This window comes from Argiope bruennichi, chromosome 3 (genome assembly GCF_947563725.1).
Source record: "Argiope bruennichi chromosome 3, qqArgBrue1.1, whole genome shotgun sequence".
Lineage (NCBI taxonomy): Eukaryota > Metazoa > Arthropoda > Arachnida > Araneae > Araneidae > Argiope > Argiope bruennichi.
In genome coordinates, this window is record NC_079153.1 from 40,987,267 (window position 1) to 41,059,355 (window position 72,089).

The 72,089-nt window shown below is 24.9% G+C and overlaps 4 protein-coding genes across 6 annotated transcripts in view; 2 read left to right on the forward strand and 2 right to left on the reverse strand.

The window, feature by feature from the left end:
* Positions 1-388: 388 nt before the first annotated feature.
* Positions 389-29,572, reverse strand: LOC129962710 (ribosomal protein S6 kinase 2 alpha-like). 2 transcript variants are annotated; one of them, XM_056076642.1, is made up of 19 exons: positions 29,420-29,572; positions 26,568-26,615; positions 24,504-24,638; positions 22,236-22,317; positions 20,165-20,245; positions 19,088-19,167; positions 17,067-17,173; positions 15,497-15,674; positions 13,987-14,057; positions 13,684-13,772; positions 13,435-13,575; positions 12,649-12,767; positions 12,068-12,196; positions 10,397-10,486; positions 7,528-7,686; positions 5,352-5,590; positions 4,640-4,757; positions 4,412-4,549; positions 389-1,337 (listed from the first exon to the last, which is right to left on the reverse strand). In XM_056076642.1, the coding sequence occupies exons 1-19, from the start codon at positions 29,474-29,476 to the stop codon at positions 1,212-1,214; spliced, it is 2,187 nt and encodes a 728-aa protein (XP_055932617.1). In that variant the 5' UTR covers positions 29,477-29,572; the 3' UTR covers positions 389-1,211. The 2 variants fall into 2 exon arrangements, with proteins under 2 accessions (XP_055932617.1, XP_055932618.1); XM_056076643.1 differs by lacking the exon at positions 29,420-29,572 and adding an exon at positions 28,973-29,120.
* Positions 29,573-29,763: 191 nt separating this feature from the next.
* LOC129962711 (ADP-ribosylation factor-like protein 3) lies at positions 29,764-40,448 on the forward strand. The gene is made up of 6 exons (XM_056076645.1): positions 29,764-29,905; positions 30,868-31,011; positions 33,863-33,979; positions 34,908-34,958; positions 35,835-36,020; positions 39,710-40,448. The coding sequence occupies exons 1-6, from the start codon at positions 29,903-29,905 to the stop codon at positions 39,749-39,751; spliced, it is 543 nt and encodes a 180-aa protein (XP_055932620.1). The 5' UTR covers positions 29,764-29,902; the 3' UTR covers positions 39,752-40,448.
* A 5,851-nt stretch (positions 40,449-46,299) lies between these two features.
* Positions 46,300-61,646, forward strand: LOC129962691 (protein FAM76A-like). The gene is made up of 9 exons (XM_056076613.1): positions 46,300-46,572; positions 49,790-49,851; positions 50,425-50,488; positions 52,535-52,690; positions 52,819-52,982; positions 54,180-54,254; positions 54,419-54,548; positions 56,636-56,737; positions 56,865-61,646. Exons 1-9 carry the CDS (start codon positions 46,492-46,494, stop codon positions 56,952-56,954), a joined length of 924 nt encoding a protein of 307 aa, XP_055932588.1. The 5' UTR covers positions 46,300-46,491; the 3' UTR covers positions 56,955-61,646.
* LOC129962690 (reticulon-4-interacting protein 1, mitochondrial-like) overlaps positions 61,598-72,089 on the reverse strand; it is a 16,261-nt gene continuing 5,769 nt past the window's right edge. For both annotated transcript variants that reach the window (XM_056076612.1, XM_056076611.1), the window contains exons 5-10: positions 71,333-71,457; positions 69,726-69,774; positions 64,770-64,906; positions 63,149-63,332; positions 62,875-62,967; positions 61,598-61,799 (exon numbers count right to left, since the gene is read on the reverse strand). In XM_056076612.1, the coding sequence (XP_055932587.1) occupies positions 61,635-61,799; positions 62,875-62,967; positions 63,149-63,332; positions 64,770-64,906; positions 69,726-69,774; positions 71,333-71,457 (753 nt within the window). In that variant the 3' untranslated portion in view covers positions 61,598-61,634. The remainder of the gene's footprint in view (positions 61,800-62,874; positions 62,968-63,148; positions 63,333-64,769; positions 64,907-69,725; positions 69,775-71,332; positions 71,458-72,089) is intronic.

Genomic DNA, 72,089 nt, shown 5'->3' on the forward strand with positions numbered 1-72,089 from the left:
CTTAAAACAACACAAAGTATATTTCCACTTATATAAAATAAAATTTCGGATATTTCATGTTTTTGTAAGAAATTTATTATTTTTTTACATAGAGTATTCAGTATATTTCTATGTTTTAGTAAAATATTCTTCACACAAATAAGTTAACAACATACTTTGCATTGTACTTCATTTACAACAGATATAAAATACTCTACATAATTTTTTTTCAAAATTGAAATAGCATTAAAAATACATTTCGTTTTTATCAAGATATATAAGAAAATATATCTTTTCTTTTGTGCAAGACTTCTGTAATATTTTAGAAAGCATTAACTCAAAACCAAACAATTCAAATTAAGTTAGTTATTAAAAAGTTTGTTAGTCATGCACTTTAAATAATACTAATATAGGATGGATATTTAATAATACTATATTAGTATAGGATGAAAATATGATAAAATGTAAAAGTAACAAGGATTATTTATTTTCTTCAAATCAAATTATTATATTTCATTTAAACAACAAATATTTTTTGATTAACTTCATACTAAAAATTCTTAGAAATATAATGGGAGGAAAATCCTCAAATACTTTGAAAAATATTGCATTGAAAGGCATATATATTACTGCATATATAGAATAACAGTAATTCAAAAAGTTTTCCCACAAAGTGAGAAAAATAAGAGGGGAAAAAAAAAAAATGAAACCACCAGAATATAGGACTGTTTACAATGTAATTTCCCTGAAGTGAGACAGCACACAAATAAGTATCTTTCATGATTCAATAACAAATGCATTGATTAAAATTACTAAAAGTTGAGCATCTCATTATAACCATAATAATAATAAAACCTAAAATATAAAAATAAAAAAAAATATTAAAACGTTAAATAAAATTAAGACAAACTACAGATTATAATTAAGTCAAACTGATTCTCATTTTCAATGAGAGAAAAATATTTACATATAAGTAGATAGATAAGTAAGTAAATTTAAAATCCCTACAAAGACTGTAAGATAAACTATTCCTACAGAATTTTGAACACACATTAAAGGTTGGAATGTATCATTACATACTGTATGAAATAGATTAAGGTATTTTCAAAATACAATTAAAATTTATCCTATTAAAATATCAATTTCATACTCAATTTTTATGACAAAGATAAATTATTGCTCTTCCATTCAAGATCAATTAAAAAAACTTGATGTAGTGGAAGACAATTATATTAATTATTTGGCTGGAGTGTTTTTCTTTGTTTTCGTCTACGAGCAAGGTCAGAGGCATCCACCGATAACAACTTTGGAGAACGGGGTGATATGTTCATTGCTTGGAAAGTAATGTTTACAGCAGCCTAAAATTAAAAATTACTTTTGTAATTATTTCCATTGTAAAGATACAGAATGTCCAAATTTAAAGAAATAGTAATTCATACTGAGAGAAATGAATCATGTGATTTATTACCAAAGTTCTGTGTAGTATGAATATTAAGGTGTGTTTTTTATACTGGTGAGGACTTACTCTACTGATAGCTGCTCTGAACCATTTCATGTAGTAAACACACCATGACTATAAATTAGCATGCATACAAAACACATATAGACATCCTGTCACTTATTTTTTGATTGGTATTTTATTAAGATGACTAATAAACCAATTTAAAAAAATTGCAATTTAAGCAATCTGAAACAGTTTATATTTGCAATAATTTATTTACATATTTACTGAATATTTAGCAAGTTAATAACCATTTGGGCATTTGCAAAGCCATTAAAAGCAATCCAAATCAATTTCATTAATAAAAAAGATTTATTCTATTTAATACAATTGAAACTAATCATGTGTGATTCTATTAATAATCAACCATTACTTTTGAATATTATCAACCAAGCTATACTGTATTGCATAACTGTTTTTCAAGAAAATTGACCACAAAACAGATCCTAAAATCTTATTCATGAAAAGAAGCAGCACTTTTTATTTTAATATCAAAACTAGCATAAAAAATTTTTTAAAAACCCATTTAAGTAATAATATGCAACATGCTGTCATATAGAATTAAAATAGTAAAAATTCCACATTGTCACATATAAATAAATAACAAACAGGCAAAATAAGATAATCTGATTTTAAAATAAATTTTAAAACAAGACAGTGCAATAAGTAAAATGTAATTTAAAAATACATTTAGATAATTTCTTACAGTATGACAAGATAAAAGCATATCTGTATTGTATATGTTGCACAAAATATGTTTGGAAATATTGAAATTTAACCGAGATTGGCAAACTTTATCTATCAGTCAACAACTGCCCAAAACTTTTAAAATTTTAAATGTTATTCCTGAATTAAAATTTAAGTTGTACATAAAAAAGCTACAAACAGTTTTTTTTAATTTTTTTATTAGCAATACTTTATTATACACAATTCAGTGATAAGCAAATAAAATGACTTTCAAATGCCAAGTTAGCAAACAGTTTTTCCATGCTCAACCAAAATAGTACAGTTTATAACCACCTGTATATTTTTTTAAAAAATTCACTGGTGCAATATTTTTTTTAAGATTTCAAATATTTGACTACACATTAAAAAGCATAGTTTATAAATTATAAATTATTTATAAATTATTAAAGCAAAACAATTGATAACTGGAATGATTAAATAGTTCAATATAAATGACAAGAAAGTTCTTTTTAGTAATTCTATATTTTGAAGGAGAAGTTAACATGCTACAAAGAGATTCAGAAATATTTGTGAAGTGTACGAGAAGATAAAGTATTAGTTACATAACAGCATTCAACAAAATAGTCAATATTTTAGTATAGATGGTGCATTTCTATTCAAGTAATACATTTTAAAAACTGAATCTATAATGTTTTTTATTGAATATGGAGTTAGATTGTAGAGGTATTTTTCTTTAAAGTGAAAAGAATGTAAAAAATTACTAAGCACAAGTTTCTATTGTTCTTGACATGCAATAACATGAAAAAAATTCAAAACCTCAGTAAAAAAACACAAATATAAAAAATTAGTGCATATATGTACTGTGGCAGCTTAAAAATAGCACAAAAATAAATAAAGAAATTTTCATGCATATAAGGGCTTACTTATATGCTTGAGATGACCATAAAGTTAATACTTTCTACAAATTTTTTACTCTTGCAGAAAACTACATTCACATAATAATAAATATTAAAAACATGAAAAGTTCAGATTAAAAACACATAAAAACATTCAACACAACAAGCAAGAAATAAAGAGAAAAGGTGTTATATGCTGCCACAGCCAAGTGATATTAAAAGTAATAGCTTTAGTTACCTGCTACGTCAAAAAATAGCTGCTTGCTGCAAAAAATAGCTAAACTGAAAAATTATGGTTAAAATATATGGGCAAAATAAACAGAGTTAATTCAGAAAATAACTTAATTTTTGTCTTACTTTAAGATTCACATTCTAAGCATTTAAACACACCTTTATAGTCTCACTAATTGATACAATAATCTATAAAATATTAAATCAGTACAGTTTCAATAACATAATTTAAAGAAGCAGTTTGCATACAAGGTGAGGTAAATATTATATGGAAAAAAAAATTAGCAATTAATTATAATATTGTTTTGTAAATGTTTTTAAATATTTATTTTTGAAAAATGAAATACTTTCGACTCTCGTCCAAAATCTTTGCAACTAAGAGGTTAGTTTTTAAAAAGTATTAATAAATAAATAAATTGTAAGTTCTTATTTAGCACATATTTTTATAAAGTCTATATCACCACCCTACAGGGGAGTTTGCTTAACCTAATTACTAAATTTGATGTAAATATATCATGGAAGGTAAGAATATGCATTTCAAAGCAATTTTTTTTAATTTTAATTAAAAATTAAACGAAATTTAATATTATTTTTATAAGATTTTATTAACACTAATTTATTTATTACGTAAATCTTTCCTTGAATTTTGACACATTTCATTGCTGCACTGAAATTCAATTTAAAAATACAGTTTCATCAAATACTCAATTTTCTTCTATTTTTAAAAGATAAAGAAAATCTGTTTATTATCTGTGCAATTTATATCTAGAATAAGAAAGTAAAGTTACAGTACCACATAAAAAATGAAGTGCAATTACCAGAGAAGTAAAATTATCCAGAGATTTTACTTAATGGAGAACAATGGTAAAGTTATTTTAATAACACTATTTTAATGACTACTATAACTTGAAGTATAAAAATACTTTTTTTGAGGGAATCATTGAAATACACATAAGAGATTTCCTTGAAATTAAACATAACCAGTATTACTAGTGAACCAGAGATAGTCACCAAAGTCCTTTGGTGACCAACTGTTTTAAAACAATGGTATACTAAAATTGGATTTAAATAATTCCCATTCCAAAATTTAAGTACTTATTGAAAAATTTATAAATACCTTAGCTGCCTGTAAGTCAGCAATCTTCAGAGTTGAATCAGGTAAGAAAAACCTAGCACGAATGAAATCATGGTTGAGAACATCTGAAGCTCTGTATCGATTTTTGGGATTTTGATCCAACATTTTTCTAACCAGATCCTATAAAAACAATTACAAAATTGATAATTAACTAGAAAGTGATTGCATTTACTTCGTATAGTATAGTTAACATGACAATGTATAGGTTACCTTTGCTGTGTCTGATACATATCTCCAATTATCAGTTGACATATCTATTTCCCCTGCTTCTAATTTTGATAAAATATTTTCAATATCATCATGTGGTCCAGTTACAAAGGGTGAACACCTAAAATGTTGGAGAAAAAAATCTAATGCAACAGAGTTCTCTAAATGCTCTTTAAAACTTAATATAAAAAAAATCAATTAATCAAATGTACCAATAAGAAATTTATAGAATTGAATTTTACTTAAAAATAAAAACTTAGTATTTTATGAATATTTAACAAATAAATCTTGTTAAAAATATGCAAATTTATTTAAGATTAAAAAAATGTTGAATTACAATTCAATGTTATATGAAATATCTTAAATTAGTTTTTGAAGTAAAAAATTAATTGCATGGTTTATAGTACATATTCAACATATTTATGATTAGACATATATATTTAAAAAAATTAAATTAAACAGCTTAAAAACCAAAGCAAAATTATAGAACAACCACTTCATTAATCTTTAAAATATAAACAAGTTAAATATAATCCTTTAATTAGTAGGATAAAATGGATCTGCGATTAAAATTAAGAATGAACAAAGCCTAAAATAACACATCAATACAGTTTTACTACTATATAATTAAGTTCTACTATATAATTACAATTTATGCACTTTTTCCCTTCTAAAAATTACAACATAAAGTATTAATTTTAGAATAAATGCATACCCTGTTAGCATGGTGCATAGTATTACCCCCATACTCCATATATCACAAGCCTCATCATATCCTTGTTTTTTCAACACTTCAGGAGCAGCAAAATTTGCAGTATAACATGGTGTCATTAATAATCCATTTTCTGCTTTCATTTGTTTGGCAAATCCAAAATCGCAAATCCGCAGAGTTGTAGGATTATTAGATGAACTAGAGTACATTATATTTGATGGCTTTAAATCACGATGAACAACCTGAAAGCAAAGAAAAAAGAATACATGTATTGAATTGTAAATAAAAACAGTTTTAGGTTTTTTAAAAAGTATCTAATAAAAAAGAAATATTTAAAATTGAATTTAAAAAGTCATCAACTATTATTTTCAACTTACAAGGAAAAGCACATGATTTTCAAATATTAAACCTAGCAAATGTCAAACAAAAATTGTAGGAATTTATTCTAATGCAACATTTTTTTTATTAACAAATTAAACAGAGATTTGAATCTGTAATTTGAAACATTGTAGCAAGATAATGTTTTAACCTTGATTCATTGATATTTAATTTAGTCGAAACAAACACAAGTCTAAATATAGCAATTAAAGAATGAACTGTTATAAAATATAATTAGCAATATTTTTTTTTAAATCACAGAAGAAAAATTATATAGAATTGAAATTCTTACTGTAAATATTTTTTTAATAAAAATTTAAAAATGGGATAAATAATATATAATTAGCAATATTTTTTTTTAAATCACAGAAGAAAAATTATATAGAATTGAAATTCTTACTGTAAATACTTTTTTAATAAAAATTTAAAAATGGGATGAATAATTTTTGTACAATATTATTAAACCCTACAGTTATTAAACGAAAACACAAAATTTTTAATTAAAAAAATTCAATAAAAGTTTAATCTAATTTTTAGTAGAAAATCTATTTAAGATTTTGAATATTCCTTTCTTATTGAGTCTCTCTTCTAAAAACACACCTACCTATCAAATTTGATAGTTCTAGACCCAACTTTCTATCATGGAGAACAGTTCGAAACGATTTTTTTCCCTATAATTTACGTTATAATGGAAGAATAGTATGCCAGTTTATTAAAACTGTTTACATTATGAAATTATTTATCTAATGTAGTAAAAAATTTTTGAAAACCTTTCGGGTTCCTTTATATTTTTCATAATTTTTAAAACTAAAAAAGTTTTGATTTTCAAAACTTTTCATTTATATATAATATTAAATAAATGAAAAAAAAATTGATGTGTGTTTAATCAAGTTTCACTTACTACTTTGCATCTTTTAATTTATAGACTGAAATCTTCCGTTGAAATTTTTTTCTTTTAAAGATTGTCACTTTGTATGCATGTTAAGTAAAAAAAAGGATTTAAAATGTATTTATGCTTTGAAATGTATCTGACTTTTTGGTTTCATCCAACTTCAGAAAGTAGATGAAACAATACTTCAGTTTTAGCTAACACTGATAAATCTATTCTTTTTGTAGTATTAAAGCAACTTAACCTCATACTGAATTTCTAATCGTTGCAGAATTAAGAAATTCACAATAATTAAAATTATATAATTAAACATTAAAGTTAAAAACATTAATTATTTTAACATAAAAATTAAATATCATATGATGTGCAAGATAGTATACTAATTAAATTATACCAGTAAATATAACCAATTATTTCATTTTAATGCAAAAATGTTGTCCTATATATTTCTCATTAAAAAATATTGTAAACCTATCACCGGAAAAGTAAATTGATTTAAATATCAAAAGAGAAATATATTGTCCGAGCTTATTAATTGTACCCATAACTTTAGAAATCAAATATCATATTAAATATGTGGCATATTAGACTGATATCAGGCAATGTATAATTTTTAAGATCTGAAATACTGAAAGTTATCAAATCAATATCTTTAAAACAGTAAATTTCAAGAAAATTTTCCGCCATACAATAAAACAGGCAAAATAACAAGGACAATTAATTAAATATGATATGTTTGATCGGATTTCCATAAAAATATTACAAAAAAAAAATGGTTATACATTGAAAATTAAAATTCTAAACTCAATTTAATTCATTTTGTTTGAAGATACAATGCACAATATTCAAAGAATGATAAATGCAATCATATGTATTATTTTATAAAGTATAATTTTTTAAAAAAAATCTTACTCCATTTTCATGTAAATAATTTACAGTGCTGGCTATAACCTCTAAAATAGCACTTGCTTCTCGTTCAGAAAAAGATACATATTTCTGTATTCTGTCTAACAATTCACCACCTTGCATTAATTCCATCAATAAAAATACACAGCTCTCATCTTCATAAACCTGAATATAAAAACATAAAGGTGTAAAAAAGAATTTTTGACTATGGTATAGAAAGTTTAGCATATCTGCTTTTATAATAGAAATTCTCTTTTGCATTCCTTTAGATACTAAATATAAAAATATGGCAAATAAACAGCAATTTTACTACATTATGCAAAAAAAAAAAAAAAAAAAAAAAAAAAAAAAAGGAAGAGTTGTACAAGTTTTTTTTTCAAACCTCCCCCTCCCCCAAATAAATAAATGCAAAACAATTTTTATTGCTATACAGTTTATCTATATAAAAGTAATAAGTCTCACACAACAAACGTGCAAGACAGGCATGTTTCAAAAGATTTTTCTCTCTCAAGGGGGAAAATTCACAAGAACTACATTCAGAGTTGAAATTCATTTTGCGTCTTGAATTCAAGGCACAGAATGGAAAATTTATTCAAGATAAGATTGCATAAATTAGTAGAATGCATATGGGGTATTCATTTCTTAAAATATTAAAGTACAAAAGCTAAGTGATTCTGAGAAAATGAAATTTAAGCTTCTAGCATAACTTGCATACTAATAAGTTGTCACAGTTGTTCAGTACTGATATAGCATGGTTGATAAAGTATTCACTTATAGACTGCAGCCAAGGTAGAAATTTTAAATTATTTTTCAAAACTTCAAATTGAATAAATAATGTGCACATATTTTTAGTTAATATAATAAATTTTTGTGTAATAATAAATGATAAAAAGTATTGATTAAGCATCATTTGAATACTATGATTTAAGTATTCAAATAATACTTAAATCATAGTAAAAAATTAATTTTTTAACAATAGATAAGTTTATAGTGATAAATATTATTTACAAAGCAAAATGATAATTATCATAAAAACATTGAGAACATAATTTGGATTTTATACAATTAATAAATAATGACTGCTCACAACAGTAATGTTTCTTTACTGATCTTGAAAAACATTTCAATCACATTAAAAAACATTCCTCCAATTATTCAATAAGTTCAGACCTTATATTTTTTTCTTCTAATTGTTGAAGTTTAATGATCTGCTATTATGCATTTAATTAATTATTAGCTGTTTTCTACAATTTCAAAGATACGGTTTTGTAGAGTTTGGGGGAAAAAAATCCAAAAGTTTACAACTTTTAATGATTTTAAGATAATAGCAATTTAAATTACATAAATTTCAATTTATAATTCAATATAATATGAATTAATATTTATTTTTACATGAAAAGGAAGTTCATTTAATTTGAAAGACAAAAAAATAGAAATGTTGCATTCAGAATCGAACTTACAGATTGGTTTGTAGGTAAGTACTTTGCCATTTCAGTGCTGAACACGTGTGGTAAGTTCTAGTATATAAACAATGCTAAATTCTGAAACTTATATTTTTAGAAGTGGTTTTATGTTTTAAAGAGTAAATATCTTAAAGGTATATTACCAATTCACCAAATCTTATACAGCTAAATTTCCCAATCTGTGCCCTCCTCAAGACTGTAACATTTTTTTTTTTTATCATTTATAACAAAACTAAAAATCTTATCATTAATAACAGTCAAATTTTCAAAAGTCACAATCAATTTAGTTACATATTTTCAAATATGTATGAGAATTGAATTACAATTTTTACAATAATGTATATTGATAAAGTATAAACTATCTGCTTACAATCTGTATAATACATCAATACTCATTTTCAACAGACACATTTTCAGACACATTGAAATGGTTTTAATTATCAGAGAAGAAAGTATAAGTGCCTAAGTAAGAAAGCCTAAGCTAAAAGCTTTTAACAATCCCTTACTATTTTTCCAACTTTTTAACACAATAAATTTCATTACAGTTTTAAACATTCTTTTATTATCAGAAATTAGATGGAAAAATAAAAATGTTACAAAACATAGAAAAGGAATGAAATAGAATAGCATAAAAAAATTGCGCCCTTTCCCCTTCACACATTCTCTAAACAATTTGCAACTTGTCTATGGCATAGTGATTTTATTTAAAATTTTTTCAGTTTTCTTAGTAACCTCTGAGTTGTAAGTACTCTTGAAAATGACAAAAATGATGAGTCCACTCGAGTTACATCATTGCTTATTTATTTATTGTTAGATTTAGGGTCTAATTAAAATGGGAAAATGATTCTAAAGTATTTTTATATGGTAAATAAAAAATAACTCAGAAAACTTAAAACATTATTTAATTACTTAACTTCCCAATTAAGTTACTAAAAACTACAAATGAGCGACATAAGCTACCTATTTAAATTATAATTTTACTAATAAAACAAAAGCTGAATTCTTTGCTGTCCTTTTGACTTTGATATCCTATAACAAAAATGTATATTTTTTAAAAATTGAATTCCAATATAAACGCAAGATTTCTGCAGCAACTTTTTGCGAATTTCACCAAAATAATAGCAGCATATAAGGATGAAAATAATTTATCAAATTTATAATTTAGATGTTTATTCTTAAACAAAATTTGATCACTATTATATTTGCATACTTTTGATTCATGCTCATGATAAATAATTTCGAACATTTTATGATAGCTGTTTACTAAATCATTATCAAGTAAGAATACTTTCAAAAAGCATTTGAATAACAAATTTGTCTTTTAGGCTTTATATTATATATATATATAAGCAATAAGTAGCAAATTATTGATAAAACATGATTTAAAAAATAATCTGGCCAAGAGTACTTACATCATTCAATGTTATAATATTAGGATGTTTCCCATGCCTAAATAATATTTCTATTTCTTCTGTATAATCCCGCAAACCTTTTTTTAATATCTGGAAAAATAAAAATTTTGAAATATAAAAATATGGACAAATAAAATGTTTCAAATAGAAAGAAAAAGTAATAAAAATCGATTGAATTATGAACGCACACACACAAAAAAAAAACGTAGAAAAATGTTTACCCAGGATGCATAATGAGAAATGGATGTAAAAGTTAAGCATCTTTTAAGCACCTTGGCGAAAAAAATTAAGCACATTCATACATGAATGAAGCATGTATTTTCTAAGCAAAGGAATATTTCCTCCTAATTTTAAAATCCTCAACTCAGATTTAAAAAATAAAATGATAAAAATTTGACAGTATTATCTGTTATAAATTTAATTGAATGAAACTTTTACATAAACTCTTATTTTGTCTATATATATATATATATATATATATATATATATATATATATATATATATATATATATATATATATATATATATATATATATATATATAAAATAGATTTTATAAATATTTTTGAGACAGAATTAATAAGCCGAAAAACAAGAAAGGGGCCCAGAAATACTATTATTCCAAATAACTTTAAATGTTTTTTTAAAATTTGATTGGCAGTTTACATCCAAAAGTTTGTTTCAAAAATACATTGATTCATTAACTTTTTGCCACAATTCTTTAATTTTTCACTTCATATCAGAAATTTATTTTTATAAGTACCCTTTTTTTCTTTTATTCTAAAGAGAAAGTACATAGTACAGTACATTTTATTCAAAGAAAGTAAAATAAAAATATTTCGTATTAAAAAAAGTAATTCTAAAAAATATCACGTCTGAATTTATCTTGAATAGAATTGTTAAAATAAATATAGATTTGAAAATCTATAGTTCATGCAAAACCAAGTAGTTAATTATTTATTTTTTTCCTTTTCCTTTTGAACAATATATTTTCTTGGAATATCAGCATATCTCTCCAGTTAATCATTTTATGCTCTTTTTGAAAACTTAACTCCTATTTATTACATTTTTAACACTGCTTGAAGGTGTAACATGACTTCATAGTAATGACAATAAAAAATTCTAAATATCATAAACATGCTTCATTCGTGTTTTTAGAGTTGCTTTCTCCTACGTCCAATGCACCCATTTCTTTTGAGCACCAAATACATCTTACTTCATTCATTTTTTTTTTTTTTTTTGTCAATTGGAACTACCCTATGTATTTTTTAAGTACTGATAAAGAATTAAACGAAATGTGCCAGACATAACTAGATTAAATTATTCACTATCTAGTTGAAGTTCACTAAAGTTGAAAGAAGTTTGAATGTTTTTGGAGTTGCAACAAGTTTGGCATATTGTGTTCGTATTTCATAAATAAAAACAATCCAGTACTATATTTTCAGTAACAAAGGCTCAACTTTAATAACAATTTTAATGCCAAATTTGGAACCTCTATGCTTCATAGTCAGCCTTTCAAATCTTTTTTTTTTTTTTTTTTTTTTTTTTGAAATTAAGAAATAAACTGTAATTACAGAAAACATTATTTTGATTTAAATAGTGTACAAAACATCAGTATTAAAACTAAATGTACAGAATAATAATTATAAACATAGAAATGTTTCTAAATACCTTAACAGCATATGCCTTTCCAGTGGAAATACTGAAGCACCTTCTAACAACTGAGTAAGACCCAAAACCAAGAATATCGAGTGTTTTATATTCTTTATAAAAGGTAGTTTTAAACATCCCCATTTCACTCTGAAAGATAATAAATGAATTAACACAAATAACATCTTACGCAAACAATAATTTATCATATTAACTATGTACTATATTAAGGTTAAAGTGAAACATTCATTTCTTTAAAAGAATATACAGTTACACATTTAAAAACGTTACATTTTAAAACATTAATGACCTCAAAAAATAATTTCTCGATGAGAAACTTTCACGCTAATTACTATTTCTTTAACTTATGAAAACCTTGCATACCAAAAACCTCTTAAATCAAAATTTGTGGTATATATCACAAAATTCCTTTTGGATGTTATAAAAAAATGATTATTTCCTTTAAAAAAATTGCTAATTACTGAATGTTTATTCAAATGGTAGAATAAATATTTAATTTAAAATATGCATCTATATATCTTAATTAAAAAATTATTTATAATTTTTATATTATTAATTGAAATATAATCAAAGATACTAACTCGAGGGCAAATGCTTTTTTTATTTGGTACATTGTCATCATCAGAGAAATTTGTAGCAACATAGCTGAAACCCCTGAAAAGTTCATGAGCAGTGGCACTAGCTGGTATACCAGGAGAATCTAATAAGCAAAAGATAATGTAACATTGACATTACTATACAATATTTTAATCAAACTATATATATATAATTTTATTATTATTATTTTAACATTAACTACAAAATTAATCAGTATAATTATCAGTATCATTTGATTCAAAATTTATAGCATAATGAAGACAATAAAGCATTCATTTGAACCTCTTTCCTGAAACCAACTAGTTTAAGAAAGTTGATACAAATTTACAATTTTGATTTTAAGACTACAGATCAAATTTGCAGTTTCTTTGAGTATGTACACATAGTCAAGAAAAGAGAGTCAACTCTTTGATGAATGGGAAATTTGATAAATATCATAAAATTATAATTCATTATGATCGTTTATTATTGCTTCACCTCCATGAAGATAGAATTCCTGTGAACATATTTCATATAAAATCTGATTGAAATTTAGAACCACAGCATCAAGATCATGCAAATTTAACTTTTATAATTTGCTTTTTTGAATTATTATATTAACAGATAGCCTGGCACAGATACAATCCTCCTCCCACATTCAGCAAAGTTAAAATTATGAAAATTCATGAAATTAATCAAATTTTTGACATTTATAATATATTTTTTTTTTTCTTCTTATACAAGAAGGTACAAAAAATCAAATACTCAAATACACAAAATTCTAACGTTACCTTCAACTTCTCTAGGTATTAAACTTTCAAGTGAAAAAAGTGCTGCAGTTGGTATAAATGGTGGTTTAACCTCTTTCCTAAGGAGTTTTTCAAAATTGATAGAAGCAAAAAAAGAATGGCATCTAATTTCGTGACCAGAGGCTGTAACAAGAAAAATAATTATAATTACTATTGCTTGAAACGATCAGCATGAGCAAATAAATAAATAAATAATAATAATAATAAAAAATAGAAAAGAAAAAACCCTACCTAATCTATTATCAGGATTACGTTTAAACAAACAGCGTAATAGACTTTGGGCAGGTTCACTAAGGTACTGGGGCATTTGTAATCTTGCTCTATAAAAAAATTTTTGGTGGATGGAATTTTTGGTGGATGGAATTTTATATTATATATATATATATATATATATATATATATATATATATATATATATAAAAGGCAACACATTTATGATCTTACTTAAAACATTTGACAATATTGTTTTAAGAAATAATTTATTTTAAGTAATTTTATATTAAACAATATGTAACAATTGCACAGATAATTTACCTTAAGATTTGATTCATAGTTTCTTTCTTATTAGAGGAACGGAATGGAAGTGATCCAGTCAGCATTTCAAACTAAAAAGAATACAAATTTTAAAAACAATAGAAATAGAAAAAATATTCTGTCGATTCTCTTTCATATGAAAATGATTTAATGTTGAATGCAATCTGATTGAAATAAATATACTCAGCAAATATTAACATATTTTTAGTGTTTGAATTAATATTTTACAAAAAATGAGTGTTCAAAAGATTAAAAACATGTTTAATATTTAAATTTCACAAAATAAGGATAAAAATAATTATATTGTTTTAGATGGTTCTATTAAGCCAACAAAATGGTGATTATTATATTAAACTAGCCGCCTTTGGCGACCATCCGGTTCGCCAATCTTAATGCACATTAAAATTTTAATAATTAAATATTTTATGGAACTCCCATTTTAATTGCTTCTTCATTAAAATATTTTAAAACTTCAAATTTTAATAGTCATATAATTCACTCATAATATTATAAAGGCCTTCAGCCATAACATAATATGTATCTCTCTAATTTTCTGTTAGCTCCCGTAGAATTTATGCTTTAAATTAAAGTGGAGATGATTAAACTGCAATAAATATATATACTTTTTTCCCCCTGAAACGAAGCATTTAAATAAATATATATGAGTACTGAAAAAAGAGTCGCTGAGTATTTATAATTAACAATGTTTAACTTTAAATGCATTAAACCTTAAGAAAATAAACAGAATCCTTTGAAATAATCTGCCGAAAATTTCTTAACCCTATCCTCTTTAGCGTGGGAAAAAAAAACTGAAGCCTTACTCATTTGGCGGCGGAGAAATGAAAAGATTTTTTTGTCGGGAAAGTAAGTTTTTAATTAATAATTAAAAAAGCCCAACTGCGATTTTTAAAAAAAAATCAAAACCCTTCAAAGGGATATACCTAATAATTTCCCAAATTTTCACGGCGATTGGATGTATGGTTTTTGAATCTATCGAGTACAGACAGACACACACACATTCATTTATATATATATATATATAAATAATCACTTGTTTAAATACAATTCGTTAAATATAACTGGTTTAATACTACTTGTTAAATTCGTTTTTATGGATGCAATTTCAGTTATCTAATAACTTTAGGATAAACTTATCTTCCTCTAAAAAAACAAGACATTTTAATCCCAATTTGATACTGAAACTATTAAATGCATTTATTAAGTTACAAATAATGTTTAAAAACAATTACAATGTCTTGATTTAATTGTTTGCATAAAAATTACAGTATAACATTTAAACCAGCATTAAAAATTTCTTCAAAAAATCTACAAATAACACCTTAGATACATTCAATGTATTTTAGAACATTTAACTCAAATAGTATGTAGTAATATTAAAAAAATTAAAATACTTGAAAATAACAAAAATTTAAGAAAAATTTACTTCAATTATTAAGAATAATTTCACTGAAGACATATGAAAGAATTTTTTTAATTTAGATTAATATACCATTAAAACTCCAAATGACCACCAGTCAGCAGCTGTGGTATGGCCTCTGCGATTTATCACTTCAGGTGCCATATATTCTACTGTGCCACAAAATGAAAATGCCTTTTCGTTATTCAAGGATTCCTTACACAATCCAAAGTCTGTAAGGCATATATGACCATCTTCACCCAAAAGAATGCTATGTTAGAAATTAGAAATATTTTTATTTAGAAAAGTAAACATTTTAATATGAAGAAAGTAATATAAAAAATATATCTACACAAATTAATACACATTTTTTTATAATCATTAACATTTATGAACATGGTTTATAAAATGTGTTCATTTCATACAAATTTGCTTACAAAGCATTATATTTAACTTTTTAACTGCAAATTTCAAATAAGTGTTAGACAATATTTTTTAAAAGAAACTCTACTCTAATTTCAAGCACAAATCAGTTATTTCAATGGCTTATGAAGCCATATTTATTTCAAGACTGTGAAAGGTGGAACTTCCACATTTCCTAGCAATTGACATCAGGATAAGGATATTTTAAGTTCTACTCACTAAAAAGTCTTGTACATATGAGATATTTGTTAAAATTTTAATTACAACAGCTTGACAATACGGTTTAAAAGCAAGGAATAATCCACATTCCCAAATATCTTATCCACAACTCAATATTAAGGGATTAATATATACTTTCAAAAAGGGGGAAAAAGAGAGGTATGCATAAAACCTAGAAATTCTATGCAAGATTTTCATCTATTTTTAAACGTCTTTGATAATTTTGAAATTGTATTATAAACTTTCAAATAATATTGCAAATTAAACTGCTGAGCAATATTTAAATCCAATAATATAACAATTTCTTAATTCTACAATCCCAATTTTTAAAATGCAGGAAATAATTAAAACTACTTTATTTTGACACATCTGTCATATCGCTACATCTCGAATATTTACTACTTCCAAGCTTTTTTCCCCAAAATATAATTATTAAGTTTTAATACACCAGTTTGTACATTCAAAAACTGTTCAATAACAAATATAACATAATTTTTAAAGCAGAATCGAGGTCGAAGACAAAGAAGACACTTTCGAATTTTAAACTTTGCCCTACTCCACCCCGTGGGGCATGATTTATGTACAAGCAAAAGCGATGAGCAGATCAACATAGAACGACACAAGGGCGAAATGAGGGAAAACTAAAAAAGGGCAAGAGAGAGAAATTTTTTTCCAGCAGTTATATACTATGAGACTTTGATAGGGATTTCTTTACACATGCCGAATTAGGCAAGGGAATCATAAAGATATTTTTAAAAGAATTCGCTTGGCTGACAATTTTTTATCTCTTCACTCAGAGCATGGGAACAGCTGATTAAGCATTTTTACAGAGCTTCCTCGTGCATTAATTAAAATAAGAAGGTAAAATTAGATCAGGAAGTAAGAGAACAGTATTGAAGGAATTTAATATAGGTTGAACTAAACAAAATCTTTGGAAATTAATTAGGATTAAATTAAATTTTAAAATTTATATTATATACATAATATAAGAAATTCAGTTACAATTGCTTTTAAAACTTACTTTTCAGGCTTTAAATCCCTATATATAATTCCAAGACTATGTAAATGCTCTAATGCTAAAGCTAATTCAGCAAGATATATTTTCACATCATCTTCAGTAAACATGACCTAATTTAAAAAGACAGAATGAGCCACAAAATATTGCATTCAAGAAATTAAAGGTGGAAAATAAGAAACATATAAATACAAAACAAGAACAAATCCACTTACATTATTTGATAATTGACAAGTAATATCAGCAGAATTTTAAATAATGAATTCAAATTTTTAATGTACTACTTCAGCAAAATTAAATTTGCAGTTTTGAATAATATTGGAATATTAGGTATAAGTAAAATTTCAGTAAATGCTTAAGTAAACAGATTTAGTATTTAAAAGATATAATTTAGAAATATTCGATTATTAATTAATGCCATCCAATAGGAAAGCAATTATATCTTTCCTTTATTATTCTCTTAATACATAAATGTGTGCAAGTTTTTTTTTTTATTTTTTTTATAACAAATATAGTATATTGTACATTTTTTTAAATGTTCACATTATATTATTTATATATATATATATATTTTGATTAATATATAAAGGATGGAATATAAAAAATAAACAAGGTTAAATGATTTCCAAAAATGCACATAAATTTATTGTTTTATTATGTAATAATTGAAAAATAACAAAATATGATGATTTCAAATGTTATACTGGAAGCTTATAGCTCAATTAGTCTGTTAATGTTTTGAAATGTTGGTAATCTGCATTAATTAAGATGACTTACATGAACAGAACATACAATACAAAAAAAAAAAAAAAAAAAAAAAAAAAAAATGTAGATTTCATTTATTACTCAGTCTTTGATATTGCAATTAAATTTTAGATTAAATTTCAACAAAATAGAAATTAATGTTTCAAAAATTGTAATACCAACTGTTCACATTTAAAATAAAATTTTAAACATAATTACTGGAGAATTATAATTCCTATATTTAAAACTTCATGTCATACATATTCTATTATAGTAATATATCATAAAATAAAAGAGAAAGAAGCCATTTTTTGATTTCCAAAATGTACATACGTACTACATTAAATTTATTGTTTTATGTATTAATTAATACAAAAATAACTAGAAAATATTACCTTTTCAGGTCTTAAACAGCAAATTTGTTTATTCAACATTTAACAGAATTTGAAAAATGCATTGATACTGGTTTTAAATTGAACAGCTAGTTTTAAGTATGAGCTTTCAAAATGACATTTTTTTAAAATGAACTTTTTAATGTCAATATATTCTTGATTGTAGTTTTAATTTTGCAAAAAGGATAAACATTTAAGAATATTGAAGACAGGCTATAAATTTAAATTACAAGGAAATCCATTTGAATTTATGTAAAAGAAAAATATTTCTCAAGTTTCTGCATTTATATAAACATGGCAATACCATAAAAAACTTAAAAGATTTTTTTGTTTAAAAAAAAGATACCTAATAAGCTACTAGTTCAAAACTGTTTAACGATGTAATATTTTTCTGTTTTTTTATATCCCCCCCCTTCCACTCTGTAAGAGCAAACCAATTTTTATCAAAACAATTATATTTTTCTTCTCCAATTTATAAAGAATGGAAAAGAGCCTGATACACACTTTTAAACAACTAAAATGTTCCTATCAATATATGTTACTAAAGTTAATCTAAAAGTTGGTATTATTTTTAGGCTATGCAGTCATCTGCTAAATGTTTTTTTTAACAGTACAGTCAATTTCATTCAATTAAAAATTTAAAAGTAATACTACATTTTAATTCTGAAGATATTCTGAAATAGCTTCTAAAAATATATATAGTTTAACATATTAAAACTTTAAGAATAGATTTTTACAGTTATGAGACAAACATGTACTTAAAACAAGTACTTACAGCCTTGGAATAAAAATTTAAATGAAAATTACCAATTATTTATAACTACTGTAATGATTTATTAGAATATAAACATTCAATCAAAAAATATTTAAATTAATCTTGAAATACATTACATCTTTGCTCAATCTTGTAAATAAATCTCCACATTTCAAGAAATCCAATATTAAATACAGCTTTCCTGCAGTCTGAAATGCTGACAAAAAATTTATCACTTACATGGTAAAAACAAATGAAATTATTAAAAATAAATACAAATGAAATTTAAAAAATAAATATTCATGAATTTATTAAAATTAATTTCAAGCATGAACCACATTTTAATCAGCACCCACTTTTATATCAAATTGTCACACTTTTATTAAATAGCAATAATTTCATTAAATTAAAATAGATTAAATACATGTACACAATAACTTGTAATTTTTAAAGTTAACACAATCAAATGTAAAATAGCAAAATGGTAGCACATTTTTATGCATATCTCAAAGTGCAATGATTATTTTAGAAATAAAAATATCTTTGTCATGAATTTGTTAATCAGTTATAATAGTTAGAAATGAATAAAACTGAATCAAGAAAATTAATGTTTTAAAAAACCATTATAACAGTAACAAATAATTCTCATGAAAATACTTCAATAGCAATTAATATTGAATACTACTATTTATGACAAATACATTTTTTTTATAAACAGTTTTCATATTAAAATTTTTAAAGCTTTTAATCATTTATGAAGTCAATAGAGAGACAGTAAACAGAGTTAAATATCTTCTGGTGTATTTTTTTTTTAAATTAATAATAAAAAATATCATTATTTTTGGTAATTGGCAAATTTTACTACACAATAATTTTATAAAATAAATTTATTGCAATGTAAAAAGTTTTTATTTTCAGTTATTTATTCTCTAACAATCCTTCATAAAAATTTAATCCAAAATTTAAAATATCTCTCCAAGCTACAATGCCAGGCATGAGAATGAAAAAGTTTGAAGTTAACATTTAGAAGAAAAATTGTTTCCTAGAGTCACCAGTCAGTAATCAGCAGGAAAGTTAACAGGAAAATTGTTCAAAGTCCTAATAAAACCCCTTATCACAATAATTTAAGGACTTACTCATGTATAAATTACAATTTTATAGGGTATTATAAAGCATATAATATTTCTAAAAAGAAGTGAAAATAACAAACTTACCATAATGTAATTTAACAATGAAAGGATGATGGACTTCAACAAGAATATCTCTTTCATATTTTGTTCGAGCTCTATCTCTAACTGTAAAGAAGAAAAGGCTTTTAAATAACAAAAACTAAAAGAAATGGGGAAAAGAAAGGGAAAAAAAGTATTTGCAAACTTTTAAGATTTAATTTTTCTCAAATATATTATGTTTTCCCTTTTCAGAAACTTTTAATAAATTTGTGAACAAATGTATACAAAATCCTTCATTTAAAATAGGACTATTGAAGATATCAACTGCAAACTTTAATCAAATGTTTCTACAACTTCTTTAAACATCTGGCAACATCCAAAAATATATATTTCCTTTAATCATGAATTTGTTTTCAATGAGATAAAAATTTTTACTTTGTAAACTTTTATTTGTTTTTAGTTTTAAAAATGGGGAATGCTTATTGAGCAAAGAACATGCATTAAATTTGGTTTTCACAATAAAATATCTGCTACAAAAACAATTGAAATGCTGCATAAATTTTTTAAAGATGCCCGTTTCTGAAAATAACAATATAAGTTTGGTATAAAATGTTTGAAGTTGGCTATTTACGTAATTAATCAGTTGGTAAAATAATGATTAATACATTGATTAGGTCAGAGAATCGAAGTCTAGTAAACATTGTTTGATTATAAGAAACATTATCGAACAACTTGTAGCATGCTCCTATCAAGCACTTGTAAAAGATCATTTCAGGTTACAATGCACCACATACTGAGCAGTTCAAAGAACTTTGATCCAAAAGTTCTGCTCAAGTTATACAAGAGATGTTACTCAACAAAATTCTTTTCAAAAGTGAAATATCACAGGCATTGACTTAGTTATATACTTTTGAAACAGCAACAATTTAACAATAACATGAATTGCAATTTAACAGGTAAGCAAGACTGAAAACCACACCTTAAAGTCACATAAAATTAAAATTTCTTTGATTGTCATGGTATTATGTAGCATGAATTCTTATGAACTGGCCACACAGTCAATAAAGATTATTTGAGTGTTTTGCTCTATTTGCATGAAACAATTCAATAAAAATATCTTGAAATACAACAACAACACTCAACTTGATAAAACTTTGAGCTAGAAGGATTAAATCTGATATATGAGCATTAAATTAGTACATTTCTATCAATTCTGCTGATTCAAGTATAAATAAACATAATATCTACAAAGTGTTAGATAGGTAAAATTTGATACATAAGTTTACATTTAAAACATAGATCTATATGAAATGAAACCAAAATTGGGATCGACTGTCTGTACTTTGGCATACACATAAATGCGATAATTTTGACATGCACATAAATGTGATAATTCAAAAACATAGGAAAATGAAATTTGGTTCACAATTTATTATCCTAAGTGTAGACTCTTATTAAATTCGAACAAAATATGTCAAAAGATTAATCATTTTTCAAATCTGCACTTTCATATCATGTAAATGCAATAATTTAAATAAATGAAATTCGGTATGTGATCTTTTGATTTCAAGTGCAGTTTAAAGTTATATTTAGGCTTAAAACTTCAGCTGGTAAGAAAAAAGGAAATTTGAAAATAAAATGAAAATATATAATCAATTTTCTACATGGCAGAGATTAATTACAAAAAAAAAAAAAAATCTGCAATGGTTTTGCCTCCTTTCTTGTGTCTGACATATTGGGAGGCTAGGAATCTAATGGCATCATAGCCAATCTTCTGGGTATTTGTAATAAATAAGATTCATAAAAAAAGATAACTGTTTGCCAATTCTATGGAATTAATACATAAGTAAAAATTTTCTTTACTATACTATGAAGCACAAAACTTTCATGTGTGGGACACTGAAAAGAAAAATCTGAGCACTAGTAATGTTCATACCTTAACCAAAGTCCATAATTTTACATACAAGGTGAGAGGAAGGGGGATACTTTAAAGAGAATGCAGGAAAATTTTAAGGAGATTACTCTTATTGGTTAGAAGAATGACCAGAACCTTATTTGATAATTTTATCAGAATACGGAGTTCCAAAAATAAATTGTGATTTAAAGATTGGTGTACCTTTTAATGAAGCTTTCTTTAAAACTTTCATTGCATACAGTGTATTTACGTCAGGTCCCGTAAGTTTTCTTACTAAGAAAACCTGAAAAATACATATATATTTCATTGAAAAAAAAAATTGCAGAGAAAAAGTTATAGATTACAAAATAAAACATGAAAATTTTACATCACATATTAAAATATATAATTCAGAAACCAATTTATTAGAAGTTTTAATTATCAGAAGATTTTATAACAGACAATATAATATAAACTTTTTTTTGTTTAGCTTCTTCGTTTTTACAAATTTTAAACCTGAATTTGTTCCCTATTTAAAATTTCAATTAAGAGAGAAGAGAAAGACTTTGAGAGTGGAAATGGAAGGGAGGAAATCGGTTACAAGTTTATGTAATGTTTATAAGAAATAATGTGACATTAATAATAAAGTTAAAAAATATTTTCATTAAAAATATGATGATTAAAACAAAGTATGGAAAGCACTGGGTTCTGAAAACTTTTCAGGAAATTACATTACAGTGAAAACTACGAAAATCTTCTAATAATTATGAAAAATGTAAAATACATCATAAGTATGAATAATAATAATTTATATTATAATTATATTTAATATTTTAATTCAAGTATCAAATGTATTTAATATTTTGTTTTTACTTTTGTTTTGATAAAAATTCTTTACAGTACACATATATATTTTTTAAGCCTTATTTTTATGAGTGACCAGATATATCAGGTAATGTTTGGGTGTAAAATACTTGCACATCTAAAAGTTTTAGTGTAAAAACAATTTTTATACAATTTTATAATATACAAAATGCTTTTATTACTGAAATGTTTAAAATAATTAAAATGAGAATATCAATTGAATTAAGATATTTTTAAAAACTGCAATTGGCTAATTTTTCTCTATAAATAATTAAAATTTGTTATAGAAGTAAAACTTGTTCACAATGATGCATAAGAAAGGTTTAAAGCAATTAATTTTCATAAATAAAAGGAAAATAGATAAAATCAATATTTGCTCTTGAGAAAAAGTGATAATTCTGCTTTTAAATTTTTCATATAACTTTCTACAATTCTACATATATGTTCAGCAACAGTTCATATGCATTCTAGTTCTTCAACATTAAAGGTTATTAAACATGTGTACAAATTTTTAAAAATTATCAAAACGAGAGATATTGTATAGAAATTACATTGTTGATAAGGTACTTTTCTAAACTTTAAGATGGCAGTGAAATATTTTTTGTGAGATATTAGTTCGGTAAGTATGTAATAAAGTAAAAATCTTGTTTAATTTACAATTACGTGAAAATTTAAGATGACAGAAAAGATTAATAAGAGTAATTTTTTTTAATATTAAAAATTTTTATAATTGAGCACCAATATGAAGCAATGCTAAATATATTTAAGAAAAAGAAGAAAGAGCAGTTAAAATCTTATTATTGCCTAGCAATGAAGTATTTAAAATTTCCTTATATGGAGTAATAGTAAATTAGTTTGAATTTAATTTTTATAAAGATTTGTATAAAATGAATTTTGAATAGATTGCCAAAATTAATGAGAAATTACACCACAATGAAATCAGTATCAGTAAAAGATAATTTATTACTCATTAAAAAGTTATAAAACTAACTTTTATGCAATAAATATTTTCAAAGTAAATACCAAAATTTTTCTTAACTTTTTGATGATATATTTTAAGGAATAATAAATTTTGAAAGTTAAAAATAGCAGAACTGACCAAGAAATATACCCAGAATTTCATGCCAATTTCAGATCACAAACACTGATCGTTACAGGAAAATTTACTTGCGATTGACAATAAATATTTAACAGGCTGCCATACACATTTACCTCTAGTAAGTAATTTTGCATGATAAAAAAGATGTTTAGAGCCATTAAAAATAAAACTTGTAAATCTTTGAAATTAACAATGAAACAATAAGTAAATGGAAATAACTGATTGCTTACATTTTATATGTCAAATACTCTTCTAAAACATGATATATATATATATATATATATATATATATATTAGAGACAAAATATTAATTCCATCATACACAAATTCACTAAATAATGTAAACACTTCTTAAATTTAACATGTTTGGAATAAAAATAAATGAAAAATTAGGACTATGTTACAGATGCACTAAAAAAATTAGCTTTAGAATTTGATTTTCTACATTTTTATAAAAAGATTCTGGCTAAAAAAATATTAAATGAAGGTGCATAAAAAAAAGTCAGATTACGAATAAAGTTACATACTTTTCCAAAAGAGCCTTGACCAAGCATTTTAATTAAAGCAAAATGGGAAGGATCAGCTTTGGGATGCCCATCTTTTGTAACATTTTTAACTTCAATCTCCCGATACGTTTCATTGTTTGTTTCTATTTTGTTGTGCTAGAAAAATATACATTTAACAATAATACAAATTGATAAACCCTTTTCAATTTAATAATTTTCAAGCAAAATTTAAGCATATAAATAATTTATATGTATAAATAATGAATATAAAACAATGTTAAACATGCAAAATTAAAATTCCATACACAGGAATCAAGTGAAGCCTAACAATCATAATTTGGAGAAAAATATTGCAATATTTATATCAAGAATCTCATTAAATTTTAAATAAAAATTGCAAATCTTAAAAACATTATCACAAAAATATGCATACAAAAAAATCTGTATTAAAGGATAAAAGAGGTAAAAGGCCCTTAAAAATTTCTCATTTTTAACTTATTTTGTTGGTTTCTAGAATTAAGCTGATGGCTTAAAATTAACCATTAAAATTAAGAAGAAGAATTATTTAAGAATAACCACATAATTAAGCTGATGGTGAAAAAATAAAAGACATGACACCAAAAGAAATCTAATCAGGATATTCACAACTTCATATTGATAAATTTTATTAATCAAAAATTATATTGTGCAGCTAATAAATTTACAACTTAAAATATTGATTAATTGATGGTAACAATGCCTTAAAGAATCACAGTCTTATTTAAAAAAAAAAAAAAAAAAAAAAACCAAAATTAAACACTATTCCATTCACAGATGCTTTCAAAAAAAGTACAGGATTCTTCAAAAACATTTATGCAGTAAATAATTTACTTTACAAAATTATAATATTTAAGACATACTAGAATGAAACTAGGCTAATTTGAGTGATTTTAATAGGAATTCATCAGAAGTTCAAATTATTTTTCATGAACTGTTTTTGTTCATTAAATAGAACTTACAAGTTTATATATAATACATTTAATTTTTTCAAAAAATTATCTTTTAAACAGGTTTGAATATTTATCAGTGGTTTGAACTGAATTAACAGTTTATTTTGATATTACACAATTGTATACAGAATACTGTATACTTGATTTTTTTTATTAAAAGTACATTTTGCAATTAACAGTTAAAATGTCATTAATGTTTATAATTTATTTATTAAATTGCCTTTCTATCTATTATATATTAAACCTGTTCAATAATAAAAATAAATCTTTAAATCTACAAACATTTATAAACATTACATTTTTTAAAAAATATTAAATAATTTGAATGTTTGATAAAAAAAAAAGTATTGCAAGCACTTTTAAATTATGAAAGAAAATTTTATATTTCTCTATTATAAAAAAATCCTCCCTTTTATACAAATAATGAATTTATCCTATGAAATCATGCAGACTATTTCTAAATATTAATTTTATTTGAAATTAAAATTATTCATCACATTTAATGTTCAAATGTTTTTCAGATACTTTATAAATTTAACACATATAGACGTATGTGAATCTTCATGTGATAAACGTGCCAACAGGAAAATATTACGATACATAATATCATGTACATATACATATTGTGTTTTATCACATATAGTATATATTTAATGTTAGAACAAAGATTAGAACAAATGGTTAGAAAGCAGTTTTAAATTTAGTGTTAATACTTTATACACATTTTTGTTTTGCGATGAATGTTTAAAATAATGAATATATAATTCCATATTTATATTAAAAAAATTACTGGATTATTAATTTACAGAAATATTCTTCAGACCCAGACTATAATCCGAAAAATCAGAAATAAAGTTTATGAATTACAATACAATATTTGTAAAAAATCAAAACAAGTATTTCAGTAAATATTTAAAATTCCAAAATCTGTGTTTTAATTTTCAAAATAAAAATTAAAAAGTTTTTTTAAAGGTCATTTTACAATAACAGAAATTTACATTTTAAATTGCATTTATCAAAAATAAATAAATAAAATGTATATAATGCCATATAAAATACACAAACTTCCACAGTAGAAAATTTTTAATACGCTTACATCACCATAGCCATTTTGTTCGTCAACAACCATATCTTCTAAAGCACACTAGAAGTAAAGAAATAAATTTTTAGAAGAAAACTGCAATTTGCAATATTACATATTTATAATTTGCATCAAAAAAGAAAAGATAAATTTATGAAATAAACCCAATAATCTTGAAAAGTTCCAATTTTTAATCGAAAATAAAGAATTTAATCCATGTTGTTATACAAATATGCAAATGTGTCATGAAAATTATAAATTTAAGTTTCAGAACATTTTCTTAATCATTTTTCTTTTAGACTACAAACTAACTACAATTGTTCAAATACAACAAAATAAAATTATAAAAATATAATCATTAGGTTACAAAGAAAGGAAAAAGTGCGCAAAACTGAAAAGAAACAAATGTAGAATTTATATGTTATGAAGATGTAATAAACACTGTTACATTTTATTTAGATTCTGTACTCAACAGTTTTTAAAGTAAAATGAAAAAAAATAAAAAAAAATGAAGATAATTTATATACAGCCGATGGTTCAGAATAAGTATTTTGTTATGCCCAAAGCAAAATTTTCATTCCTACTAAATTTGTAACAATTTGACAGCCCTCCCTTCAAAAAAAAAAAAAAAAAAAAAGCATTTAAAGGCAGATAAAGCAACAGCAATTTTTGAAACATTTGAATTACAGGTGAGAAGGAAAATGGATGTTTTGTACATATAAAAATGTACATTTCTTTCAAAATATAGACTATTCTTCAGTTCTGACAAACCAATGGTTGACCTTCAACTTCAGACAAGGGTTATCAGAAGGTGATGTACAATCTCAGAACAAGTCACTAAGGAGATAAGAGATTGCAACAAATATCATTTGTCATTTACTAATTTATTAAAATAGATTCGTGTGACATCTCACAATGCTTAGATTCTTACCCATTTTCTTAGAAATATCAAGAATTAAAAATATTTCCTTTCTATTTTAAAAATAACCATCCATTCAATGCTTACACCTGTTGCGATACGGAATTCAGATAATAATCTTCAAAATATGTCAGTTTTTTTAAAATTTTTCATTAAAATAGTTAATATTTTTTTTGTAAAGTTATACTATTTAATATATTGATAATGTTAAATTAGAAGTCTCTAAACAATATTTACAAATTCCTGTCTTTTTTATATAATCAGTTATAATATTTATCTTATATTATTAAATTAATTTGTCTATAGAAGTATTATTAGTTTGTTCTATATATGCACTGCTCAGTTATAGGTATACGAACCTTTTCCATAATTTCCTCTCCTAAATTCTAGAATTTAGACAGCAGGTGATCAAATGCATATCATTCAAAGGCAAGCAAAAATATTTTATTAAAAGTGAATGCAGTAAACTATTAATCATATATCAATATTACTATGGATTGTAATTATAATTACAAACTGCTGAATATTAAATCCACTTACAACTTCATTAAAGGAAAATATCTTAGGTAAAAAAATAAGAATGAAACCTTGGATAAGAAAAACTTTATATTACACTCTGTTGTAGAAGATGATATAGTTAGTATTTGTATAAAAATAAATCTAAATATAGTGTACATTAAAAGTAAAATGTTATTCATTTTATGAATAAAAAGAAGATAAATAAATGTCAACAAAATTTGGATAGCTATTAGCAGATTTGAAACGATTAAACAAATCACCATTAATAGTAATATTTAACTCATGTTACATTATATAACATTTAATAAACTTGAAAAGTAAAATTGAATTTGACTGAAGAAAGCAACAACAGAAATATATTGTAAATAAATTTTGTAAAATCTTTGTGCAATTGATTTATGAGTTTTATTATGAAAGTGTAAATTTTAATAAAGAGTTATACATCAAAAAAAATACATAACAGCAGATGAAAAATGTACTGTTTTCTTTGTGCTTCTTTATATAAATTTTTCACTTAAATATCAAAATATTTTTGTAAAAGAGGTGAATATAATTTAAAGAAATAATTCTAAAATGCAATGAATAGCCCTCAAAAGTTCATAAATCAAATTTAATACTCAATAATACTTAAGTAGGTGAAGAATGTTTTTGAATGAATGATATTATAAAATTCAACTTTTATAACAAGTAAAGCTCTGCAGATTTATTTTATTCACCAAAAGGGAGTTTAATTTTAACTGAATTGTGACAGACTTTTAAAATATAAATATGAAATTCATAAATAATTGTAGCAAAAACTAAAAATACAGTGATTCTGAAAGTAATATAAGAGCCATATAGGATTTTCTTTCTAAAAACTCTTGCTTTTTTTTCCACATGGAAAGATGTAAAAGGGGAGGAAAACTCTACCAATTTGAAATATCTCACCTCAAAAACACTATTACGTTTAGGAAAATAAATTCACACATTTAAAGTCACTTACAGCAACTGAGGCAGACGAAAAATTCGACTGATAACTTTTCTAATTTCAAGTAGACTAACTTTTTTCCTGTTATAAAAAATACGTGAAAATAAACTTCAAAGGATGTTGAATATTACACTTTCAAATTTCAATAACGAAAAATATTCATCTTCTTACTACCAATGAAAAGTTATAGATAAACATTCTTTTTTTAATTTTCAAACAGGAGGTAATATCACTAATTACAGAATTTAACAGGTATTTAATAACGTAAACAATCGCACATTTGATTTCAAGATCAAATTATTCGGAAAAAAAATAGTGACAACAAGGTCAATTAATTAATGCGATTTCAATATTCCGGGAAAGAAAAGTAAAAACTATTACTGTGAAAATATTTCATGTTTGACAGAAACCGGAAGTTTTGCACTTAAATTTAACAATGCTTTGTTTTTGTGTAAAACTTACTTGGGTTGTTTTAGCAACGTTGACTTTGAAAGGATCACCTAAATGAGCTAATGGCATCTTGTTTAAGAATTATAAAAATTTTACACATTTATGAATTTGGAAAATAAGAAAATGCTTCATTTTGCCTCATTCTTTAAATGCACACCACACGAAAGTACGTCATTTCCGAGTGTAGAATTGCCAGTTTTGTAATATTTATTTTACAACAAATTTCAGTTGAGCTAATTCCTATATTTCTCTGTTTTTAAAACATTAAATGCCTTTATTTCTTGGAAAAATATATAATAGTCACAGAAATTATTCTTAAACTCAATAAATATTTTTCTTAATTATGAACATTGAAATCAAATAAATTATGTTGCTATCGATGCGGCATCGCTTAAGAAGTTTTGGTTTGATTTGCTTGCTTGTGTTTACGGCAGTAAGCAGACAATTTCTGTAATTAACGAGAAAGCTTTTGGATTCATCCCTTTATTTTTCAATATGGTTAGTATATTTGATTTTCCCAGAATAAAAAACATATACTGTGCAGAGACATAGTGCAATCTATTTCAGATATTCAAAACTTTCTGTTGTTGATTTCAAACAGTTGAATTCATATCATTGGTAAAATTGTGCTTATACCATGATAAAAGTTATTTCACGTTATATGACATACAATTATTTGATGATTGGGTATAAATATGATAGAATTTATATAGATATTCCTTGTTTAGTGTACACTAAATATAAGCAAGCCATTTTGTTTATATGAAATAAAGTTTAATTATATATCTTTAAAAAAAACCTGTAGCAAGGAAAAAAAATGTTTTAATATTGTTAAAAAAAAAAGATTTTTGACATTTAGGGCTTTTTATTGAGTTGATACTTTTTAATTATTATATTTATAATAATTTTTTATGAAATATCAAAATATTGAATAATTGAAAAAAAAAGTATCATTCTGATTATCAAAGATGGCTTAATTCTGTTTGTATGATTAGAAATTATTTTGATTTTGTTTATAAAAATAGAATGCATTTATTTTATATTATTTAATGTATAATAATTTTTTCTCAATTTTTAAAGATTCTTTTCCCTTATTTAATTAAGTATCTTTATTAATTAGTAGCAGTTAATCCAAAAATTATCCTCCTTTCTAAATAACATGCACAAACTTCATATTCATACTGCACACTGTTTCAAAGGAATCTTGTGAGATACTTTATGTAATAGGTGACTTAATGCTAAGCAGGATCTTTTTAATCATTTATCACAATAGTTATATTTTACTTGGATACAAAGTAATGGTGGGCTTTTTCAGTTTCTTGGCATTATTTATTTTAAAGATAATAATAATAATAATCTTATAATAATATGATTTTCGTATAGTTTGTATTTCTAAAAAACTGTTTTTGATGTTATATTAAATTGTAATTTTATAATTATTTTTTTTTATATATAATCAGGGATTACTTTCTCTGCTGCGGAAATTAAAATCTGCTCCAGACCGAGAATTGCGAATCTTACTTTTGGGGTTGGATAATGCTGGAAAGACTACAATCTTGAAAAAATTAGCTTCTGAAGATGTGACACATATTACTCCTACTCAAGTAATTATTTCAGAGTGTCAATTTAACTGCTTTAAGCCACCAACTGCTTTAAGCTACTTGCTTATAATGATTTATTAACATTTTTATATAAAAATTTTTTTATTATAAGGATGAAAAATAAATTTGCAACTTTACTTTGATCATATTTTAATACAAAAAATTTATATTTTTTTGATTAGATTCTAATTAAATAAAAAGAAATCTGAAAAATTAAAAGAAATCTGAAATTTTTTAATACATTTGCTCTTTTGTAAAATAAATTCAGAAACAAGATGATTATCATTTCCCGTGTTCTTCTTTCATTTTAAATTATTATATAAGTAACTTAAAATTGCATAGTTTTGTTTTAATTTTTGAAAGTATTTGGGATATTTTTAAAATCATTTATTTTATGATTAATATTTGTGTGTGTACATGAAATAGAGAGAAAGAAATTTGATGTATTTATGTCCTTAAAATTATTTTCTAATCATGTAATTCATGCTTCAATTTAATGTTACCTTTCAAATTGTTTGGCTTTCCCAAGAATCAGTTTTGAATGTCTTTCTATATTCTCTTTTTTTTCTGCTTTCATTGTGTCTAAATGTTTAAAATTAAACATTTTCTAATCATTTAAATTCTAACTATAAAAAAACTTTTTAATTTCAGAGTTATTTAGGTATCTGGCTTTCCTATGCTTTCACTTTCTAGTATGACTTTAACTAACTTCCAAGAATTCGTTAACAATATAAGTGAAACATCACATGGTGAAAGTGAATGTTATCTCAATTAAATTTTGGTAAAATATCTATTTGAAATCATCTAAGATTTGGATGTATTCCTAAGCCTTATATTTTCTGATTTCTATCTTATTGTAATCAGTGTGACAGTTCATTTCCTGATTCTAAAGAAAAAGAAACCTGTATTTTAAACAGAATTGATTTTCCACTCGTTTACCATTTTTATTATACTCCCACATGTACACATATTTTTTTTATTAAGTCGTAAAAGAAAATAACTATTCAGATGAAGGTTATTAGGCCTCTTAGGCCAAATTTTGGGTCAGCAATAAAAGTATTTCATTTCATTACAAGATGCTCTATAATATTGTTGTGATATTCTGAATGTCAATATTGATCATATTATTGGCATTCAGAATATCTTGCAAAATTGTGAAAATTCAGTACAATATATGGTGCTAATATAGTTATTACATTCTTCATAAATTACTTTTTTATTTCCAGAAATTAAAAAAAAAAAAAAGGATTTAAACTTTTGTATTTGAATAAAAATAAGTCATGAAAATGGGTTGATTAATTCTTTTTCAATCTTGATAATCAAATTTTTCTGCTTCAGATTTAAAATAATTACTAACCAAATGCAATATATATATATATATATATATATATATATATATTATAAAAAGATTGGTATTTTTTATAGTAAATTTTTATCTTGACTGTCAACAATGAATGCATGGATCCTAGTGCAAAAAATCTTTTTTATTGACCCTGCGGCATTTGTTATAATATGAACATGTATATCAAACATGGATTCATGCGGCAAAATAATTAGAAACAAAAATTTCTCTTCAATAGCTTAATGATATTGGTCCCATAACTATAATGGAATAAATATTGTATTTTTTTCCCTTTCAAAACATAATTCCATTGCTTATTCATTCTGTAAATATTTTAGTTTTTTGGTATTAACTGTTTTGATTTCATTGACAGTTGATATTATACTTTGAGTATTAAATTCAATATTTAATATTAAAACCATCCAAAAGTTCTTAGGGTTTTAGTTTTTTACTTAATGCACATAAAAATTTATATGCAAAATTCCATTGCTTTATACAGTTCTAAAGTCAACTTCTTGAATATAGATATAAAATCAAAAAATTTATTCATATGGAATTTTTTAAAAATTTTACATGCTATATGATTATATTAGAACAAATTTATAAAAACAAATTGACATAAAAAATATAACTAATAAATTTAGAAGAATCTTGAGTTATATAAAGCTATTTCAAGCTGCAGTACTTAATTGTTATAAACTATGAATTAGAATGCAAAACAAACCCTTTTATCCCCTTTTTTAACCCTTTTTATTATTATTATCAGTATTAAAAAATTTGAATCTTTTATTGAACAACTAATTTTTGGCAAATCAACTAAAAGATGGAAATATCTCCCAAAGAGTTGCTCTAACTAAATTCATACTCTAAGACCTCACACTATTAAAAGGCATGAAGATAAAAAAATTAACGCAACTGTGTGAATCAGTATAAATATTTCAATTTATATGCTCATTTTAATGGGAGAAAATGAAAAGAAATAGGAATTACTTAAAAATATGTTTCATTTATATAAATTATTTTTCTTCATTTGAATTCAAAATGCTCCCCCCCCATTTATTATTTATACAGTACTTTAATTTATTTATAACTTTGTATTCATTTTCTAACAATACAAAGCAATGAAAGGAGCCAACTTTTTTAATGATATTAATGCAGCTGAAATATTCAAAAATGAAGAATTTATTTTTTTTACAAACCATATATTGTTTTAGATTTTTCTTGTTGTGCTAAGGTTTTATGACATCTACTTAATTAATATATGTTAAAATTTCTAGTTGTGATGGCTAATAGTCATTCATACTAATTTAATATCGAATTTAACATTATCTTGATTTTTACAATACCACATGTAACAATGGGCACTCAGATATTAAAGAAATATCTTGTTACCTTTTTATGTTATTATGATATTAATGATTTCATTATGAATTTTCAAAAGCACATTTCAACTTGCGTTTTTGAATCTGATTATATCATAAGTATTTGTAAATCTGTTAATTCTCTTTTTAGGGTTTTAATATTAAAAGTGTTCAGTCAGAAGGTTTCAAACTAAATGTCTGGGACATTGGTGGTCAAAGAAAAATAAGGCCATACTGGAGAAACTACTTTGAAAATACAGATGTCTTAGTAAGTAGAAAGATGTACCAGCTAAATTCTTTTGAGGAGAGTTACAAATATATACTTAAATTAAAGTTATATATATATATATATATATATATATATATATATATATATATTGTACCAAGAGATTGAAAATTTATTTTTATTCTCAAAAAAATAAATAAAGTTTGAAGACTTAAAAGGATTTTCTTTTAACCTTTTATTTCTTTCAATCAGAAAAACGCATAAACTTTACTTAATTAATTAAATAAAATATTGACAAAACTAAAGAACCACTACCCCACTTCCAACTATTAATGAAGTTTCAATAATTTTTATTTCATATGAAAACTTATGATCGCTAGATGAATTATTAATGTCCGTCTGTATCTCAGTGCCCTCCATTTTTAATAATATACTGTAAATTCCTATCTGTAATAACTCAACCGGTTTCATTAATTTCATTCTCCATTTAATTTTGCTACTTTGCAAGCATATATTGTCAAACAGAATGTTTTCTGCGCCTATTATCCAAATATAATTTAAAATAGTAATTTCTTTTGCTGTGATTAAAAATAGTTCTTCAGATTTGGTTGACATGATTTAACAAATGCTATTAATATAATAAATGAATAATTAGTCGTCAAAGGAAGCTTTTTGTAATTAGAAAAAAATGTAAATTCAGTTTTTTTTTTTTTTTTTTTCCATTGAAAATACAATTTCATATAGTAGAGAATGACCAAACATTTTTGAATGAATTTTTTTTATCCAATAATCAAAGAGTTACAAAAAGAGAAAAAAAAAAGTAACAGAAAGATAAATTTGTAAAGTACTTCATTTAAGAGTTGATTTTTTTTTTTGACAAATTTATTTTAAAATATAAAATATGATGTACACTTGTTTTTTTTATATTTTTGTTTTTTAGATTGATTTAAATTATAAATTGTTTTTACAGATTTATGTTATTGATAGTGCTGACAGGAAACGATTTGAAGAAACTGGTGTTGTAAGTTAGATGCCTTTTATGCATTATTTAAAAACTTAAAAACCATAAATTAAAAAAATCATACATTAACCATACTATAAATTAAAAAAATTATTGAATGAATCATCAATTCTTTGTTTATTTGGTTTTAGTATTCCTTATTTTTCATGCGTAAGGGAAAAATGCAAAAAAAAAGCTTTTTAAATTTTATTTTTAAATACGTTTAAATAAAACATGTCTTTAAAACCTCTAATCTATTTTAGATTTTTAAATGAAATATTATGAAATTTATTTTTATACTTAAGTATTTAAACTTAGGTTTTAGTACATTTTAATCAAATGCAATAATTTTTTTGATGATTATATTGATTAAAATTTCTGTAATGCAATTTGGTTGATCATTATGGGGGGAGGGCACAAAATTCTCTTTATATGTATAAAAAAATCAAAACTAATAAGAATATAAATAAAATAATTTATGATAGATATTTCTTGATTAATTGTTTATTATCTATTTCATTCTTACCATTGCCATATTAATACAAACACATTTTTGTTATTTTATCAGATTTTTTTTAATGAAGAAAGTTAAAATACTATTTTATTTTTAATGAACTATCATGAAAAATAAAGCATTCAATAGTTTTGAGCTTTTAAAATTAATACTTAAAGCTAAATTTCTATTCTGTTTCCTTTACCCCAGTTCTGTTTAATACCCCAGTGTTGTAATATGATATTTTATCAATATCTGGAAAATAAGAACTAATATATATTAATGAAATATAATATTCAGTATTTTTAGTTAATTTATGATTAATACCTCATACTGCTTATACAGTTATTTCTTATATGTATACACATTTTAATTTTATGTCCTAAAATACATGCATTTTAAAGGAATTAGCTGAATTATTAGCTGAAGAAAAATTAGCTGGAGTACCTTTGCTTGTTTTTGCCAACAAGCAGGATCTCTTCAATGCTGCACCTGCTAGTGAATTGGCTGATGGTTTGAATTTGCCTGCTATACGGGATCGTTCTTGGCAGATCCAAGCTTGTTCTGCTTTAACTGGAGAAGCCTTAAAGGTAATTTTTGGCTCTAATAATTTTAAATTAATATTTATTCTTGTTTCTAATTTTTGTAATACTACTTAACATTGTCATATAATATTTGAATAACTTCACTTAGATCATCTTAATAAATTCTTTAATACTTTTCTAATTGATTTTTTTCTGTTCAGTACTTTCTTTTCAGTAATCTCAATTTATTGGTTCATTATTTAAAACATTTTTTTTATTTCTTAAATACATTATCTTTCGATATAATATTTTAGCAAGATTTATTTGAAATGTGATTCATATCATTAGACTGATTACATATGTTTCTTAAACACACTTCAGTTGTTCAATTTTCATCCATAATGTCAGGGATATCTCTCTCATTGTGAATAGAGGTTAGATACTGCTTTTGTCATATTTTCCAACTGCATCTGACTTTGTCTTTTGATTAAGCTGGAGACCTTCATTTATCATTTTATATCATCGTTTAGGAGAATATTCATGCTTTATACAAATAATAAAGTACCTTGTGATTTTTCTGTTTCTTAAGAATTTTTATCTACTGATTGATTTAACAAAGAAGTGTTTAGTGACAGAAATTTAACTGTCAACCTTTGATGTCTGAACAATTTCCAAATCTTTTGATTGTCCTGATAAAAGAGGCTATAGATATCATGCTTTCAGTAGCATTTCATATTTTCTGGGCATCTTTGCTGCTTAAGATAATGTTTGTGTGTGTGGAGAAGGGGGAGAGATTGACTGCTTTTGATTTCAGTTATATTTGTTATGCATTTCTGGATATTCATTCTTCCTTTAGCAATGTATTTTGAAGCTTCAAATTTAAATTTAGATTTAATTAGCATCATTTTAGTAGCCTTTGGCATCATCTGCTGTTTAATTCTGTAAAACTATCAAAATCAATTAGAAATCATCACTGTCTTTTTTATCTAACATATAATTGCATGTTATTTTATATTGTGCTATAAGCAAGTAAGGTTAAATCAATATATTGTATTTATGTCCTCATACCTTTTTGGGTTTTATTTAGATTCCTTAAAAGTAGGTTGAGTAAGAAAGTTGAAATTCATAATGACATTACCAAAAAATATGATAATATGAATAAGTTTTCCCTTCTTGGCTTTTAATAGCAATAGAAATACCAGCAATTTAATAACTCTGTATATAAAATAGTAATATACCTGATACAGAAATTGCTCTTATTACATATTGCTGAATGACAACACTCAAATATAAACAATCTATATGAAAGTTTATATTGTTCCATTAAGCATTTTTTTGACTGCATTTTTAATTCAACATTTTGCAAAATAATAGAGCTGTAAATTATTATAAGAAAATCTCTGTAGAGGATTTACTATGTCTGCAACACTCCATAAATAAAATAAAAAAAAATCAAGAAATAGGTGTCACAATGAATGTTTAATTGAGTTAAAAATTAGACTTAACTGTCGTTGGATGGGGAAGTATGATTTACATATGGAAATTGATGATCTTAATGAAATTTTAAAGGAAGATGCATTGCCTATTAATCATTTAACAGTATAAAAAGTAAATAATCTGGATGAACAAGCTAGTGATCAGAAGCGGTAAATTTGATGAAAGAATGAAAATGTTTATTTTACTTTTGCAAATTAAGTGTAAAAATATTTCTTAAAATTGACAATATCAAGGAAAATAATTTGATATTTTAGGTATATTATTAAAAAATGGCATGATTCAGCAGTAAAGTTATTGCCTCAAAAATAATTAGTGTTCTCAATGTGTTTTTTTTTAATTCTAATTACAGCAACATTTTTTTTAAAGTTTCATCTTGTATTGCATGTATAGATTATCAGAAATTACTGGTTTAATGTGTATAAATTTTCTATATTTAAGACTAAAATTATTAATATGAACTTCTAAATACATTTATAGATTTTTAAATAATAATTTGCTTTATGTGAATGGTATCTGAAAAAGAATAAACTAATATTTATTTTGATTTTTTTTTTCCAAAACATAAAACTATCTATTAAATATAGTAATGCCATAGAAACCAAGTTAAAAGGAGATCACTTACCTACTAGTGCTTGTCTATACTCTATCCTCAGCTATCATCCTTTTCTTTTGATGAATATAAAATATGTTTCTTCATCTGCATGTAAATTTTCTACTCATCTCATATATGATAATGATACTAGTTACATTTTTTCATTTTTTTAAAATATCACACTAAAGGCAACCTTTCCATTTTTTTCATTGTTTCTTGTTTATTGCTCCCTTAATGACATGAGCATGGGAACACATTTTTCTGAGTTAGCATTATATCTAACTAGGAGCTGCTGTGTTTAGCAATTTCAGATACATTCTGTCAATTTTCTATTTTGTTTATTATCACTTGCTTGATTTTTAAGATAGCATCTTTTTCGACATGTTTGTACTTTGGCTGATACATATTGCAACATCTTTGCAAATAGTGATAGGAAGAGGAAGGGGGGGAGGACAAACAAAATGGGGAAAGAAGCTTAAACATTTTATGAATGTACAATCATTACTCTATGCGACTTCTTTTGATTACCTGACATCCTTTAGTACATTTTATTACCATGTTAGTTCCATGAGAGAGTTTGTTTACTGATCTATACAAAAAAAGGCATTAACTCTGTGAATCTGGCTGGTATTAAAAATTCCAGCATCTCAAACCCCAAAGTAACACAGTAAAGTAAAACCCAAAGTAACATAAACCCAAACATAGGGACTCATAGGGTTAAAATAGAATTTACAACATGTTCCAATCAAATAAAGATTGCACAATGTGTTGCATATTGAAGATTGCACATTTTTGTGCATACAATGCATTGTTGTATGTTGTAAACTGTTGTATGACAACAATGTATTGTATTTCAAATTGCTTGACATGAAATAGATTGACACTAGAGTGTTACATTTGTGATCAAGGAACTTACAGAAACATTTATCATTATGCAAACAATACTTTTGTATTTTTTTCAAATATTTTTTATCTGTTAGTTATTACAAAGAAGTTATAATCATTTGCAAACAATACAATTGCTTTGTCACTGAAACTTTTGTAAGAAACAATTGCAAAGATTTAAAACATAGAAATGAGTAATATTATTTACAAAAAAAGATGATGATAAAAACATTTTTTAGAATCTATTTCCTGAAATGTGCAATGATGCTATGTTGGTCTAGTGATTAGGTCTTGGTGTCGGAGCTGGAGTGCTCTAGGATCAAAATCTGATTAGACTAAAGATGTATTATGTATGTAGATGTGGAACATATTAAATCTGATATCATGAGGCAAACACTCTCCCGCTGGTGTGATGCAGAAGTTTGGTGAAGGGGGTACCAGTATAACTGCCATTCTAATCATTTGATTTGAGTAACTGCAAGAATATCTGACAAAATTATGAGGTCCATCCTCAAATAGCCCTAATGTTGTTTTTAAATATGACATTATTATAAAACTGAGCTAAACAAAAATATGTAGTTCACTTTTTTTTTTTTTTTTTTTTTTTTTCAGTTTCACTATCCTCTTGGTTGTTTTTTAGTATATCCTTTTCATGTGTTCATGTTTCCTGTGATGATATCAGTTGATGATACTATGATATGTTTATATGTTTGTTATTTGTTTCTTGACACAATTGTTCATTAATTAATCATCTATTGTTATGTATATTTTTATTTTCTAGGATGGCTTGGATTGGGTGTGCAAGAACATCAAAAAGAAATAATCATGTATTGATACATGTTTGTTTTTCAAAATAAACTAGTCATCACCAATGAGCTACATTGATGAACATGAATAACACAAATAGCTTTCACTTTATTTTAAGTCTGTGATAGGCTGGTAGCTCCATGAACACCGTCCGCACTTTGCAGCTTCTGATGTGCACTGCCATTGAGTACCAGACTTTATTTCCTGTTTTGTACACACCAGCCATATTACTGTCTGTCATATGTTTTTGACAAATGCTTATACAATTTATTATTTGACAAATATAAATATAAATGCTATTCTTGTATATCCAATTGTTAAAATGTAGATGATTAAATAGTCATATCACTGTCCATTTTTTAAAAGTAGAGGAAAAATATTTTTTTTTAAACATTTGTGTCATTTCTGTGTCTGATTTTCTGTTTTAGTGAAATTAGTATCATTTATAAACAAGATACGTTTTTTAAATTATAATCATTGTCAGTTTAATATGAATGGAAAATTTAAATCAATGTGATACAAAAACTCTTTTCTTTTTTTTATCCTATAAGATATTTATTTCTTAGTAAAGGAAATTTAATGTGATAAAATAATTTGATTTAGCATATTTCAGTTTGTAAAAGTCTTTCATATATACCATTTTATGAAGTTACTTAAGAGAGAAAACTTCATGATATATATATTTTTCTTTTCATTTTTGAAAAAATAAATTTCTTTGTTGTACTTAAAATTTTATAAATATGAAAGACTTTTACAAACTAAGAATTTCAGATTTATTTAATACTCGTAGCAAGATTTATTTGTTTTTATTTTCTTAATTTTGAGCTAATGGGTTTGGTACTTAAACATCACTTATGTTTTGTATTATGATTTAATTTTTTTTACCTTTTTAAATTTTACATTTGTTATTTTTTAAAATTTAATTTAAGTTTTAAAAATTCTACTAAAGTTTGATCAAAGAAACTAATAAAGATCACATTTTAAACTTGTTGTTTTCACTTTTACATGAAAACTTTAGAATCAATTTGATCAGCATTTATATATTAATATACTAAATGAATAAAAAGGTGTGATTAAAGTAAGTTTTGTGTTTAATTATTTTAAACCTTAAAAGTATTTTTTATGCACATTATATAGGATATTTTAATGCTACTTATATTCTTTGATTTAAAAAATCTTTAAACAAGAATTTTAATCTTTGAGCTTTATTTGTGTGTGGTGATTTTGCTTTCATCAAGATGACATCGCAGTTTGAACTGTGTGCTTGTGCCTGCAGATTAATCATGCGATGCATGAGCCAACTGTATAAATTTTTTTCTAAATAAAAAGATACAATTATCTCATACATCACATGATTAATATTTTTGCACGAATACACAGATTAAACCACAATATCATCTTGATGAAAGCAGGATCACCATATTTCTAATTGATGACATTGGTTGTGATTGTGAAGTCATTATTAGAGTCTCTTTATTCTGAATGGCTGTAATGTGGTAAAAAATTCTTTGCATACACATAAAATAGATATTTTCAATTCACTTGATGTTTATAATTCATTACATTTTAATTTTCTTTAACAAACTACCTGTTTAATCAATAGGAAAGTATAGAGCTAAATGATGCTGCTTCTAATTTCTCCCATAATATGTTATTACATACTTGGATTACAGCAATATCATTAAAATATAAATTATTCTTATACATTACATAATTCATATACTTATTTGGCATATTTCTGGGAAATATGTTTCCTATTTAACCCTTCAACCAACTGGAACATAGAGAGTCGTCCCAATGAATTTCACCAATAACGGCTGGAATGTAGAAAGTTGCTCTTTTTACAATCAAGCATCATTGTTTTAGGGAGATTCAGATGTTGGATAGTCACCAATTAATGGGTTAATGCATGGCTATAAAATTTTCTTTATAAGTTTTGATGAAGCAGAGATGTATTATTTACAGCAAGCATGAATCTAATATGTTCGGATTATTGTGATTCTAGTATATATTTAGCTGTGTGTTATAAATGTTTGAAATAAATTCGTTTATTTAATTTCATATTTTTACTTTAAATACCCTGTCTGTTTCGCAATGTGCTTCATAATTTATTTGTGTTCTTCTTTCTTTAAGAAATGTCATCTTCTCTAAAGAAAATTAAAATAAGCTGAATAAATTTCTTTGCACTTTTTGGGATCATAATTTATTTTTCTTAATTTAATTCCAGTCAATTTTAATTTATATGCTCTCAGATAGTTTAAGGACATTATTTCTGTTAAAATTTATATGGTAAAATATTTGTTTTATTGCAGACTGGTGATTTGAAAAATCTGTTGTATTAATATTATCAGATGCACTTTGAAATAACTTATTTTCTGAAGAATATAGACAAAGATAATCTATTTTACATGCTTTAGCAGAAGATGTAACAGTCATAAAATTTTTACATAAAGGTGCTAAGAAATGAAAGAAGGATTATACAATTTTGAATTTCCGAAAAATATATGTTTCTTGAAAGTATGCTGTGAAGTATTTTTCTAGTTTTCACTTAAGATATTTATGATTGTATGTATTTTTATTTTATTTCAATTAAACTTATTCTTGTCCTGGAACTTTTTTTTTTTTTTTTGTCATTTCTTCTTGTTTATGACCATAAAAATTAAATCAATTTTGTCTAATAATTTCTTATTTTCTTGTATATGTGTGTGTTTTCTTAAAGTCTATTTATGTGTTGTTAATATTTAATGCCTGTTATTTAATCAATTTTTATGAAGTACAAGTTAACTCTTATATTTCTATCTCATTTTTCCTTCTATATTAGGATTTGTTTAAATTAATTGATTCTTAATTAAAAATTCTGCAAACAAGGAATTTTGTTGCACATTTATTCATTGGAATATATATATACATATAATATATATTCATTTCTAATCTGCATTATCCAGTTGCAAAAAAAAAAAGAAGAAAAAAAAGTTTTCAAAGGATTTTAGTACTCTCCTGGTAAGAGAAGAGGGGTGGGGGATGCAAGTCTGAAAATACTAGTGATAGTTAAAGATAGAAAAGATTTAAAGTATTCTTATGTGCATATTCTTGAAGAGTTTATAATGGTAATAAATTTAATTTTTAAATTGTATATAAATATTCTTTTAAAATGAATCAAAATAATAATTCCAAATTCCAAAACATATTTAATTTTTTAATGAACTTTAAAAGTGGTGTAGCATTACTATGTGATTTCAAAATACAGAAATGTCATGCACAGAGAATATAATATACAAAATACAGATTTTTTATTTCATATTATGATAGCAATCTTAAGATTTCATTTAATAATGCAATTTAAAATTTTTCAACTTTAGCAAATATAAATAATTTTTCTTTCTTAAATAATTGTGAGAAAGGTAAGGTTTAAAATGTGTTATATATATATATTCTCTTTGTGTTTTACTATTAGAATTTTTTTTTAAATCAATTTTTAGCATGTTTGAATATATCTATTTTTAATATGTATGATTCAAAATTTTCAATGCAAGTTTCACAATGCTGCTAATGCTAATTTATAATTAATATATTAAATTATTCATTTCAAATTTATTACGCAAGATGGTTACTTTTCCTCTGATCTTTTTCATTTCTTCCCTTCCCTTTTCTCCAATTACAAACCCCGTTTTTTTTCTCCACTGTCATTCCCGAAATATGAACATTCAGTTTCCAAAACAAGATATGACATTGTTTTTTTGTTGTTTTTTTTTCAAAAAATTTATGCAATTCATATGACAAGGTTTCACAATTGGAATGTCTATTTCCCATTAAAATTAATAAAAGTTTGTATTAATATTATTTTTTTAATATGACATCTCTACAATACTAAATAAATGGTTTTATAAACTTTCTGAGCAATTTTGCCCTAAGGAATAAACTTGTTTGTGTTTTTATAAAGCCATTTTATATTAAAGTTTTATAATTTTTAAATTACTTTAAAAAAAGCAGAAACATTTTTTGAATTCTGAAATTTGGAAAGAAATATTAATTACATAATTTCATTAACCATTGACTCAGTATATAGACTTACATGCTTTTATATTATGTTAATATTTTCAAAAGAAGGGGGGGGAGATCATGTCTATGAAAACTTTACAAATACAAACTTCTAAAAGATATTGAGTGAATTTTTAATTTAGCATGGAAGTTTTACTCTTGGAATTCTATAAAGGAATGTCTTGAATACAATATAAATAGTTAACAATAAAAATAATTACTTATGCCAGTGATTAACTGCCAAAAAAAATTAGTCTATTGACTATCTTTGCTATTGACATGCAGTTAATGCATAAAAAAAACATTGAGTTTTATTGATTTTAAAAACACAATTTAATGCAAGGAAGTAATAATTACAACAATGTTTAACATTATTTGCAAAATTTATAGTTATATATGAGAAAAAGATTTTTTTCTCTCTTTAGAATACAGTTACAGAGTAAAAGTTGAACATTCTACTCAGCTTAAGGAAAGTCATTCTAAAATGCATTTTATTATCTAATTCATTTAAAAATTAGAATTAGAAAAACAAGCACCAATTTCTTATCTTGAAATATCACTTTCAGTATATCATTCTAAATAATATCAGTAATGTAATAAAGCTACCATTTGTTATTGGCTGAAAGAAATCAAAAGAAATTTCAATGATGTATAAATATCAAGTAATCTTTTTATGAAATATTTTTGGTAATTTAAAAAATATTATTATGTAAATTTATAATTAGTGTATGTATAGTAATTTAAATTTTTTGGTACAAATTTAATGTGTGTAAATTTTTTAAAAGAATAATAAAAACTATTTGAATTTAATTTAATGAGTTGATGTAAATATAAATAATATGGATGTTATCCTCTGAATATCAAAATGTTGCAGTTAATGGATGTTAAAATATTTAGGAGCTTGAAAAGAGATGGACAAATAGTTTTTGTTGACAAAAAAATTGTAATAAAGCAAAATTGGAATATTTGACTGGACATTTCCTCATTCACAGAATATTTCTTGTTTTTACTAAGATGTAGATTATGTCCCCCCCCCCCTTTTTTTTCTCAATGTTACTGTCACATAGTTATTAGTGGTTAAGTTGAATTTATGCAGATCAGGAGCAATGATAACTGTATGAATTAAATATACTATGATTTGCAAGTTGGTATTTATTAATAACGATGAAAGAACCAAAATTCACGAAATGTAGCACGGAAACATGTCAACTTATGAGCATGCTTCTTTCTTAAGAGAAGAAAATGAGCATCTGTTTAAAAATGCTCACAGGAAGAAAATCGAACTTTCTCCAACAAAATGCCATGCCTTCACTGTTAATTAATACGTTGTTGGGTGAACCGGAGTTTAACCCCCTTCTTCGCCAAGTTGCAAAAACGCGCCAAAGCTGGCAATCTTTATTATGCATTATGAGTGGACATCTGCTCCCTTGCTTTTGAACATTTCATAAGACCGTTGTTGGCGATTTGTGCAAATTACACCAAGCAGGGGGTTAAACTCCGGTCGTTTTTATTGAAAATTAATTCTGAATTAAAATAGTAGTACTTTACAATATAAGAAAGTTTCAAATTTAAACTTCGTACAGCTATGGCAAAAGGGAAAACTGATTTTTTTGTTTGTTTGAATGAGGGGGATTAAGGGATTTTTAACTACAAAGGCTGTCATCCCAGCGTTCCACAATATCCCCAATTAATAAATGTCAAAAAATTTCAAGTGTTGAAGGATAATATGGAGAGACAGTTTATCTGCAAATGCTTTGCCCGTGAGTTGTTTAAAATTACAGGTTGAGGGAAAACTGAGAAAGGTAATGGTCTATACTTAATGATTAACAAACTATTTCCTTTTATTAAATTTAAAGTCACTAAAAGAAATTTTGCAAGTTTTTTCTTCCTTTCTTTTTTATAATAAAAAAAAAATTGCATTGTTGTGAAATTTTAATAAAAGAAAAATAAATTCAAAGAATTAGGTTGCCGAAGTTTCTTGATACTTCGGGAAAAATAAAACTATAGTAGTCAATCAAATAATTTACGTTAATAAATGAATTGCTTAAATTCTAGGGTTATCAAATTGGTCATATCAAATCATATCAAATTGGTTTAACTTCTATTTAGGTCACCTTTGTACTATCTAGATATACATAGTCAACTTGAATTCCATTTACATGTATTTCTTATATTGATAACTAAATTACTTTTTTTAATCAGTTTTTTTTTTTTGTTGTTGTTGTTGTTGTCCATGCTAATTTTTTTTCCTTCCTTTTAACTGTAACTGCTGCAATCTTTTTTCATTTCTTTATTTGTTTCTACTAGAAGTGTTAACCACAGATTATCTTTCTGACGTCACTAAAATGCTTTAATGCTATTGGATAAAGTTACATAAAAATTACAAGCTGGAGTGCTGTATTTGGCGTAAAAGCGCTATTTCTGTTAAGCACGTTAACGTGTAATCTATAGTACTTTGGCGTGATAAAAATATTGTGGGGAGACAACCTGTTTATATATCTTATCATTAACCCTACAAGACCACTTCTCTCTTTAGCACCTATTATTTCACAGTTTACGCATCCATTAACTGGTTAACAACCTTTGTTTATAGTTTGAAGAAGTTTTTTTGCATTTGATAAATTTCCTCTGATTAATTCCAAGAGTGGTAAAGAAAAACATTTAACGTTAAGCATTAAAATAAAGACTGAAATATTCGATTTTTCTTGTTTTTAAGATATGGCTGCACTCTTTGCTTGTACGAAGTGCAACAGTCGTCATCCATTCGAAGAATTGTCTCAAGGTCAACAACTTTGTAAAGTAAGATGACAATTATTTGTTTAACATCTATTGAAGTAAGAATCATTCAGTGATTAAGAAAAAATTAAATGAATTAATTTTTCTCGTCTGAGTGATTGGCAAATACCACGATGAAAGTTTTTGTGATGTACAATCATATGGAAATTATTATTATTATTAAATTTAAGTTTATGCTTTCCATTTCTTTTATTAAAATTAATATTTTGTACAATTTTTGCATCAGTGGCTGCATGTTTTACTTTAAATAAAGTCTCCTGGTCGCAGCAGAAGTCTCCAATTTTCAAGAATTAAAAGAAAATAAAGGCCACATTTTGAAAAAAAAAACATACATTTCATTTTGTTAATGTGACTTCACCAGTTCTTTTAAACTGAGCAGTAAACTATTTTTTAGGAGATGAATTAATCAGAGTTTTCAACTGCATATTTATTCTAGTTTAAAATTCATTCACTTTATATACAATTATGTTTGTGACCTCCTTATTTACCTGAAGTAATGAATTGACATTTGCTAAATGTTGAAATTTATTGTATGGGGCTATAAATTAAATAAATGGTAAAGGAACAAATAAGTAGATTTATGTTATATTGTTTTTTTAATTCTTTCATTATGTTTTCTTATATTAATGTTAATTTCTGTTCAGTAAACTGAAATACAGTGGTATGGATTTAAGAGTCTATGATGATGAAATCTGGTTAAAAGAAATATTATATATACTTGTATATGAAAAGCCTTATCTTGCTCAGTGTTAATAATTTAATATTCCATATTTTTCTTAAAATTTGTTATTTATGCTGGTCTGACAAGTCTGTCTGAAATCTGTGATGTGTCACACAGATTCAGTTTGTTTTGTTTTAGAAATTTAGAACAAATGATGTGAGTGTCAAAATTCGGATAATCGGACTATTCTTCAAAATTATGAACCCCAAATACTTTAAAGCTCTTACATAATGTAAAAATAAGATATTGAATAAAAAATTGCTATATTGATATACAATGAATGTATATTGTGAATAATCAATTCATTAATTTTTCTTATCAAATATTTTATAATTAAGACATCCACTTTAATGTGAAGGCATATTATTTCTTCTCACTTTATCCAGTATACTGGTAGAAGTATTGGTAAATTTCTCCATTTTCTTTTAATCCTTTCATGACGGGTGTGTCATGTATGCATCACCTACGAATGTCTCTCGCTGCCGAGCATACCACCTGTGTATCGCTGAATGTTGAGTTCAGGAGACAGGTGATACATATGGGTATTTTAAGCTAGAACGATTTTTAAAGGCCACTAGATGGCTCCCTGTGTCCTCGACTTTTGAAATGAACATAGTTTTAGTATTCTGATCTTCAATTAGTTCATGATATTTTATTCATCAGCTGATGAGGGGAAGGGGGTTAGCCATAATGCAAATAAATAGAGCAGGGTTCTTTAACTTTCTACTGATAAAAATATTCTCCATTTCTGGTCTTCCTCTGAATTTTATTATTTTTCATTTTATTTTTGAGACTATGCAAGGTCTGTTTGGGTTATACCGTCAGCTCTGACGTGTCTCCCCCCCCCCAGCAATTTTACAGTTGCAGTTACAATGAGTTACTATCAGTTTTTTTTTTTTTTTTTTTAATTATCGGAATGCTTTGAATTCGATTTGGTATGATAAGAAAACGTTATTTATCAGAGGAAGAAAGTATCACATTCATAATAATAAAATTCATGGTCTATAGAATTAGAAATCAGGATTTCGAGTGATTCTAATTTGTATATTTTATCAGAATCCGAGCTCATTGTGTGCCTGCTATCTACTTATTTTGTATTGTATTTTTGAATTTTTTACTATTCATCTTAAAATTTATTAATGTATTTTCTCCATTGAAACTTCATAATAATTTGAATAGAACTTTTGAAAATTATCTTGCAACATAAATAAGATTTTTAAAATATATTTTAATGTAAATTTAAAAACTAATGCTAATTTTAACATATATAACAGCTGAACTTATAATCTAAATAGGTACCAAAAATTATAATGTTAGTACAAACTTTATTTTTTGTGATTTTTTAAATTCAAAGTTAGGCTTAGGGATACAAAACCACCATCCTAACGGACGATAACTTTTGTGTATGCTCCATTCTGAGCGAACATTAAACACGTCCGTAAGGGTTTAATTATATTTTTTATCATATTATTTGTTTTTATATTATCATTTATAAATCATATTTGAAAATTTTATGCATTTTGAATGTGAAATTGCTATAAAGATTTCACAATTTTAAACTAATATAAAATGACATTCATGAGAGTAAGGTGACACAGTAGTTATAATTCAATTTTAAATTAACCTAAAATAATCATTTGATATAACTGTATTGTGAATTTATTAAGGGATATAAAAGTTTAAGAGGGATATAAAATATAAAAAAAAATAAAGAGATATAAAATTTAAAGATTTTTAGCTACTTACTTAATAATTTATTAAATATAGGTTGATAGAAAAAAATTGTAGTTGCCATATAATTTAACCTTGATATTGTGATGAATTTATAAGCTTTAAGTTTTCCTTGGTAAAAAAAAAAAAAAAAAAAAAATGAATTTGCATGATAGTTAAAAATGCAACGAGCTGGGAGGATAAAATTTAATATATGGTCTTTCAATCCGTAATTACAGATTTTTATTGCATTTTGTTATGATTCCTTGCATAAATATGAACTTGATTAACTCATTGATGCAACTAACGAGGTGAATGATATATGGAATATAATTTTATCTATGGAATATTATTTTTTAAGGCTTGATTTCTATGGTAAGTGAAAGCTGTAGCTCCCAAATACAACAAGCTAGATTAATAAAATTTGGTATGATGTCTTGATATTGTAGTTAATGTAAATTTTGGATCCAGTCAGCTAAAGAGAAGAGAACTAAATGAATTCTTGATTTTTAGTGCAAATGTACTTGTATATGAAGGTTATAGGAGAACACATATTGCTTTTTGTCTTCTTTTTCCACCTCTTCCATATGATGAAGATAAGGTTTTAGCTTCTAATTTGTGTGAAATTACTGTGTTATTATGATATCTTTTCTAGAACTGCTCTTAAGAATAAAATTTAAAAGAAAAGAATAAATTTTTTAGTTAGAATTACTATTTAAATATATTGTTTTAGGGGGAGATATTTTGTATAGCATTTATTAATATTAGATTTTTTTTCTTTTTCTTTAGGATTGCCGTGGAGCTTTTCCTCTTGTAAAGTGTACTTATTGTAGGACTGAATTTCAAGATACGTATGTAAATTGGTTGCTAATTAAAAATATTTTTAGTACTATTGGAATTAATTGCATGCCAGTTATTAATCACCAAAAATGCCATGTTTCTTACTGTGAATGATTAATCACCATAATTGTCATGTTAGTTAGTCAATGTTCTACATTCATGTTAAGCCCTAAATTTAAGGGTGGCATACGATTTAACCAAAAGTTCGATAATAATATGCAATTAATACATAAGTACCTTATTTTTAGTAATTATTTTAGCTGGGAAGTATTCCATTGTATATAATTTAAAGTTTTATCATTAGAACTTTAAAAAAATAATTTAAGGTTGCTGATAATGATTTATTGGTCCATGATTTACAGCCAGACTTCAGTATTTTAATTATAGAACTTATTAAATTAATGCAAAATTTATTTTTTATAGGAAAAACAATTTGTGTGTTATTTAACATGCTAAATGAATTAAAAATTAAAAAAAAATTGTTGTAATAATATTTGACATGTTCTAATTTGTTTATTTGTAACTATCTGCACTCTTTCTTATAATTAACTAGCTTGTTTATACATTTATAATTTTTATTACAGATCAAAAGGGAGTCCGTCTCTTGTGTGCAAGAAATGCGAAGTAAATGTTAAATTATATGGAAAAGTAAGTTCAAATTTCCTATACATTTCTTATATAAGACATTTATTTTGAATAAGGTATGATTTTGTAAGATTTGTTTATTAAACTTGCTGTCTTCACTAACATTCTGTTTTGTGGAAATACTATGTTTAGACAGAAACCTGTGTATATAATTAATGTTCATCGTTCCTTTAACAAAGTATTTGTAAATTTTAAATTGTAGTAGCGATTTAATCTGTTTTTCATAGCCATGTGATGTGTGGTTCAATGACTGCATGAACTTCCCTAATGGAGATATATTATTAAAATGGCCTGGCATGTTTGTCTTCAGTTTGACTTTAAACATGCTAAGTAAAAAAAAGTTAGCAATCACAGTCCTTATGCAATCATAGTCTTACTGTTTTTGCTTAAAAATGACATAAAAAAAGAAAATAAAATCTTTTGAGGTATGATTATAACCTTCAACAATGGGAGAGAAATTAAGAACTGATTATTTATATAAATAATAAAATGCTTTAAAATTTATTGCAACAATGAAATATATACACTATAATATTTTTGAAAATTTATAAAAATTAATTGTTGAGCAGTATCAAAATTTGTATCATTAGAAGGATAATGGTTTGGTGATATTAATTCATTTTGTTTGATAATACCTGTCATATTTGACAAAATTTTGTCAAAACCTGTTAAAAAATGTCAAAATTTTGTTTAATCTTTAATTAATTAAAATTCTAACTGCAATTTTTAAAAAATCACTGTGAAGTACTCATTTTCACTCACCAAAGTATTTTTGTGCCGAATTTGGAAATAGTAAATCAGACAGTTTCTTCTTTAGAGTGCCAACATATACACATGGACAATCTTATTATTACATTCTTAATATAAGTATATTAAAGGCTTTAAATGATGTATTTTTATGAAGTAATCTCGTGTATGTATACACACACACACACACACACATACATACATGCATATAATCTCAGTTTTAATGAAGAGTTATAAAAACAGAAAATTAGTTTATTATAAGATGATCATTTATATAAAACAGAAGAAAATGTTAGATTATTATAATTTTATAATTACATTGTATAATTTCCAGTGGGAAGCACAGATAAAAAAAAAAGTGAAGAGTTTAATAGAATATTATGAGTTTTATTTTTAATTTTTTGCGTGCTTACGATGGTATTTTTTGAAGTTATTGCAAAAGAAGGCAGGGAAAAAAAACCTGTAAAAAAAAGTAGAATATTAGTTTATAAAGAGAAGCATAAAGCTAAATATCTTAAGAAATAATCAATTTGAAAAGTGGAAACAACATCATTAACCTAGATATTAACCTAAGAATGATATGCAAATTTCATATCACTACTACTACTTTTTAGGAGCTCTTGTGATAATATAAATACATACATGTAAGCATAATTTTGCAGATGTGTGGCTGAAAAGAAGAAACTCTTGAAATTTTAACTTTTATTTATTTCATCCAGGAAACATAATTTGTAATAGGAAGAAACAATGATAATAAAAACATGTGTTCACACTGTGATACAAAAGCAAATTTCGAATTTTGATGAATTTTTCCTTGTAATGGTTTTATTACAAGATTCCAATTGGGATTTTGTTGAGACATGTTGACTTGGAAAAGGGAATATTAGGTATCTTGAAACAGGCACCAGGGATTCTTATCCCTTTGCTTGTGGCGGGGGGGGGGGGGGCAATTTCTGAGGGTGCATGTTGGAGATAATTAAATAAAAAAGTGAAATTTGGATCAGGAAATGAGAGAAAATTTTAAATGAAGTAGCATGGACTAATTTAAGAATTAAAAATTAGAAATTTATTAGGTTTTAAATGAAATTTAGATACATCATTTTATGTATAGGTAAAACTGGATTTTAAATGTATTGGTAAAACTGGAATAACTGGATTTTAAATATGAAGCATTTGTAATTTTATTCCAGCCAGGCTTATATTTTTAAAAAAATAAAGATGTTCTTGTATTTGTTTTTAATTTTGCTATAAATTTAATACTTAGCTGTTTTAAAGTCATACAATTATGTTTCCTCTATACAGCCCAGTGCATGTGAATACTGTAACATCATTGCTGCCTTTATTGGTGCAAAATGTCAGAGATGTACAAATTCAGAGAAGCGTTATGGTCCTCCGGTTACTTGTGAACAATGCAAACAGAGATGTGCATTTGATAGAAAAGATGATAGTCGGAAGAAGGTAATTAAAAAAACCCGTTTTATTTTGTTCTGTAATTTAAAAAAAGTAAACTTTGGACTTTATTATTCGTATTATTATTATTATTTGCTTATTTCTTTTTAGAGTGAGATTTTTTTGTTTCTTCTTAGGTTGATGGAAAACTCCTTTGTTGGTTGTGTACTTTATCATATAAACGTGCTCTAGCTAAAACTAAGCAGAATGCGGCTCATCGTTCTTCCTCGAGCAAATCAGGCCATCATCATCACTCATCACAGAATCACAAACGATCATCAAGTCATTCTAATAAAGCAAAGTAGGTTTTTATTTATTTATTTATTAATTTATGGGCTGAGCAAAATATTATATTCTTTGAAATAAAAATTTTAGTGAAAGTACCTGAAACTAAAATTTCATCAAAAGAAATTTGATCTCTAAATTTTGATCAACACATTTTGGAATTTCCTGAATCCGAAACAGTAATTTTTGGATTTAACTTCAAAGTGTAGAGAGTTAAATAGATGAAAATTAACATATAATTCTATCATCAAAATTGTAGATAGCTATCAACTTTGAATCAAGTGTGACAGTTGGTTAACTATCTGTTAGGCTAAGTTATCCAAATGTATATAAAAGCAGTAACTCAAAAATGCAAAGACAAATAGAATCTGTTTTTAGTCTTCACACTATCTGTGTCAAATTTTGAATCCATTGCAAAAGAACACATTGAAAGATGTGTATTAATGAGAAATGAATGAGAATGTTTCATTAAAAGATAAAATTCCTCTTCCTTCAAATAACCAGTTGTCGGTCAACAATTGTCAGTTGCTAAATTCTGTCGTTTTCTCTATACTTTTCTTTTTACATGCCATTTTTTCTTGCATGTGCCATGATACATTAAAAATACGAGAAATTAACATATATATTATTATACTCCTAAAATTATTTTATAAGGTTGATATTGGACCATTTAAAACTTTTTGCATCTAAAAATATGTGATGCATTTAAATTAAGAATTTGTTTATAGTAAAAAAAGAAATGTAAAATGTATTTAACAGATTGAAAATTTTATAGTTAATGTTATAATAAGTTGGATTTCTTTGTTATGCTCAATTGAAAAATCAACTTTAGTGCTGGTACAATATGTTAAAAGTGCTGCCTCTAATGTCTTTTAAATGATAATGTAGTAACTTGGATAGTAAATAATGAAATTGCTGTCTATGGCAAATTTAATCTGTAATGACTGAGCCTTATTATTATTATTTTTAAAAATAAAAAATTATTTTCTTATTTTACAAGAAAAGAAAACATTCTTGAAATTAAAAAAAAAGATTTCATTAATCCTAAAAGAATTATTTGTAATTATACTATAACATATATCAAAATATAAGTTTCTCAAAACATTTTTTAATAAATAATTTTGTTAATCACAAATGTGAGTAAATTTATTCTTCATATTTTTAATGCAGAATAAATCTATTATTATTATTTTATGAATTAACTCTTTTGTAGGAGAAGTGATCATTCTCCTAGCAAGAAGCCTAGAATTGAAATATCAAAATCTTCTAATGGAAGTTTGCCTTCAAGGTAAACAAACATATTACCTCTTTTCCTTCTAATATATTATTAGTTACTACCTCTTCTGATATATTAACAGTTATTTTGTATCTGTAATTTTTAATTGATTCTGTTCTTCTCAAAAATTTTATTTTGATTGCTTTAAAATAACAATTTATTTTAATTATTTTTAGTGAAAGTACCCTTCTAGATACTGGGACTAGTGATCATGTAGTTGCCATGCATCAGTTAAAAGATCAAATAGCATCCTTACAGAAACAGCTCTTGGTAAAAGATCAACAGATGCTAGCTAGAGAAAAACAGGTGATTATTTATTAAATGTTAAAGATATTTTTTTACAATACTCAAATCAAAAAATTCCTGTTGTTAAATATAACAATGTTTTTTCTATCCATGTAATAGATGTAATATTTTACTTTATACATTATATCTGCAAAATTCACCATATTACGGCTGATCTAGAATAGAAACACTCTAAAAATTGCAAGGAAACTTTGAATTTATAGTTGTATTGTTACTTACATAAAAGGGGCATTAGAAAAGTTTTTTGGCTATTTGTTAAAAAAAATTTTTCAAGCTCGAATATCTGAAAATTAGCCTTTATTAATTCATTTTTACTGTGTTTTTTTTTTGTTTGTTTAATTTGTATGATTTTTTGCTGAACTTTAAGCTGTAAAATATCCAATCAGTCCCTAATTAATGTGCAAAATACACAAATTTCTTGAATAGGACATACTTAAAAGTTAACTTATTTTTAAGTGATCGCAGAAATTGCTATAAAGTTGGTTTTTTTTTTAAATAAAAGAATAATTTTAGCAAAATAGTAATTTTTTACCCCCGTTTTTTGTTTCAAAACAAATAATTAAATTTTAGTAATTATATATAGATACAAGGATAGAGGACATTCTTTTTATTGCAAGAATTTAGTTGTACTTTAAAAAAAATTGACACATTTTCATTAAAGGTCTCTCAAACACAAAAGTTACTATAATAAAATAATTGTTCACTCAGGAATTAATATCCATTCAACTTTAACTGATATTTTAATGTTGTTGGTTATTTATATTATCATTCTATTTTGAAGCTAATTTTAGAGGGATTTTGATAATTTTGAACTGGGAACAGATAATAAGAATACAAAGTCGCCCTCTCCTCTCCAAGTTTCTGTGCTATACTAGCAATAGGGTGTTTACTGGGTTAAATGTGCATCAGAATTATATCCATTAGATTGGGGAGGGGCACATTATTATTTTTTTTTTTTTTCATGTTAATATTCTGCAAAAAAAATTGATAGATATATTCCGTTCTCATGATAAGTTTAAAAATCACAAAAAGTGTCTGAAAATAGACTGCATTAAGTGTTAAAAGTATCTGCTTATTTTAGCATTAAATGCTATAATTGTAATAGTAATTATGTTTATTGTAACAAATTCGATTAATAATATATGGTTACTCATTCCTTTCAAAGTAAACATGGAATTATTCTCATGTGCAGTTTTTAACTCATAATTATCAGCATTAAATTTATACATCATTTTATCAAAGAAATTTTTGTTTATTGTAACTAATTGAAGAAGAGTGAGCTCCAAAATTGAATGAATATCTTTTATAAACTAAGGACAAATGATAAAGATACATAAAGTAACAAAAATCAAGAGACTTCTAGAAAAACATTTTGGCTGTTAACCAATAACTAGCAACTGTTCAGCACATGTATCTTCCTAAAAATAATAATACTTGAATGTGCAAAGAATAATTGTGTTCCAGCGATAACCATGAATTAGTGAAACTCATTGAGATCACATGATAAAATGAGTATTTCTTAAAACTGAAATTGAATACAGTCAATTTTTGCCATTTTTTAATGACTTTTCTGTCCACTGCAAAAGTTGTGATATTGATCAATTTCATTAATTTTTTTCTTCATTATATTTCTTACAAATCAGCGATTTTCAGTGTTACAAAAACATGTAAAAAGTGTTTTTTTTTTTTTTTTGGCCAATTCTAACATACACATGAAATTGAGTCTTAAATCTGTGACATTCTGATCATGAAGCCAAGAATTTGTCACAACACCACTGCAATCTTATATTTAGGTGTAGGGAGGGAGAGCAGGCTTTTAATATATAATTATTTAGCATTGACTAAACTATGTATTGCTACTACAACATTAATACCTAGTTTTTTGGGAATCTGCTTGCTGAAATTGAATGTATAATCAGCAAAAAATATAACAAATTTTTTCATGAGTTAGTTATTTAAGCATTTCACCTTCAAAAATGTTTGGCATTATTATTATTTTTTTAGCACATGTCTTGAAATTATTGTAATAATTAATGTTTGTGGAAATTAATTAATTTATGTACTTATTTTTCAATAAAATTTTGTAGGCTGGAGAAGCGAAAGCTCAACATGGAATTATAGAGCGAGAACTGAGACTCAAGATACAGTCTATGACTAAGTCTCATAATGATATAGTTGAAGAATTACAGGTGTGTTTTAAGTTTTTCTTTTTTCATAATTTTAGCATTAATTATTAGTTAACATTTCAAGTTAATCATAATTAACATCATTTCAGAAAATGAGTATTGATTTTTTTTTTCTCCCTTTCAATTTTAGTCGAAAGTTAGAGTTCTACAGAAGCAAGTTATCACTTTGTCCAAAAATCAGAAGAAAGGTAGAGACACAGATAGTCCCCAACGTTTATGAGAATAATTCAACATAAGGAACAATGTTTTAGAATTATTATTCATACTCCAATTTAAATTATTTTATGCAACATCGTAAACCATCGTACCTCCAATCATGTGACTTATATAATCTGGATAAATCAGGTTTGAAATTTAATTACAGCTTGTAATTTTAAGATACTTGATTTATCTTGAATGGATTTTGTCATACTTCAAAGACATAAACTGTTTCTTATAAAATTGTTTTTCTCTATGTACAAATATTCATTTATAAAACCTACTACCTAAACCATTCTATTGTTTTTTCCATCACAATGAATTTTAAGCTCAACTTTTTTGAATAAAGTTGTTACGGTTGAGACCTTTGTGGTTTCATTTTAACTCACAACATACCTTTGTTTAGAATTAACTTTGCTTTTGCTTATAATTTAGTGTGCCAAGCTTGTGTTGTAGATTGAAGGGAGAAATAATTAAGCAATTTAGAGCCTGCAATTTTAATTATTTTTGATCTTCAAGATTTATTTGTAGTTTGTTAATAGTTATTCTTTAAATGAATTTTCTCATATCCTATTGTCTTTAACTGCGCACAGTCTATCATTTCCATTAAATTAAATTATTAAATTGTTTTACATGTTAAATTAGCTATTTTCTTGTGAGCAGTACAGATGTTAAAAGAAGTTATGCCTTTATTTACAGGATGTTATCTGCACTGTACCTATACAATATTTTTACTACCCCTATTATCTCTTTCCACTTGAAGAAATAATTAAATGCACATTTACTTAGTTGTCACCAGAACTTATTTTATTGTTTTGTGAATCAAAAAATATAATTTTAAGTGTTAATTTTTTTTTTTTTTTTTTTCTCCTGGAAAGAAGGATCATAATCAAAATTTGGCAAACTCGTGCATCATCAGGAATAGCATCTGATTGGAGACATTTAAATGAAAAAGATTCACTTATCTGCCTTTCCTATAATCATCACTAATCTGCAGTGATTAACTTCATTCTCATATTTGTCACCCCATTTGTTAGGAGGGATTGTTAATGTAAGGGGAGGTGATCTGGATAGTTAAATCCATCAAGGATCCTAGGAAACCAGAAACCTTATTTTCTAATTACTTCTGAAGGAAAAAGTAATTTTGCATTTCTTTGTAAAAACATCTGCATTAAAAAGAGATTGAATCATCTACTTGTCCTTAATCTAAAGGCTTTTGTAAAAATTTATGAAAAATATTCTTTAATTAAAAAATATTTATAAATTGTTAAGTTTTATGAACATGAAATTTTCTGTTGTCTTCTGCATATGACAAATTTATATAGATATTGTGTACTATTACCAATCATGTATCACTGTTAGTGCAATGATTAATTTCATAACTTTAAACTGCATTTAAAAACATGTTGTATAAAAATATTAGGTATCTTTTAATGAATTACATATATCAGTATGCTTATAGAATAATTAACTTTGTTTGTATTATCTTGTAAAATACAAATAATAAATAGATTTTGATTTTAATAACAATGTAATTGGTGTGTTGTATATAAAATATTTACTTTGTGGTAAAATTTCGCTTCTATTTTATTTAAATAAAAATATTTATTTTGTAATGTTGACATTTATACTTCATAATAGCTAAATATTTTGCTCTTAAATCATATTTTTAGGAAAAGCAATATGTTAACATTTTTAATATCCATCGTATTTTTTTAATCATGTATATGTGATAAGTCTTTTTCCATGCAAATTTATTTAGCTACTGTGAAGTTTTTGTTATTGTGTAATTCTATTTCTTATTATAAAGCATAAGATTCTCAATACTTCTTAAAAAGTATGAAAATTTGCAAATTGAGTCATAAGTTCTCTGATTAATTTTTGAATTTTCTCAAATCATTTTTTGTTTCAAGAGTTGAATGTGCAATGTCTGTTTTTGCCCAATTTTTCTTTATTAATTAAAAAAGTGTTGATTTAATATAAAAACATATATTTCATTGGTATATGATATCAGTGAATTCTTACTTTTTCTGTCTTTATGTGCCCATCTAGACAGACTTTATCTTTTAATTTATATTTCAAATCTGATTCTTACAAATCAATAAATAAAAGATATAGAAAATATCATGCATACTGGCAGAGTGCTTACGTAATAAAAATTATTTTCAGTACACTTTAGATGTAAACTTATAATAATAATATTAGAAGTTTTATTTCTTTACAATGAAATCTTCTCTCTCCATAATGTTTCCAGACGTTCAAATCAACACTAATAACTGAAATCAGATTGAAATAAATAGTAGTCCACTAACAGAAAAAAAATGTAATGACAAAAAAAAAAAAAAATAATAACCTTCAATTTGGTGTAATATAAAGATGAATCAGTATAAATATAAAATTATCGATCTATTTAAACAAAAAAAAAAAAAAAAACTATCTCAATTGCTAAAATGGAAGTTAGGATTTCGCATCTGATAGTGATGCCGACCAAAAGGGCACTGATATTTTTAACTCTGCCCATATTGCAGATGATGCAAGGCAAACATATATATTGATGACACTGAAATTATTGAATTTAGATTGCTTCTGCCGTTTCTGAAAAGCAAGCATATTAAACATGTAAGACGAATTTTATATATATAATTTGTAAATGTGTGTTTGTGCTTCAGATGTAAGAATTTACCAATCTTGTAATAAAAATAGAATTTTAAATTGTATATTTGTTTTCTGAATTATTACACATATTAATCTCAGCTTTGGCAGCATTTATCAATGTGAAAATTTTCACTTTATTCACAGTTGTTAATAGTGATGAGTATCTTAACAGCATGATTTCTTTCATCTGATATAAGTTTTAGTAATTAGACACTTTTATAAATTGAACTCAAATTTTTTAAAGCCTTCTTGCATATGCATAAAAAAATAACACAAAAATCACTATTGTAAATTAACACAGAATGTTGTTTCTTAGATCTGGAACTTTCATTATTTAGAAATAAGTAATTTGTATAGAAAAAATTCTTGTATTGCTTGTTTTCAAATTTAATCATTTACACTGTCAAATATGCAGTGGAAAGCAGTTGGTTAGATTTTGAACTGTAAGCTAAAATTTTATAGCGAATGTAAATCTATTGAATGGTAATTTGTTCATTGATTGTTCAGCTATCTATCTTAAAATTTAAAAACTAAAGGAGAATATTTTTAAATGTAATCGGAACTGCAGAGGAAATAAAATTATGAAATTCAATGACCTTATCTATGAACCACTGATATGGTTCAATTTATAAGTTCTAAAATAACTATATTACACATTCATTAAGAAATTCTTCCTCTCCTTTATTATTATTAAATAACTCTGGACAGCATTTTTATGGCTCATAAATTCTTTACATGGAATGCATGTTAGATTTAAACTCGGTTATCAATGATATCCATTTTACAAAAACAGAGCTGTGATTATGATACTGCTTCTGTTATATCTTAAATCATGTTATTGTATCAAATTATGAACTTGTTTTTCTATAAGAATACTCAAAATATTTATTTTGGTAGAGTGTTTTTATATTTATATTGTAAATTTGGTTATGCTTATTTATATATTTGAATTTAATTTTTGAGTGAGGGACTTGAATATTTTTAATTATATTTCAAGTTTGTATTTATTATTTTTATTGAGAGCTTGACATATAGAATCATGCATTGTATTCATTTCATTATCAATGGATTAATTTTTATTATTAAATTTGAGTGCTTCTAGTTTTGCACTTTAAATCCCAAATATTCATGAAATCTTGATTTTGCCATTTGATTCATTGAATTCATTTTCATGTATGCAAAATAATGGAAAAATTGTAAAATCTTATTTATATCTAGGTTATAGTTGATAAATGGACAGAATTACTGTTATGTGGTATATTTTATTGGATGTTTAATATTTTAAAATGTATTTTTAGCTTATAATTTGAAAATCTGCCTGAATTTTTACAGCAGTTTAGTTGATAATTATGCTTACAATTAGGTATGAGTAACATATTGTATTAAAGAATGCTATTGTGATTTCTTGGTAATTTTTGTCATTTAGCTCTTTTTTCTTCAGTTTGTCTTTAAATAATTAGAAGAGATTCCTAAGGATTTTTTTTATTCAGGATATATTTTCATCTAATGTTAGTGGAATTCTAAGAATTCATTCTGCTGATATAACCTCTTCAAATAAAACAATCAAACTTTCGTATTTGTTAATAAACCTATATTTGTATTTAAGAACTGTTGTTATTATATTGGTAGACATTCTATAGAGATGAAAATACATAAAATTTTTGATTATGTTGAACAGTCAACAAAGAAATTTATTCATATAACCTGATATCTATTGACAACTTTTGCATTATTGAATAAATAGAGAAGTTGGAAAACATAAGCAGTGGCAATTAATTTTATTTCTAATAATTATTGATTTCAACAATATAACATTTCTATTTGTAAATTACAAAAACTATCAAGAAATATACAATTTGCATGTCTTTTTATGTGATGAGTATATGTTTGAAAAATATGTGAGTGACTATATGAATTATGACTGTTTTTGTTTGAAATGTAATAAGAATGGTTGACACTGTATCATGAATTTAACATTTAATATATAATTAGTGATGAATTTAAATATAATTAGTGATGTCTTGTATTTTATTTTTTATTAAACTTTTTACACATTCTGCTTTGGTTCACTGTTTGATTCTTCTTTGTTAATTTCTTCACCACACAATGAGTAATCTATTACAGTTTTTCCTCGAGCATGCCCTTTTGCAACCTTTTCATAAGCCTGAGGTATGTCTTCGAATTTGTAAACTTTTTCTATCACAGGATTTACCTATAAAAAGTTATATAACATGATACGTTAGCATTTTAAATTAAGAAAAAGATACATTTAATAGATAATAATTATGTTATAAACATAACAGTATACAATTTTAAGTATGTAATGAATGAGAAGGTCTTGGAGTATTGGAAGGTTTTTAAATATGAATTCAAATAGGAAATGGTTAATCTTCAAAAGTATATACAGGTTCTCCTTGATATACATTTAAGTTCAATTCTCCCTTACATGACATAAGTTAAATTTATGTGTTTCCCATGCATTTTTTATTCAAACAGACTATAAAATATTTTCATGAAATAAAATGTGATCCATATATTCAAAATTATTAGACATAGTGTATTCTAGTACTCTAGGCAAAATTACGACATGAAATTTATTTTTGTGTTTATGTGTTTAAATAATTAATTACTAATGGGATATTAAAAATTTGATTTGCAAATTTCAAAACTGGTCTAAAAATGAGTGCAACAATAACAACAAAAAAGAGACTTTTAATTCCTAACAAATAAATTGAAATCTTGATAAATAAAGTAATAATAGTTAAAATAATTTTAAATGAGAAATAGTATATAGCACTTCAAATTAAACAATGCAGTTCATATATCATTTGTTCAAAGTCAGAATTTTTCTATCGATTTAAAAAAAAAAATGAATGCATCATAGAGCTGTAAAGTTTTTAAGTAAATTAAGAATTTTTATTAAAAAAACCATTTATTTAAAATTACAGAATACACAAAATGTGGATGTTTGTATTTTTAAATTAAAACTGCTCTTAATTATGACTTAAATTAATCAAAATAAATTCAAGTTTTTTTTTCTTTACATATAATTTTGATTAAAATTAAAAACTTTAAATATTTCTTGATAATTTAATTTGTATTCTAAAATTATAATCAAGTCATATTTTAAAGAATTTCTTTTTGGGAATAAAAAATTTTTCTCACAGTAAAAATGATCATAAAATATTAAAGTAATATTTTGTTTTCAAATCAATTTATTACATTGGTGCAATACTATACCATGTACATTACTAATGAAAAAAAATGAAAGTCTAAGTTGGAATTACCTGTCTGTTATCAACGAGTTTTGCAATGGATTTTAATGTACAGCCATTAGGAACAAAATAAGCCCACCTAAAGGATCTGCCATCCTTGAGTGACTGAAAATAATTGATTATAATTTTAATTTGAAAATTTATCTGTTTAAAGTTATAAAATTATAAACTAGACTAAAATTTTATTTTCACATAGTTTTCTTTTATACTTGAAATGCAATAATATGACAAAAATAAAAATACTTTGTTTAAAATGCTATCAATGAAATAAAAACTAAATAATTACCATTGCTGTATCATAGCTAGCTTGTAGACCAGACATAAATGTTCCTAATACCAATCCTCGTTCATCTGCATTTTTTAGTAGTGGAGAAACAACAGTAACATATTTACTGTTTTTCCATTTTTTCAGCAGATCAATTGTTAAATCTGGATATTCGCCACCAACATTATCCAATATTACATCAAATCTAATGGAATAAGATAAGTTTTTTTCTCAATATATGCTCAGTTTTATTACTTTCGAAATTATAAAACAAGTCATTCTGAAATAAATTTTTAAAAACACACACACACAATACATACTTTTATAGATTTTAGTAAGAAAAAAACATGTCTTGACAAATATTGAAAAATAATTTTCAGATAATAATTTCCAGTTTTGAGGGAAAGATAAAAATAATACAAATTTTTATCTCATAAAAAGCTAAAAATTCTCTATTTTTATAAAATAAGAGGAAGAGCAGAGATTCCTTCATAGTGTGGGTGTTTGGGAAAGGGGAGATAAAAACATGATAATCAATCAGATAAAGCTACAATGACATTTCCAAATTAATTTCAATTTATTATTTTATAAGTTTTCATAAAAACAGGGTAAATAATTATTAATAAATCCTCTTATTAATGTTTGTATTGTATGTTCAATATCTGCTTATATTTCAACTGTAATATTTTTAATAATAAGCATCTTGCACAAAATCTCACTTCTGATAGAATTAATTTCCCTACACTAGAGAGCATTTATATTTAGAGCTACTGGCAATAACTCTAAATATATTTCAAGGTTCATTATAGTTTTCATATCTCCTGTTATCTAAGAATCCTTTCTTATTTTAGGTTTAAAAATTATATCAGTTTAAATACAGTAGAAATGTTCTGTTTTATCTTTGCATATAGCAAAATGACATATTAACTAATAACTGCAAAATGGTTAATTAATAAAGCTGCTTGATAACCAGACTTCTATTATGAATATATTCAACTAAATAAAAAGTGAAATTAATCAATTAGAATTATAATATCAGAAATATAGCATGCAAACATTAACAACAATATGATTTATAGTTTAGAAATAAGATGCAGCACATTAAGCTAAATTAAGGATTAAGATTATTAAAATTCTTTCAAATAAATTTTAGAGTTACTCATTGTATTAACTATACAAATTATATGTAATTTTCAAATCTCCAAAATAAATAAATGATAAAATATAAAATCCTCCCACCTTTTTTTTAATGTATTAAAAAATAAATTAAAACATTTTGTAGTTACTTTTATATGTTTCTTAAGTAAATAAAACATTATAGCAGTAAGCATTAGCATTTATTGATATGGTCATAATGCAATGTGATACAACAATTATTCATGAACCACATATTTATAAAGTATTAGAGAATTTATCTTTAATAGGAATTAAGCAAAAATACTAAATCAATTATTAGTTTAGGATAGTATTTTGGAATTATTAAACTGTCAATTGCTTTATTAAGAAAAAAAGTTGTCATGATTAAAAGAAAAAATAATAATCAAAATTAATAAAAAAAGATGGAGATTGAATATTATCAGTAATAATGAAATCAATACAAATAATCAATACAATTAAAGATTATTCAGAGAATTTTAATTACCCACTAAGTTCTTTTAGATTTTGTTTAAATTCTGGACTCTGATAATCTAGAACAGTATCAGCTCCAAGACTTTGGACTAATTCTACAGCATCTGTTGCACACACAGCAGTAACATCAGCTCCCCATAACTTTAATAACTGACAAAGAAATTATTAAAAATCAGACAAAATCTAATTTAATTAGAGTTGCACCATTATTGTGAAAAAAATAATTTCAAAAAAATTATTATGGACAGTAAATTATACATGATTAGTATTAGAAGATAAATAAATTAATTTTTCAATTTTAAACAACTGTCAAAAGCAGGCATTTGGAAACAGATTAATTACATGCATCAAATGTTTTTTGATATCTCAATCAAAATCTTAATTATTGAGTCCAAGTGTGAGTTGTTTATCAAATTCTTATAAATTTATTATCTCAATTGTGTAATACAGTTAACTTATTAAATAAAAGAGACATTCTGGTGACTTTTCCAGTGACCCAGGCAATATTATTCAACAATTTAGAAATTATCTAGATTTAAATGAATCTCTTATAGTATATGGTAAAATTTCCAACTAGGCAGCTGCCTAGGTCCACTGAGCTGAGACAGTGATGAAAAGGAAGGCAGATTGCCTAAAATAATGCCATTAACCTAATTTCCAAATAAATTTGTAAAAAAAATGTAAATTTTACAAATTATAAAGTATTAGGATAATTATAAAATATTATCAACTAAGTTCTTATCTGTTTCATTATGTTCACTAAATTATTACAACAAATATTTATAAACACCAAGCAGCCGCTTAAATATAATTTGATACAAACACAGATGTTGAATAGTCACGATTCATAATAAATAATGAAACGAAAACATATAACTTTTTAATGTAAATAAGAAAATAATTTACCTTACATAAAACTGGATCAAAATAAATAATTTAACATTTTGAGTAAATCAAAAATGTGCTGAAATGAGAAGCTAAATCGTCCAGTTTTTTTAAAAAAGGGATCTCATAATGTTCACTGCTTCAAAATGTCTAAATCCAATAATGAGGACACTATTATATGTTTAAGTGCATTATAGTGTTTAGTTAGAAGTAAATGAAAAGAATAAATGAGAAGACCAATAAAGCTAGCTTGGCCAATTTACATACTTCTAAAATATGATATTAGCTTGGTGGCTTAATATACAGGTGGAGAAACATGTCTTTCATCTCTTAATTCAAAATGTAAAGATTCATTTGTTTCTGCTACAAGGTAACACTGAATAAAATTCTAAATTATTGTATTGTATTTCATTCTTTAAGATATAATACAACAGTTTGGATCTTATACTTTGTACAAAGCATATAATTAATTAGAATCAGAAATAAAAATTGATTTACAATCAAGAGAGTAATTTACAATGAAGTATGATTATTTTTTTAGTATCAACATGTTATTTATCAATAAATAACATACAATTCTTACAAATCAAAAAGCTTCACATTCAGGCTGCGTAACATGTGTATAATGTCATAATTTCTATTTTATATTCACATATTACTATAATAAATTTTTTTTTACCTATCTTACAATTACATAATATATAATGGATCTGAAACTTTCTACAAATTTTAATTTTGACATATCTAAAATTAAATAGAGTTATTTATTAACCTTCCGCCGGGCGCAATGCAAATCCTAACACGATCGGGTGCAATTCATCTAAGAGATTAAAGTACTCAATTAATGCAATTTTTGAATGTATGTTAAAAAAACATATTAAACAGAACTTTTCACTTACATTTGAGTATATTTAGGCTTTAGATCTTGCTGATTGGTGCAAAAAAAAAAATCGTGACTTCATCTCACAGATTAGTTGCGTCCAATGGAAGGTTAAATTTAATAGATTTATTTATTTATTCATTTTATAACTTATTATAGACATATTAACTATAATGTTATAGATGCTCATTCTTTTGATTCATACTAGGCTATTTTTTTTTTTTTTTTACTTTTAAACAGAGCAATTAATTATTTTACTAGAACATTAAAAATTTTTTTTTTGTTTGTTTGTTTATACTATCATAATTACTCCTACAAAATATCAAAGTATCAAAGATTATTACAAAAGGTCAAATGATCAATAAAAAGTTATAAAACTATAGATTTCTGAGTATTTTAAAAGGTATCCAGAGGTCAACAAATTTCAAATTGACTTCATATTTTAAAATAACAAATAATTTACAGATAATTTAAAAGACTAGTTATGATTATTGTATATAATGCTACTCTAATTGAAATGAAATTGTTTGCATTTTATACTTCCACTCAGTTAAAGATGTTTTATTCATGAATGTATTATTTTATGAATCATGCATGTATGCTTCACACTGAAAGAAATACATTGATAATTCCTGATAAGAGATAATTTAAGTGAATTGGTTTAGGTAGAGAAATAATTCAGTAAATCAGTTAACTCTACTAAGGGGACAAGATGGCAGAATTATTTTGATATACAAGACTTTTGAATTACTGGGAAAATATGCATTTTTCAAAGTTTGAAGATCATAATAATACTAAAATTAAAAGTAATATCACAAAATCATACAATAATGAAATCAAGATTTAATCAAGAATACAATACTTCAGTTCATTAAGATAAGGGTACATATGTTCTTTTTAATTAAATACAGTTTTTAAGGTTAAATTAATTTATATTATTTAATAATACAGTTAATTTAAACAAAGCAGCTCAGTTAAGCTTATTCAAATTATTAACAGACTAATCATTTGAATGCAGCTATCAAGCCTGAATATTTAGAAAGCATTGTCTGTACCATTTTGTTTTCACACTATTCAGTTAGTAATACCATGTATTGGAAATGAAGGGAGACAACTTGCACGACTTTCCTTGTAGCTGTGTATTTGCTATTAAGAATTTTAATCCCCTCTTTTTTTTCCAGTTTAAAGGACATACAAAACATAATTAAATTAAATAAATGATACAAAATGATAAATGTCCACCAAGAAAGTAATGCAAAATAAAAATATTACTTAGATAGAAAAAAATTGGTAGAAATTTAACAAAAGTAAGATTTCTAAATTTATATATGGTATGTAGAAATTTTACTAAGAAAAACTAAAAATAAAAGGATCTATTGCAAATGATAATAGAATAATGGGGAGTTTGTGTCTAAGCAACAGAAAAAAATCATTCAGAGATGTACAAGGTGCAATAATGCAAAGCTATATGAAGATAAGAGCAAAGAATTTTTTCAGTACAGATGGTAAGAATTTGGTTTAATTCTTAGAATCCTTGTGAAAAATGCATTTTTATCATTCAACCAAAAAAAGAAATTAAATAGGGTGAAATTAATATGAATGTAACAGTATAAAATAACAGTAATTTTTTTTATGTCATCAAAATCTCATTGGTAGTGATACAAAAAGTATACAAGGAGAAGAACCTGTGTAGATTTTCATTCCGACAGCATTACATCTATCATGATGCATTTATGTTGATGTGTATGTGTTAGTATTATGTATTTATGATCTATCATGATGCATGTGTTATTATGATCAAAAAGTGAGACTTTTAAAAACTGAGACATAAAAAACAAAAAACACAAGAATATACAGAACCTAAACTGAAGTCTTATGCATCATTTTTTAAAGTTGATAAAGAAGTTATATTTAAAAAGAAGGAACTTGTCATATTGCAAATGTGTGCAGAAATTATTTTTGAAATAATTATATTTCACAGCGGGAAAGGTCCAAAAAAAAAATTTTTTTTTTTCAAAAGTTTAAGGAACTATCAAAGAAATTTTGAACCTTCCTCTGCAGCACACAATTCAATCTTGAAATTATAACACTTGCAAGTTTCTTTTAAAGATTCAGTTTATGGGGAGAGATTATAGTGCTGTAATTTATGCTATAATTTCCCACCTAAATATTAACTGATATTATGAAAATTTTTGTACATCTTAAGATTGCTTTTATATATTTCATTCTGTTCTTAAAAAGCTCTGTTATAAAACATTCTTCCATAAATGATATAATATTACAGTTCTAGAAAAAAATTCTTTCTGTTCCAATATAGATATTTATTATTATTGAAAAAAAAATAATAATAACTAAAACCCAGTAGTTCTATTTTTTCCTAAACATTTATATAACAATTCATTGTTATAAGGAGTGCGTTTTAAACTGAGAAGATTTTAATGAGCTTTTGTTCAAAGTTAAAAATAATTTGAAAGTAGACATTCTTATTTTAGAAATATAATAGAGAAGTAAGAGTAGAAATATTGTTAATAAATTCATCATAAATATTGTTATTGTTAAGAAATTCACCAGAAAAAGAATTCTACTTCACAAGACTTCACACTCTTGATAACAATTTTTTTATGATTATCATAAACAATTTTGTGATAATTTACAAACACAGCCATTTTATTTATAGCTTCATTATTTTAATTTCCTTAATAATAATGTTTGATCTCAAACTATGAGTTAATCTCATAAAATAAAATTTTTTCATTTTTTCCCCACTAATCTGATAAAAAAAATGTTTTTTCCCTCATTAGATGAAAAAAATAAATCAATAAAATGAGTTTCTACAGAAAAAGCTAAATACAAACATTACAGAAATAAAATAATATGTACAAATTACATTTTCATCCTACATAAATGAAGCAAAGTACTGTTTTATGGCAACATGACAACTTCAAAATGCACATTTTGAAATATAACTGTTATTGTAAAACATTAGGAAAAAAAGAATGTTGTATGATGGACTAAAATTGATTCAATTTTGTTTTGCAAAGATATACTTCTACAGTTTGCAATACATAGCGCAAATTTTATTAAATGATAGTTTTCTTCTTAAAGTTGTTCTTTTTTTAAAATTGCTTCCTGAAAGCATAACCCTTAACTTAAAAGCATTATTCCTTCAAAAACATTAAAGTAAAATGATGGAATTGAATATACCTGTACGGAAAACATTCCTACACCACCAGTTGTTCCAATTACTAATACTCTGCAAAATAATGTAAAAAGAAGTTTTTGTAATTTAGTACATGATTTTCATGAATAAAAAAAGAATTATCATAATAGTAAAGCTTCAGTAATAGAAATTATTCATCACCAACAATAACTGAACATTTATAAGCAAACTATAATTTCATTATTCAATATTTTAAATATATTTTTTAATGCTTGTCTTTATTTGCATTTCATGACTATTATTCTTTTCTAAATTAATGTTTAGTTTTTGTATTATTCATTATTTATTTTTTAACTTTATAAAGGACAGTTAATGCTACTTTCCATCAATAGAAAAACTTTTATTGGGCAGATCTATCATTATAGATTGAATTCAATATATGGGAACAATTTTATTTGTCACTAACTTAGAATAATCACAGTTTTAATATGGCCTTAATATGGCTGTCAAATTCATATTATAGAAGAAAAAAAAAACCAAATTTTGCAAAAAGTACCATACATTATTGTGAATAAGGCTATTTTCAACAAACTTTCATGTGCTTCTTCATATCTAACTAAAGATTGATTCAAAGATGAGTTTTCTGATTTTGCTTTTTCCATTGTTTTATATTTCTAATGAGAGTTTATATTATGTTATATTACTGCAGTATCTAAAAAAGCATCTTTGAGATTCAGCGTGCTTGAAAAATATGTGCTCCATTAAGAAATTTCAGCCCACTGGTATTGGTACATCACAAACATAATATGCACACATATATGCATGTAATAATTTCTAATTAATCAAAACTCTAAAACTAATTTACTATTCATTCAGAATCTGGATTCAATGTAACTAAATTCTGAGTTGTAAGGGCTATTATTTTCTATTATTTTTCTTTCAAAATGAATTTGCCAAATAAATATTCTATTATTTTGGCAACTATTTCATGGAATCAAAATAGTTGCCAAATTCATTTTAAATGCTATATAAATTCCAAATACTTTATCACAGCCTCTCTTTCCTGCTTTCTGCATATGCTTTCACTATGGCTTGGAAAATAAATTTTAATAATGCATAAAATCCTGATTATTTTCTTAATAATATATGAAGAATTAAATTACCAAGAACATCATGACTGTTTCTTCAAAACAAGTTTTAGACATATATAATTTTTAATCCAAACAGAGCTGTTAATTGCAATAAATCGTATTTTAACTTTACATTTTATAGCTGGGTGTGTGTGTTTAATCCAAGGAAAGATGCTTTCTCGTCTTTTTCTTATTTATTTTCATACACACACATGGACGATGATCATATATATATAAGGAAACACATAATATATACATTAAAAAGTAGAAATTGCTGCTAACAAAGAGCGAACGAATAATTCTTTTTGCCGCTAACAAAACAGCGAGCGGTGCCTGCTTGCACCAGTTTCACACCAACTCTCTGGTTGAAATGTTTACAATAAAGCTTAAGTACGCTTCCCTCACACATTTTAACAACATCTTAAAAAATATTCATTCTCAATTATTTTTTGATTATCTTTTCTTAAGAGTAGTTTTTACTTCCCCCCATTATAATATTGATAATGGATTTTTTTTTGTACCTTTTCCCATAAGTAGATTTTTCACAAAGTCCACCAAATATTTTGATAGCGGACCAGGCAGTTAGAGCAGAATAAGGAAATGAAGCTGCTTCAGCATGGCTAATCGAACTAGGTTTTTTGGATATCTAGAGAAAGAAAGTTATGGATCAAAATATAAATTTCTAAAAACTAACAATTGATAACATACAGCAAACTGTCAAATTTATAAGTCAGTACTTATTAATTTGACAGTTATTTTGATTATTAAAACTAATAATTGATAATGAAGAATATGCAATTGTTATTATTGAAGGAGAATTTAATATATTTAGCTACTGTTACTCATTCAACTCCATGTGGCAAATGTGTTCGGGTCAATAACCTTTAAAAAAAACATAACTAACAACTAACCTAAGGAAAAGGATCGGTGGGTTGCAATTGATGATCAACTACAAAAAAAGTTTGTATCTAAGAGAAATTTCAAATATCATTTTATTTAAAATAAATTTAGTTTGAATTTCCTAATTAAATCTTTTAATTTCTGTCTTGCCTTAGTTTTGGAGTTGGATTATTCTTTGAAGGGGCACTTGGACAGTGAAAATTTTATTTCTTCTCCCTTCTCTTTTTCAAATAAGAGAAAATATTTACTTTTTATATATCAGTGTTGATTTAATCCTTACATAAGCAATTTTTATGATACATATGTTTCAATTAATTAAAATAATAAAATCTGTAATTTTAAGAACATTAGTTTGAATGCCTGGTTTAGTGTTTAAAC

Coding starts and splice junctions, on each gene's coding strand:
- LOC129962691 (XM_056076613.1), top strand. CDS start 46,492: ATGGCTGCACTCTTTGCTTGTACGAAGTGCAACAGTCGTCATCCATTC. Junction 46,573..49,789: donor AAGGTCAACAACTTTGTAAA/GTAAGATGACAA, acceptor CTTTTTCTTTAG/GATTGCCGTGGAGCTTTTCC. Junction 49,852..50,424: donor AGGACTGAATTTCAAGATAC/GTATGTAAATTG, acceptor TTTTTATTACAG/ATCAAAAGGGAGTCCGTCTC.
- LOC129962710 (XM_056076642.1), bottom strand. CDS start 29,476: ATGCCATTAGCTCATTTAGGTGATCCTTTCAAAGTCAACGTTGCTAAA. Junction 13,773..13,986: donor ACTATGAATCAAATCTTAAG/GTAAATTATCTG, acceptor ATTTTTTTATAG/AGCAAGATTACAAATGCCCC. Junction 13,576..13,683: donor TAATCCTGATAATAGATTAG/GTAGGGTTTTTT, acceptor TTCTTGTTACAG/CCTCTGGTCACGAAATTAGA.
- LOC129962711 (XM_056076645.1), top strand. Junction 34,959..35,834: donor GATTTGAAGAAACTGGTGTT/GTAAGTTAGATG, acceptor TGCATTTTAAAG/GAATTAGCTGAATTATTAGC. Junction 36,021..39,709: donor TAACTGGAGAAGCCTTAAAG/GTAATTTTTGGC, acceptor TTTATTTTCTAG/GATGGCTTGGATTGGGTGTG.